Source organism: Urtica dioica, chromosome 4 (genome assembly GCF_054948205.1).
Source record: "Urtica dioica subsp. dioica isolate 48M chromosome 4, U.dioica_male_clone48M_v1_H2, whole genome shotgun sequence".
Lineage (NCBI taxonomy): Eukaryota > Viridiplantae > Streptophyta > Magnoliopsida > Rosales > Urticaceae > Urtica > Urtica dioica.
The window spans coordinates 18,867,353-18,938,980 of NC_142759.1; the positions used below are offsets into that span (position 1 = coordinate 18,867,353).

General features: G+C 39.4%; 5 protein-coding genes across 5 annotated transcripts; 1 reads left to right on the top strand and 4 right to left on the bottom strand.

Annotated features, from left to right (window-relative positions):
- Positions 1–24,494: 24,494 nt before the first annotated feature.
- Positions 24,495–27,043, bottom strand: LOC149401002 (Plant Tudor-like RNA-binding protein). The gene is made up of 3 exons (XM_089612372.1): positions 26,902–27,043; positions 25,615–26,047; positions 24,495–25,346 (listed from the first exon to the last, which is right to left on the bottom strand). The coding sequence occupies exons 2-3, from the start codon at positions 26,005–26,007 to the stop codon at positions 24,699–24,701; spliced, it is 1,041 nt and encodes a 346-aa protein (XP_089468498.1). The 5' UTR covers positions 26,008–26,047; positions 26,902–27,043; the 3' UTR covers positions 24,495–24,698.
- A 4,170-nt stretch (positions 27,044–31,213) lies between these two features.
- Positions 31,214–34,485, bottom strand: LOC149401003 (uncharacterized). The gene is made up of 5 exons (XM_089610573.1): positions 34,405–34,485; positions 34,252–34,280; positions 33,975–34,154; positions 31,868–33,908; positions 31,214–31,759 (listed from the first exon to the last, which is right to left on the bottom strand). The coding sequence occupies exons 1-5, from the start codon at positions 34,483–34,485 to the stop codon at positions 31,214–31,216; spliced, it is 2,877 nt and encodes a 958-aa protein (XP_089466699.1).
- A 9,598-nt stretch (positions 34,486–44,083) lies between these two features.
- Positions 44,084–46,750, bottom strand: PRMT10 (protein arginine methyltransferase 10). Its single transcript, XM_089610294.1, has 7 exons — positions 46,424–46,750; positions 45,868–46,060; positions 45,669–45,774; positions 45,236–45,425; positions 44,887–45,072; positions 44,718–44,801; positions 44,084–44,555 (listed from the first exon to the last, which is right to left on the bottom strand). The coding sequence occupies exons 1-7, from the start codon at positions 46,622–46,624 to the stop codon at positions 44,379–44,381; spliced, it is 1,137 nt and encodes a 378-aa protein (XP_089466420.1). The 5' UTR covers positions 46,625–46,750; the 3' UTR covers positions 44,084–44,378.
- Positions 46,751–58,585: 11,835 nt separating this feature from the next.
- On the top strand, positions 58,586–59,790 carry LOC149401005 (uncharacterized). The gene is made up of 4 exons (XM_089610575.1): positions 58,586–58,864; positions 58,968–59,050; positions 59,167–59,602; positions 59,698–59,790. Exons 1-4 carry the CDS (start codon positions 58,586–58,588, stop codon positions 59,788–59,790), a joined length of 891 nt encoding a protein of 296 aa, XP_089466701.1.
- A 7,958-nt stretch (positions 59,791–67,748) lies between these two features.
- LOC149401006 (uncharacterized) lies at positions 67,749–68,368 on the bottom strand. The gene is made up of 2 exons (XM_089610576.1): positions 67,992–68,368; positions 67,749–67,923 (listed from the first exon to the last, which is right to left on the bottom strand). The coding sequence occupies exons 1-2, from the start codon at positions 68,366–68,368 to the stop codon at positions 67,749–67,751; spliced, it is 552 nt and encodes a 183-aa protein (XP_089466702.1).
- Positions 68,369–71,628: the final 3,260 nt, after the last annotated feature.

Sequence of the window (71,628 nt, forward strand, 5' to 3'; positions counted from 1 at the left end):
TTTTTTTTAATTATATGGTTATTCAATAAATTTGCAACAAAAGGAGCAAAAGTAGAGTTTCGTTGCTTCATCCAAGATTGTCCGATTCCTAGAAATGTTTGATTGTGGAAACGATATGGATATTTGCCTCCCACCAATACACACACACACACACACACACACACACACACACATTATGAATCCCGATCGAGTAAATGTGGTCGCGGCAAAGTTATTCCTAGCAACTTCAAAATTTAATTATAATTGAAAAGGAAAAAAAAAACCATAGACCTTCTAATTTTTAATTATTTATTAATATGATAATAATAATAATAATATATTTATATTTAAATTGCAGTGATGCCAAAGTTATTGAGCTGACTAACGATTGCCCTTGATTAATGCGACGTTGTCGGTCTTCCGAAAGACCAAACGCAGAGAGCCTTCTCTTTGCATGATTGGCCATTTTCTAAGCGCGTTTAATTCCCAATAAGAATTTAAACAAACTGCAAAACTTATTCTTTATTTTTTGAGGTTTTGTTTAGTGTTCTTTTGTTTTATTTCCCTGATTTTAAAATTTGTTAATTTATTACAGAATTTGTTTTTTGTATTTATTTTGCTGAATTTATTTGCTAGCACTATGTATTCGATACGGTTTAACATAGGTGCAAAATAATATTATTCAAGTCATATCAATTGTATATTAGAATGCAAAATAATATGAATTAAGATGAATATATGAGTAAAAAAATAAAAAATTCATTCTATTTTGTACTAAAATATCATATACACATAATTTAACTAATATTTATAATCATATCAAATATGTATTTGTAACACCAAAATATAATAAAAGTGGTATTTAAGTAAAATATTACAATCATTGAACAAATTTGTACAGAGATAGCTAAAATTATGAGAATTACATAAATAAATAAATAAAAAATCTTATTTTCTCTAGTTCTTTCTCGATGCAGCCTTGTTTTCTTAATTTCTTCATGGATAGTACGATATGTATGACATGATATCTCAGTGTTTCAGAGCTGTCGAATCTTTATCTGCCGTTTTACTCATCAACAGAGGTTTATCGTAACCCACTCAAATATAGTTTGATTCGACAATTTGTCAAATGTAATTTAATTACACTTCAAAAGAAATTATTCATGGTCTATATAAATAAGAGCATTGATTATCATTGCGCAATGCGTTGATGATAGAAATAGAAGTGAGACTCATCTTATATGTTGTGACCCACTTCTATTATAATCACTGCTTTTATACGAAAATGATTAGTATCATCGCCCTGATGATAGAAATAGGGGTGGGTCCCACCATGTCAAGTGGGTCCCACTTCTATTTCTATCATCGGTGTAATGATTATAATCATTTTCGTATATAGTAAGATTCATTCTTTATATTATAACAATACTCATAATTATTGAAAGTCTACCATATGTACCTGCTAATTTTAATCATATACCTGCTTCCTTTGAAACATATGCGCAAACTTAAGTTTTTTGTTTTTCAATAATTGATTAAGTTTTGTCATAGTTGACTTTTAAATCCTTTTAAGCTTTTATAGATAAAATCTACCTGAAAGAATATATAAATGTATTTTTCAATATTTTCCCATTAATTTAGGATAATAAAAAACGAATTGGTGTTAACCAAATATTCTTTTGGAACTTTGACATGAATATTACATTTTAGATGTTTTTTCTTGTCAAAATCAACCATTTTTTTTTTGCGCGTATACCGGATATTCAAGCTTACCACAACATACTAAATTTGTCATTAATAAATTTGACAAGTTTACGGGTACTTGTGATACGTATAGTATTTTAGTTGATGTAAAAAACAATTTTGATTGATTTCAGTTTAAAATAAAAAGGCAAGATAGTAGTAATCATGTTCAATATTCCCTAGTTTTTTTATTTTATTTTTTTATTATTTTTTTAATCGCACATTCACTTACAAGCCCCAAAAAATACAAATAATTTCAAATTAATGTGCAATCACATTCACCTTGAAAAAAGAAAATTAAGGTTTCAAATTTATGTTGGCCCTCGGCGTAATATGAATATATTTGTAATCTAGGATTGTTTTTGTAATTATGACTTTTTTAATACTCTTTTTTAAGGAATTTAACATTTTTCTTTTAACTTTCATCAACCATTGTAATTTAAGGGCTTTTATTTATATATTTTCTTGAATTCATTTTAAATAAAAAAAAAGGAATTTTTATTCCAATTACTTCACCTAGCATTGCTAGAAAATAATGACTGAGGAAATTTATTCATACTAAAACAATTCATATTTAATTCTTTCTTAATTTAATGAATTCGTTAAGAAATCCTTAGCCACTAGACTTTTGCATTGGAGTAAATGCAACGAATGGAAAATGTGCGTGTGTATATATATATATATATATATATATATATATATATTAAATGAGATTGAGTAAGACAACTCGAACGGCAATATTAAATTTATTTGGTGTTGAAATTACAGAATTTAAGTGAAATTTTTACATCATTTTTTTTTTCTATTACAACCACAACACCAAATTTCACACACAAATATTATTCTATTATTAAAACCAATAAAAATAAATAAAATAATTTGAAAATAGAATATAAATATTAAAAGTGCAATAAAATATTTAAACAAAATACGAATTAATTAAGCCACCAAATTTTGGAGATTTGATAAATAGCAAACCATTTGTGATTTTTTTTTTACTAAATAGCGTCATTATGGTGATGTGGCATTGTTTTGACGTTTTTAGCATTCTATTTTATGTACTTCTAGTATATGATGGTTTATTTGCAATTATTTAAAATCATTCACGTGTTTTTAGCTGCTTCATGATTACTTTCTTAAAATTTACCAAATGTTGGTTATGGTAACATATTAGTTTTCATATAGTTATATATTTAGAGAGCCCATATTTAAAAAAAAAAAAAAAATTTATCGTATGCGATAATATCCATACTAAATTTGATGCAAGGGAAAATAACACATGTATACCTTGTGTTTTAGTGAAATGTCGAGTTTAACCCTCGGTTTTCAAAAATGTCGAGTTCATACCCTCTGTTTAACTAAAATGGCGAAATTATACCTTCTGTTTAACTAAAATGACGAAATTATACTCTGAAATAGACAACAGTGTCACAAATATTCTTTTTATTGATTTTTCATTGACGTTGACTATAATATTTATATATAAACACCAATTATCTTTATTCATTCGCACCATATATGTAATTTATTTAAAAACTAAAAAATAAACAACAATCTCTTAATCGTGAAGAACACAGAAAGATGCAAATGGGTAAACATCGATAGTTGATAGTCATCAAAATCGCATATTCGAATAGAGAATCAAGGATTTAGAGTTACAATTCGAACACGGAATGAAGTCATCTCCTAGAAGGTATGAGTTTTATTATTTAATTTCAATTTAAGGCTATTTTTATTTCAAAATTGAGAATTTGGAAGTTAGGGTACTGATTTAGATTTGATTCGGTTTTTCTTATATAAGAGTTAATATCAATGAAAGGGAGATTTGTGACGCTGTTATTCATTTCAGGGTATAATTTCGTCATTTTAGTTAAACAGAGGGTATAATTTCGTCATTTTAATTAAACAGAGGGTATGAACTCGACATTTTTGAAAACCGAAGGTTAAACTCGACATTTCACTAAAACACAGAGTATAAATGTGTTATTTTCCCAATAATGTAGCACACGATAAACTTGGTATGTCGTGTGGTTAGAGTGAAAAAGTACTAAATTTATAATTTATATGTGATTGGAGATATTATAAACGAAATACATTTGGCTCTTAACAATGTATAAAACCATTTTGTCCTAAAGGAATGTGATACGAATATGATCAATACAAATTACTCAAGTATATTGTTTTCCTAGCAGCCTTGAAAGAGGCACATCAAATGTCAACAAAGAGGCTCTTTCAAAATCAGGACCAGAAATTGATTAGACTTTCCAAGAAGGTCTCTATTCTTTGAAAGGAACAGACTAGACAAATTGCAAAGTTGTGGCCGGAGTTAGTTCAAAAAAACAAATTCCCCAAAGTTAATTTGGCCAAGAATAACCGAAGAAAAGGAAAAGGTTTTCAACACTTTTATGAACCATGACTGATATAGATTTTGGCGTATATGAGATGGCGATCATATAGTAGTGATTTTTATTTATTGAAATTTGAAACTCAATGCCATCAAGGTCAGTTAGTCACTTTAACAAATACCCAAAAGAGTGTTTTTTTTTTAAATTTTTTTTAATCTTTTATCTAAAGAAAATAAATAGAGCTGTCCACAAAATCCAGAACATTGGGTAACAGTTGCAAAAGAAAATATTTATGTATGGATATTCATATATCAGGAGCATCATCACATGGGAATGCCAATCATGAAAAGATGTGAATGAGACAATGGCAGAGGATTTGGTGGAGCCACATAAATGCACAACTCATTTGTCTCTCTCTCTCAAATCTCAAGGGGAAGAAGAGGAAAAAACTCAACAAACCTTCCAACAGAACAGACTGAGCATTTGGAATTGGATACCCACGTCTCTAATTGCATTAGTGTATGCTTAAATGTTGCATTTTTATATTGTATTGTGCCCAGAGTACTACCAAAATGTAGAATATTCTGATAAAAGAATGACACCCTGGAACTTTTTTCATTATTTCAAATTTCCCTTTCCACAAGCACTCGGAAGTCACTACCCTTTTCTAGGACAAGAGGATAAGGGATGGCAATGCAATTATTTAACATATATAACATATAATGTATACAATACTATTATTTTGGATCCATCAGGATCTATAGGTCATTGGACGTAATGCAATATATATTTTATACATGGACTTTCTTTCTTGTTTGTAATAAAGCAGTTATTACGAGTATAACACAAGGATTATGGGATTGTCTCCGAGGCCTATAAGGGAAGACCTCAAAGAAAAAATGTTCTAGAAGCCCAGTCAAAATGGGTTTCTTCTGGTCTCATGTTATATATGGGCTCATAGCATGAGAAACTCGAACAGGCTTTAGCGGTTTTGCAACTTAAATATGGACCATAGAAACTGGAAGGAGTTCTATTTAAGCCCTATCTGAAATAATTGATTGCTTCAAGCAGATAAAATTCAACATTAGCATTCAACAAAAAACAATAAACAAATTTAACTTGGGACAGCATTCAAGTGCATTTGCAATGGGATTCATATACACGAAAGTAAAAACCCCTAACAAGAATCAAGAGTAGCTTTTGAGGATTCGTGACAAGAGTTATAAATAAATAAAAGGGACATAAATTTTGACGAGTCTTTATATTTCTGCGGGATAGGAACTAGCATTTAAGTAAAAGTTAGACTAATTTGGTCCCTAACTTTTTCTGTGTGAGGGTTTACACTTCCTAATTTTTTAGGAACAAATTAGCCAAGAATCTTTTTTTTTTCTTCCTCATTTGGTCTATCCGATACTTAAACATAATTGACACATGCGAGACTAAATTGTAAGAAAATACATTTTTTTTTCTCCTCATTCCCATATTTCTTCTTAACCTAAATATGCCAAATGAGAAGAAATCAGACCATTGTATGAACTTCAAAACATCAAGGCTATTCAAGAGATTGAATACAGAGGTGATTCGCGAGACGAAGCCAATGAGTGGCCGAGCACGCTGATTTTTTAGTGTTAGGATCTCGGATATTTTTGCGCTCATAAGATAATGTTTCTTTGTCATCTATCCCAGTGTAAGAGAAAAAAAAAACGTTGTGACTTTTCAATATATATTTTTTTAAATTATTTTCAGTAATGTTTTGCTCTCCATATCTATTGTATGAGTTTGGTGTTCCCTTTTTTTTTGTTTTTTTTTTTACTTCTCAAGGTTATGTATGTTTGCTCACATAAAATAAGGTTGTGTTGTGAAATTACTTTGCAAAACTCAAATCTGCATGAGAACAACTATATGACTTGCCCAGCAAGTAACGCAGAACATACACATAAACTCAAGAACACAAAGTGAAACGAAAAGGACACACATAAATTATCCCGGTTCGGTCCACAATTGACCTACACCAGCCTTTGGGGTTTCCTTTACTATAAATGAGATGAATTCTCACGCTGTTGATAAAATTACAAAAGCCTTTCTCTTCAAACCAGTGTTTCACACTCACAACAAGGGATTTTTCTCACCGCTCTTTCTCTCTCTGCTACAACGTACAAGATCTCATAATAATAGTGTAATCTAATTACAACATTTGAGCTATTTAAAACAACTTAAGCGAGTTGTCTTTGTGTCCATGTCATCAAGATCCAATAGTCGACTTGCAGAAAACTGTTTTGTGTTTGCTGTTGCAGATCAACTTGCAGATTCTGTTAGGCAGCATTTTCAGCTTTTCCACGTGTCAGATGGTATGATGTTAAGAAAAAAAAATAACATTTTCCTTGGCTTAGGGAAACATATATCTTAAGTTTGGACATGATCATGACAATACTGATTGTTATAGAAGTTCCGTTTTCAAATGATCAACAGCTCGGAAGAAGAAAGATCTTATCACGAATAGTGCTACACAAACTTGAGTTGGTTTTCTTGACGTTATTGGGAATCAAGTGATGGTAGAGAGTTGTTTTGAGGGCTCATTATAGCTTAGTAGTTGTAACTCTGAAATTGAAACGACTCAAACACGAACAAAAAACTTCACCACTAAGAAGTCATTACTCGCAGAAGTACATCAATAAGTTCATCCACTAATATCAATCCCCTAATAAGTGTTATCAAGTATCGTCATATGTGAGGATGTGTATCCGAGTCACAGCCTCTGAGACGAATCAGAAGACGCCACGTCAGCAGGCTTATGCGTTTGGTTTATTTCCGTGTGTATAAATACCTTGCACCACACGTCTGTTGAGTATGTAATATCTTTTGAGTTTTAGCTTTGAGCGATCTTGTGTAAACACTGTGAGTTCTTCTGTAACAATCAAGAGCCTGTTCTTGGTTGATAGTTAGAGAGAGAAAGTCGCCATTGTAAGAGAATCGTCTTCTCCGATTGGTTCTCCGGCGAAGAAGTGTGTGAAGATCGAAAGCTTGTAATCAGACTGAATATAGTGGATCAAGGACGCCCTAGTCCTGTGCTTGGATGTAGAATCATATCGATTCGAACCAAGGATAAATCGCTGTGTCTTTTCTTCGTGTTTTCTTCGTTTCTTGTATCGCAAGTTTCTCTCGCGCGATTCCTGTTTTTGCTAAATCCGGTTAAGTTTTCAATTCGATTATCTATTAGATCTCACAAATTGGTATCTGAGCTGAGGTGTGCGAATTGAATCTTGTGTAGGTCAAATCAATCCGATCGAATCAACCAAGCCTTCTTAGATATTCGAAGTTCCCTGATCAAGAATTAGAATGTCAAGCACAAAGACTGAGGTTGAGAAGTTCGATGGTAAGAATGATTTTGGCCTCTGGCGAATCAAAATGGAAGCGCATTTTGGAAATCTAGGGCTTGACGAAGCTCTGAGTGGAGAATCGGAGATGCCAGAAACTCTCACAGCAGAGAAGAAAGAGGCAATCCTCAAGAAAGCCAAGAACGCTATAATCCTGAGTCTGAGTGATCAGATTCTGAGGAAGGTGATAAAGGAAAAGACATGTCATGATATGTGGACCAAGTTAGCGCAACTCTACATGACAAAATCCCTTCCCACAAGAATCTACCTGAAGCAAAAGTTTTACAGTTTCAAGATGGACGAGGATAAGTCCATGGATGACAACGTCGATGAATTCACCAAGCTAGTCAATGATCTTGAAAGCCTGGATGTGAAAATCAACGACGAATATCAGGCTATATTTCTCTTAAACTCCCTTCCTAAACCTTATGAACTACTTCGTGACACTTTGAAGTATGGTAGAGATAAACTAACTCTTGATGAAGTTATTTCAGCTGCTTACTCTAAAGAACAGGATCTGAAGCAATATCAGAGGCCAACGAAGAATGAAGGTTTGAACGTCAGAGGAAGACCTGAGAAGCGTGAGAAGGGAAAGAGATTCAAGTCCAGGTCAAAGTCAAAGACCAAGACCTTTGTTTGCTGGCACTGCAACAAAGAAGGACACGTGAGACACAAATGTCCAGAAAGGAAGAAAGATGCACTAGATGATCAAGAAAAGGACCCAGCAAACCTGACAGATGGTCTTGTCTATGCTGAAGTTCTGACAGTCTCAGATGAAGATCCAAGAGAACAATGGATCTTGGACACTGGTTGCACTTTCCATATGACCCCAAGGAGAGATTGGTTGTTTGATTTTGACTCCTCATGTGGAGGAAGAGTCTTAATGGGAAATAATCAATCCTGTAATGTTGAAGGAATTGGCTCAATTAGACTCAAGACTGATGATAATACAGTCAAGATTCTAAGAGAAGTCAGATACATCCCTGACCTTAAAAGAAATTTAATTTCTCTTGGTGTCTTTGATAAAGCAGGATACAACTACAGGGCTCAAGGTGGAGTCATCAAGATCCACAAAGGCATAATGATGGTCCTAAGAGGAAAGCTGATAAATGGTCTTTATGTCCTACAAGCTGAAACTATTACAGGTGAAGCTGAACCTGTACAAAGTGAGAGTGAGGTGGCTCTATGGCACAGAAGACTTGGACACATGAGCCAAAAGGGAATCCAAGAACTGTGCAAACAAGAGCTGATTCACATCAAAGAGTCAATAAATCTAGAGTTCTATGAGAACTGTGTCCTTGGCAAAGCTCACAAGCTGAAGTTTCCGAAGGCTATCCACAGGACCAAAGGCACACTTGACTACATCCATTCAGATTTATGGGGCTCACCTCAGGTAGATCTCTCTCTTTCAAAATGCCAATATTTTATATCTTTTGTTGATGATTATTCTAGGAAACTGTGGGTTTATTTCCTGAAAACAAAAGATGAGGCTTTTGAGAGGTTTGTTAATTGGAAAACTCTGGTTGAAAATCAAATTGAGAGAAAAATAAAGAGGTTGAGAACTGATAATGGCCTGGAGTTTTGTAACACTGAATTTGATTTTTTTGTGAAAAATCTGGAATTTCAAGAAGTCATACCTGTGCTAGAACTCCACAACAAAATGGCATTGCTGAAAGGTTTAATAGAACTATTGTTGTCAATGGTGCCCACAAGAAGAGTTGTAGTCTTTATTTTGTACATGTGATGTAATAAAGTCTCATGAAGACTCTTGCTTGCAATTGCCTATCTATTCATTAATAAAGTTGAAACGTTCATTCATTCTTTCTTTGTTTGAAGCTTTATGATAAAACCTTAGTCTTTTAGTCCATAAACAAACTTAACAACTTACGAAGAGACAAATGTAGATTTGCATGAACAAACTCTTCGTAGTTTGCTTAAAACGATATATTCGCAATCTTAGGGTCAAAGGACTATTGACCTCAGTATGATTGTTAGAAGAATCTATGATGTCTGGTTATGAGGCATTGAGAGTTGGGGACTCTATAGTTCTTCTAGGTATCTTCCGAAGATACTGAATTGACCAGTGCACTTCTAGAGACAATATAAGAACAAACCATTTAACCTCTTATGTCTCGAAGTCACTATGTATGAATTGCATCATGCTTACCTTAATCCTGAAATGAGACATGCCATTTCACACCTTAGTATTCTCATTTGAGAAAGTCAAAGTTCGGACTCACTATGTGATTCCGAACAAGGCCTATTGGTGAAGTACTAAGTTGTGAGTCTGTCATGAGTAACTTTGTGAAGTTCTCATAGATATGGAATTCATGTACAAGATTGCTGAAATGCAATGTATGTCACCTCATGCTTTGTTCCTTGGAGTGTGAATAAATGAACTGGCCAGTGTCCAAATTGAGTCCTGACTCTTTTGGATGAAACAATGTGACTTGTTAGCTCCTCGTCAATACATTGTTTCTAACTTATTCACAAGCGACAAATGAGTTGAGGAAATAACAGCTAGAAGGGTAAAATGGTAATTTAGTAAATCCCGACTAGCTGATTACATTCATGAAGGGTAAACATAGATAATATTCAGTGGATCCGCTCATCATAATTAGGTTGAATTCTTGAGTAGAAAATAAATTCATTTGAACCGAGAGATTTTCAGTGTCAACTCTTTAGTGGAGTCAGTTGGCATTAAGCTAAACTTGGAAAAGGTTTGTGAACTTTTGAGTCCAAGTGTTTAGCTCAAGCTTTGTTCATTTGGGTCCATGAGGTCACTGTCACGAATCACATCGAGTAGGAATAGTTAAACTGGAAGCTACGTCAAAACAAGAACGAAAATTGTCGAAAGGGTAATTTTGTCTTTTTGGACATGGCATGAAATGAATGTCAATAAATTTTTTGACAATGTCATATGATGACATATTATATCACACGGCCATAACATGTTTATTGGGCCTTGTGAATTAATTTCATTTCATAGAATTTTACTTGAAAATTCTTAATGGGCTTTTCTTATGTTGTCATGAACAATTAAAGAAAAACCTAGAAAGCCTTTTTAGAAGGCTTTTGGCCGTCCAACCCAAGTGAATGGGAGACCAAATTTCGTGCAGCCCTTAGTGTGAAAGAGAGATTATTTTGTGCATTAATGTATTTAGATACTTGCCAAAAGAAAAAGAGGAAACAAATTTCCTCTAAGAGGAATCAAGATGGGCGCCTAAGTAGAGTCAAAAGAGGAAACAAATATGAGGATATCTTGGATCCTCTTTGGCCGTGTGAAATAAGGAGAAGAAAAGGAAATTGGCTCATGAATATGTGATATTCTATAGAAGAGGAAACTACCTTATTGAAGGTGAGACCTCTCCTATAAATAGGAGCCTTATTCTTCACATTTCATTCATCCCAAGAATTAGAGATTGAGAGCTTCTCTCTCTAGCTTGGCCGCCCCTCTCCTCTCTCTCTCTATTCAATTTCGATTTTTGTTTTGGCACCTAGGTCCTCATTTGACCTAGTGTTTAGCTCTGCGACTTCAAGACTCGTTCTTATGTCGTAGTGTTTAAAAGTGCCCACTCACTGATTCCTTTATTTCGAGTGATTTAGTGATAGAAACTTTCGTGGTTGCTCGAGGTGCCGAGGAAAGAAAGAGAGACGTGCTGCGAGGGGAGACGAGCGTTGCAACTTTCTAAGAGCTTCTCAAAGATCAAGCTTCAAGAAAGGTTAGTAAACTTCTTAGCTCATATTAGTTTTTTTAATTACATGTACTTGCACTTTGTCTAGGTTAGTAAAAAACTGTTTTTACTTGTAAAAGAAAATTTTTAAATTCCGCCGCTTAACGAAACGTTAAACTTTTTCTTAAACCCTAGATCAATTCCAAAAAATGGTATAAGAGCTATGGTCAAAGATTAGCATGTACATGTTTTTAAAATTATGAGGTTGAAAATCGTTTTCGAAAGTTTACTAATTTTGTGACAAGTTAGAATTGTTATCTTAGTTTTTTTTTAATTAATTGCTCTTGCCTTTAAATTAAAAACCATGTTGTTTTTCTATGATTTTGGGATGTTTTTAAAACACATTAGAATCAGTTCTAAAAGTTTTTAATTTTTTATATTGAAAAACGTGTTTTAAATGTTTGAGAAATTTCGAGTAAATTTTTGTGACTAGTTTTGTTATCTTGCTAGTTTCTTATATTTACTTGAATCGTTTTATGCTTGTTGTTATTTCTTTTATGCCTTGTTATTACCTTGCTAATAAAACACAAATAAAAGCTTTAACAACCTTCATAAAACGTTCCGTTACACTCGATTCTTTTTCGCACCTAAAAAGGACCAAGCTTTAATTATTTCTTTTTCTTCGAGCTGGAGTAAACCCGCATTAAAAGTGGCATAACTCTCTGCTCAGAAATCGAAATTTAATGATTCTTGAATCAAATTAAAGCTCTGTCTGTCCTCTGTCCAATGCCACCGGTTTCGGCTCAAAAGGACATCGGAGCCGCCAGATATGGCGATTTTACTCCTAGGTGCGCGGCTGTCTGAAACTCCAGTTTTTTAGAAATCCGGATTTTCAAACCCCACTACCATGAGTTATAGAACTCTAATGAGAAAATTTTCTTGAGAAAAAATGTTTTTCATATTATTATAAACATGATGTGTAAAGATTAAAATGTTTTGATTTTTGAAAGTTTAATTGAAATTGAATTTTTACAAAACTAGTTTGAATTTTGAAAAACCGTTTTCACTTTCAAACTTGAAAAATATTTTGTCATCCAAATCAAATAAATTTTCAAAATGTTTTCAAAACTATATCTATATCACATATGTTCAAAATCTATATGCTCTTGAAAATTTGAGTGGGAGGTCTCCTTGTAGACAAGCCGAAAAATAAAAAGATGTGTAATCTCAAGCTTTCAAGTGTTCGAGTGAGTTGAAGTTCATACTTCCCTCATGCACTTTCCCGAAATAGAAAATAGGAAAAGATCGAGTATGTACCTTGTCCTTTATGCACTAATACTGCTCTGAACATGTCGATCTAGGATTCTCTTCTAGTTGTCCGCTCTGTCGCTCTCTAACTAGGAAATCTGTTTCCGAAATTATAAGGGTCGATGAACCAACTCCAAAAACTAAGTGGGAGGGTTATACTTGTTGTTTGTAACCCACGATCCCCAACACTAATGAAAAGTGCAAGTGTCGCCGGACTAAGAGTCACCCTCGTGGCCCTCTCTTAAATGAGAGTACTCAAGGGCGCTTTGCTCTGATCATTGCTCAATGAGCTACGTCCGAGAATGAGACGATGATGGCAAGGCCTCCCCTTGGGGGATTGTTTTTCAAAGTTGACCTTTTGGACTAAGTGGTTGGTTGCACACTTAGGCTCAATCCCTAGTAATCCTCCCTCGAGGCCCTGCGAAAGGATGTGAGTGATCAAACCAATTTACAAGGTGGCTAGTCAAAATAGATGTATTGACATCTTGGCTTAGCATTAATGATGTGTCATTTACTTATAAAAGGAGATTTTTTGCGGCCTTCTCTTGAGGGAGTAAATTATCGTTTGGTTTATAACACCTTTGGATTTTATAAAAGTCTTAATAAAACTTAAATCCTAAACCAAAGACTAATCATAAACTTGTTTCAACTTATATAGGCAATATGTATCTCAACCATCTCTCTATCTTTCTTTCCTCGATCAAACTCGAAAACGAAAACTACGTAGATTCGAAACGTAACCTCGACATAATACCTACCGTTAACAAGCACAAATGGGTACTCACCACCCCGTGTCCTCCTCTGACGAATGATGATTAAACTCAAGAGGACAATGACGCCTTAGCGGCCTGGCTTCGATCCGATGAGATTGTGAGGTGCTATATCTTGGCATCTATGAACAATATGCTGAAAGAGCAACATCGTGACATCGAGACTGCCGCCGACATGCTCTACAATCTCCTTGAGCTGTTTGGAGGGCAAAGGCGTCAAATAAGGCTACAAGCAGTCCGACAGTTTATGAACTGTCGCATGAAGGCTAGGACTCCTGTTAGGGACCATATGATGCTGATCATTAGTTACCTAAATAAAATGGAAATCCTAGGATCTGAGATTGATGGGAAGAATATCATAGATATGATCTTAGAAACTCTCCCCGAGTCTCTTGATATCTTCATGCTGAACTACTCCATTACAAAGCTAAAGTACACTGTTACCGAGCTTATGAAGGAGCTTCACACTGCTGTAGGTCTCAATAAGAGAAAGAGGAATCAAGGAGAGGCGCATGCTACTGAGCAAAAAGCCTCCGCCTCTGGAACTAAGAAGAGACCTCACAAGGCCGATAAAACGAACTATCCTGCCTATCTCAAAGCAAAGGAACATAGTATTGTACTAGTTACCGAAGCATGCTTAGTAGCTGATAATATATCAACGTGGATTCTTGACTCCGCTGCTACTAACCATATTTGTTGTTCCTTGAATGGTTTCAAGAAAACCAAAAGCTTAGAGGAAGGCGAGTTCTGTTTCAAATGGGGTGATTGGAGCCTGGTGTCCGCGAAGGCTGTGGGATCCGTGACGCTGTCTTTTGAAGACCGCACTTTAAACTTGAATAATGTTTATTTTGTTCCTACCTTTGGGAAGAACTTAATATCCGTTGCTCGTCTTCGTGAGCAAGATTATTGTTTAAAGTTCATTAAGAATGGAATTCGTATTTCGTTTCCTGATAATTCTTTTCTCACTGATGCATGTATGAAGAATGGTCTTTTTTACATCTATCCCACTCAACCTTCTCTTTTAGACACCGAAATAGATAACGATCTAATTAGGGAGCCAAAGAGGATCAAACTTTCTGAATCCTCCGATCTAACAAAATCAACATATCTCTGGCACTTAAGACTTGGTCATATCAGTCTAGATAGGATTAAGAGACTTGTGAGGGATGGTCCACTCCAAGACTCTGTAATAGGTTCACTACCTACTTGTGAATCCTGCATAGAAGGAAAAATGACTAAGCGACCTTTCTCCGATAAAGGTCGAAGAGCCACTGAGTTGCTGGAACTAATACATTCTGATGTATGTGGTCCGCTCAGCCAACAGGCACGTGGAGGATACGAATACTTCGTTACCTTCACTGATGATTACTCACGATATGGGTTTGTCTATTTGCTCAAACACAAATCCGAGACCTTTAACGTATTTAAGGTCTTTAGGGCTTTAGTGGAAAAGCAAACTGGCAAAGTGATCAAAACCCTTCGATCTGATCGAGGTGGTGAGTATATGTCTGGAGAGTTCGATGACTTTCTTAAAGAAGAAGGTATCGCTTCTCAGCTTACCGCACCTGGCACACCTCAACAAAACGGAGTGTCAGAGAGAAGAAACCGAACTCTTATGGAGATGGTTAGATCAATGATGAGTTACTCATCACTCCCTCCTTCCTTTTGGGGATATGCCCTCGAAACAGCCGCCTACATTCTGAACGAAGTTCCGTCCAAAACGGTCCCTGGTACTCCTTATGAACGATGGACTGGCCGCAAAGTGAATCTTGGCCGCATCCGAATTTGGGGTTGCCCTGCACACGTGCTGAGGCAAAAGACTAGCAAGTTGGCTAGTATGTCAGAGTTGTGCCTGTTTGTAGGATATCCGAAGGAAACCAAAGGTTTTACTTTCTATAGTCCCGAGGACGATAAGACTTTCGTTAGCACGAATGCTCGTTTCCTCGAGGAGGACTTTATGAAAGATGCAAAACCTGGAAGCAGAATTGTGCTTGAAGAAAAGTTGGGTGAGGAAGCTTCTACCTCATCTGTAAGAACTGTTCTTACCCCAACTGAAACACAACCTAACTCATCAGAATCTCGTCAAGTAGTACTTTGACGTAGTGGGAGGGCTACTCAAAAGCCTGACAGGTACATGTCTTATGGAGACTCTCTTGTAGCCGTCTCCGACATGGATGACCCTGTTTCCTATAGCCAAGCGATGGCTTGTTCTGAATCAAACCTTTGGCTTGACGCCATGAAAGTTGAAATGCACTCGATGTATGTCAACAATGTCTGGAAACTTGTAGACCTTCCTGAAGGGATTAAACCCGTAGGGTGTAAGTGGATATATAAGAAGAAAAGGGGTCCTGATGGGAACGTCGAGACGTTCAAAGCACGACTCGTGGCGAATGGTTATACCCAACAAGAAGGGATTGACTATGAAGAAACCTTCTCGCCAGTCGCGATGCTTAAATCCATCCGCATACTCCTATCCATAGCTGCAGCTCTCGACTATGAGATCTGGCAAATGGATGTCAAGACAGCCTTTCTGAATGGCAATCTTGACGAGCGCATTTACATGGCTCAACCAGACGGTTTCGTGGATAAAGGTCAAGAGACCAAGGTTTGTGAGTTGCTTAAATCCATTTATGGACTAAAGCAATCATCTAGGTCATGGAATATTAGATTCGATGAAACTGTAAAGAGCTTTGGCTTTGAACAGTCAATAGATGAGCCTTGTGTTTACAAGTTAATACACGAAGGCAAAGTTGTGTTTCTGGTACTATATGTCGATGATATACTACTCATTGGTAATGACGTGGGTAAGTTATCTAAGGTTAAGGTCTGGCTGGCAAAGCAATTCGATATGAAGGATCTAGGAGAAGCCGCGTACATTCTGGGGATCCAAATATTTCGAGATAGGAAAAACCGGACCCTGTCGCTCTCTCAAGCATCTTATACTGATAAGGTAATGGATCGCTTCTCGATGCAAGACTCCAAGAAGGGCCAAACACCCTTTAGGCATGGAGTTTCACTCTCTAAGGACCAGTCTCCCAAGACTGCACAAGAGATTGAAGACATGAGGAAAATTCCTTACGCCTCTGCCGTAGGAAGCCTCATGTATGCTATGCTTTGCACTAGACCTGACATCTGTTTCGCCGTTGGCGTAGTTAGCCGTTTCCAATCCAACCCTGGACCCGAGCACTGGATTGCTGTTAAGCATGTTCTTAAGTATCTTCGAAGAACTAAGAACTTGATGCTTACATACTCAGGTACTGACCTGACTATGACGGGATATACCGACTCCGATTTTCAAGCGGATAAGGATTCCAGGAAATCCACTTCGGGATCTGTGTTCATCCTTAATGGTGGAGCTGTTGTGTGGATGAGTATTAAGCAATCTTGCATTGCTGACTCCACAATGGAAGCAAAATATGTGGCTGCTTGTGAAGCATCCAAAGAGGCTGTATGGCTTAGAAATTCCTTAAGTATTTAGAAGTTGTTCCAAACGTCGACGAGCCCATGACCCTTTATTGTGATAATAGTGGGGCTGTCGCTAACTCAAAGGAACCTAGAAGCCATAAGCGCTCTAAGCATATTGAGAGGAAATACCATTTGATTCGAGAGATCGCGCAACGCGGAGACGTGGAGGTGAAGTAGATCTCTGGCAGATCCGTTCACCAAGGCCCTAGCGAACATGGTCTTCGACCAACTTCGAGAGGGATTAGGCATGTAGGACTACACACACCTTCTTTGAGTCAAGTGGGAGTTTGTTGTCAATGGTGCCCACAAGAAGAGTTGTAGTCTTTATTTTGTACATGTGATGTAATAAAGTCTCATGAAGACTCTTGCTTGCAATTGCCTATCTATTCATTAATAAAGTTGAAACGTTTATTCATTCTTTCTTTGTTTGAAGCTTTATGATAAAACCTTAGTCTTTTAGTCCATAAACAAACTTAACAACTTACGAAGAGACAAATGTAGATTTGCATGAACAAACTCTTCGTAGTTTGCTTAAAACGATATATTCGCAATCTTAGGGTCAAAGGACTATTGACCTCAGTATGATTGTTAGAAGAATCTATGATGTCTGGTTATGAGGCATTGAGAGTTGGGGACTCTATAGTTCTTCTAGGTATCTTCCGAAGATACTGAATTGACCAGTGCACTTCTAGAGACAATATAAGAACAAACCATTTAACCTCTTATGTCTCGAAGTCACTATTTATGAATTGCATCATGCTTACCTTAATCCTGAAATGAGACATGTCATTTCACACCTTAGTATTCTCATTTGAGAAAGTCAAAGTTCGGACTCACTATGTGATTCCGAACAAGGCCTATTGGTGAAGTACTAAGTTGTGAGTCTGTCATGAGTAACTTTGTGAAGTTCTCATAGATATGGAATTCATGTACAAGATTGCTGAAATGCAATGTATGTCACCTCATGCTTTGTTCCTTGGAGTGTGAATAAATGAACTGGCCAGTGTCCAAATTGAGTCCTGACTCTTTTGGATGAAACAATGTGACTTGTTAGCTCCTCGTCAATACATTGTTTCTAACTTATTCACAAGCGACAAAGGAGTTGAGGAAATAACAGCTAGAAGGGTAAAATGGTAATTTAGTAAATCCCGACTAGCTGATGACATTCATGAAGGGTAAACATAGATAATATTCAGTGGATCCGCTCATCATAATTAGGTTGAATTCTTGAGTAGAAAATAAATTCATTTGAACCGAGAGATTTTCAGTGTCAACTCTTTAGTGGAGTCAGTTGGCATTAAGCTAAACTTGGAAAAGGTTTGTGAACTTTTGAGTCCAAGTGTTTAGCTCAAGCTTTGTTCATTTGGGTCCATGAGGTCACTGTCACGAATCACATCGAGTAGGAATAGTTAAACTGGAAGCTAAGTCAAAACAAGAACGAAAATTGTCGAAAGGGTAATTTTGTCTTTTTGGACATGGCATGAAATGAATGTCAATAAATTTTTTGACAATGTCATATGATGACATATTATATCACACGGCCATAACATGTTTATTGGGCCTTGTGAATTAATTTCATTTCATAGAATTTTACTTGAAAATTCTTAATGGGCTTTTCTTATGTTGTCATGAACAATTAAAGAAAAACCTAGAAAGCCTTTTTAGAAGGCTTTTGGCCGTCCAACCCAAGTGAATGGGAGACCAAATTTCGTGCAGCCCTTAGTGTGAAAGAGAGATTATTTTGCGCATTAATGTATTTAGATACTTGCCAAAAGAAAAAGAGGAAACAAATTTCCTCTAAGAGGAATCAAGATGGGCGCCTAAGTAGAGTCAAAAGAGGAAACAAATATGAGGATATCTTGGATCCTCTTTGGCCGTGTGAAATAAGGAGAAGAAAAGGAAATTGGCTCATGAATATGTGATATTCTATAGAAGAGGAAACTACCTTATTGAATGTGAGACCTCTCCTATAAATAGGAGCCTTATTCTTCACATTTCATTCATCCCAAGAATTAGAGATTGAGAGCTTCTCTCTCTAGCTTGGCCGCCCCTCTCCTCTCTCTCTCTATTCAATTTCGATTTTTGTTTTGGCACCTAGGTCCTCATTTGACCTAGTGTTTAGCTCTGCGACTTCAAGACTCGTTCTTATGTCGTAGTGTTTAAAAGTGCCCACTCACTGATTCCTTTATTTCGAGTGATTTAGTGATAGAAACTTTCGTGGTTGCTCGAGGTGCCGGGGAAAGAAAGAGAGACGTGCTGCGAGGGGAGACGAGCGTTGCAACTTTCTAAGAGCTTCTCAAAGATCAAGCTTCAAGAAAGGTTAGTAAACTTCTTAGCTCATATTAGTTTTTTTAATTACATGTACTTGCACTTTGTCTAGGTTAGTAAAAAACTGTTTTTACTTGTAAAAGAAAATTTTTAAATTCCGCCGCTTAACGAAGCGTTAAACTTTTTCTTAAACCCTAGATCAATTCCAACAACTATCATGAACAAAGTTAGATGCATGCTATCAGATTCTGGTTTGTCTAAATCCTTTTGGGCCGAAGCTGCATCTACAGCCTGTTATCTAATTAACAGATCTCCCAACTTATCTCTTGATTTCAAAGTACCAGAAGAAGTTTGGTCTGGAAATAAACCCACATATAGTCATCTAAAACCGTTTGGCTGTATTGCTTATGTTCATACCAGTCAAGGGAGGCTTAATCCCAGGGCTAAGAAATGTGTTTTCATTGGTTATCCTGAAGGTGTAAAAGGCTATAAAGTATGGTTGATTGATGAGAAGAAATGTGTTATTAGCAGAGACACTATCTTCAATGAATCAATGTTCTATAAATCTAACCCTACTTCTAAGACAAGCTTTCAGCTTGATCAGAATGTCCAAAGTGCAGGATTAGACCACACTGATGTTACAGATGATACTGAAGTCCAAGATCAAGGTGGAGCCACTGATATGGTTCATGATCAAGAAGAAGGAGAGTACCAGAATGAGGATCTGCAAATGAACACTGAAACAAATCAAGAGCAACTAAGAGACTATCAATTAGCAAGGGACAGAGCTAGAAGACAAATTGCACCTCCTGCCGGATATGCAGAAGCAGACCTAATTGCTTTTGCTCTCAATGCAGCAGAGGCCTTTGAAGATGATGAGCCAAGGAACTACAAAGAAGCAAGGGAGTCAAGCTGTTGGAGAGAATGGAGTAAAGCTATGGATGAGGAAATGAATTCTTTGAAGAAAAACCAGACCTGGATCTTAGTCAACAAACCTGAAAAGAATAGAATAGTTGGCTGCAAGTGGGTGTATAAACTCAAGGCAGGAATCCCAGAAGTTGAGAAGCCTAGATTCAAAGCAAGGCTAGTGGCAAAGGGTTACTCCCAAGTAGAAGGAATTGACTACCATGAAGTGTTCTCACCAGCGGTCAAGCATACTTCAATAAGAGTAATCCTAGCTGCAACTGCAATTCAAGATATGGAACTGGAGCAGCTTGCTGTCAAGACAGCTTTCTTACATGGAAATCTAGAAGAAGAGGTCTTCATGCAGCAACCTGAAGGCTATGAAGATGAGGATAAAGTTTGTTTCCTAAAAAAATCCTTATATGGACTCAAGCAATCCCCCAGGCAGTGGTATCTCAAATTTGATGAGTTCATGAGTAATCAGGGTTTCTTGAGAAGCAAGCATGATAGCTGTGTGTACCTGACAAAGCTGAAAGATGGCCAACACATGTATCTCCTAATCTATGTGGATGACATGCTCATAGCCTGCAAGAACAAGTCAGAGGTGTCAAAGATGAAAGCTCAGTTGAACAAGGAGTTTGAGATGAAGGACTTGGGAGCTGCAAGTAAGATTTTGGGCATGGAAATTACCAGAGACAGAAAAAGAAAGGTCCTGAAACTGTCACAGTCAAGCTACTTGAAGAAGGTTGTGAACCAATATGGTCTTGATAACAACAAGACAGTCTCAGTCCTTATTGGTGCTCATTTCAAGCTCAAGGCTGTTTCAAAAGAAGAGGAAGAAGATGAAGACTATCACATGAGAAACATACCCTACTCAAGTTGTGTAGGAAGTACCATGTATGCAATGATTGGTACTCGTCCGGACATAGCTCATGGTGTGAGTTTGATCAGCAGGTATATGAGTAAACCAGGAAGACAACACTGGCAAGCTGCCAGATGGCTGATCAGATACTTGAAGGGAACTCTAAACCATTGCCTAATTTTCAAGGGAAATGAGGAAAATGACTGCAGAGTTGAAGGGTATTGTGACTCTGACTATGCTGGTGATCTTGATAAGAGAAGGTCACTTTCAGGTTATGTCTTTACTGTTGGAGGAAATACAGTAAGTTGGAAGTGCTCTCTTCAGCATATAGTGGCACTTTCTACAACTGAGGCTGAGTATGTGTCTCTTACTGAGGCAATAAAAGAGGCTCTATGGCTAAAGGGTTTGGTCAAAGAGTTAGGCCTCTCCGAGGAAGATGTGCATGTCAGTTGTGATTCACAAAGTGCTATCCATCTGTCCAAGCACAATGTGTTTCATGAAAGGACAAAACACATAGACGTCAGACTTCACTTCATCAAAGACATCATCAGTGACAAGAAGGTGGTGGTAAAGAAGATTTCTATTTACGTGAACCCAGCAGACATTTTCACTAAGGTTGTTCCAGTCAGCAAATTCAGAACTGCTCTGAAGTTGCTGAGACTTGAACATGAGTGAAAGCTGAGTTACAGGACTAGGGAACTTTCATCTAGACGAGTCTGTGAAGATGGATACAAGGTGGAGATTTGTGAGGATGTGTATCCGAGTCACAGCCTCTGAGACGAATCAGAAGACGCCACGTCAGCAGGCTTATTCGTTTGGTTTATTTCCGTGTGTATAAATACCTTGCGCCAGACGTCTGTTGAGTATGTAATATCTTTTGAGTTTTAGCTTTGAGCGATCTTGTGTAAATACTGTGAGTTCTTCTGTAACAATCAAGAGCCTGTTCTTGGTTGATAGTTAGAGGGAGAAAGTCGCCATTGTAAGAGAATCGTCTTCTCCGATTGGTTCTCCGGCGAAGAAGTGTGTGAAGATCGAAAGCTTGTAATCAGACTGAATATAGTGGATCAAGGACGCCCTAGTCCTGTGCATGGATGTAGAATCATATCGATTCGAACCAAGGATAAATCACTGTGTCTTTTCTTCGTGTTTTCTTCGTTTCTTGTATCGCAAGTTTCTCTCGCGCGATTCCTGTTTTTGCTAAATCCGGTTAAGTTTTCAATTCGATTATCTATTAGATCTCACATCATATAAATATCACACTAGGATATTAAAAATTTGAGTTCCAGCGAATACTATCATGCAAAGTTGTTTAAAAATGGTCTTTCAAACGGCCTACTGAGAATCAATCCTATAAATTACAAAATTAGGTAGATCTGAAAATCATTAATTATGAAAGTCTATGTTGATTCATTTTTATACTGAAGATATATTACTCTCGACGAGGTCAACAATGTATCATATATTTGTAAAAACTCATGCCTAGCTATGCCGTACCTTAGTTTGAAGTACTGTAAACTGACAAGCTCGGTCAACTTTGCGAATTCAAATCCGACCAGCAACGTCTAACGAATACAAATCCCCTTAACTTCCTTAATATAGTTTGAGGTTTGCTCTGAATTCTTTTTTTCCATGTATATTTAAGTTAGGACGAGAATATATGTTTTTGAGAAACTTCGGAGCGAGGAGAAAAATGTTTTTCTTACAAATTTACTTGTGTTCATGTCACGCGACAATTCTGTTATGTAGTTGACGGGAATGACCAATTCTGTAGAAAAATAGATAGGTTGAGGGTGATCTTGCTCCTCAAAAAGGTCTAGAGACTAAATCTCCCAAACAAAAAAGGCTAGGGACCGAGTGATCCAAAAAAAAAACTTGTAAGAAGCAGGACTTACTAGTTTGGAAATGTTAATTTTTTTAATTTAATTATAGCGTGTTTCAAAAGTTCCACAAGGTGTCGGAACTCAGATTTGAACACTCATGACTTTAGTAACTAGGAGAAGGTATGGTCGTTAGGCTATTTTTGTCATAACGATTGGTTTACATATATATATATATATATATATATATATTAGTTAGCTGGATTTCAATTGTTAAGAACTCCCGGACGACAAACTTATAATTGAAGTTTTTATTTCTTGAATTGTTTTATTGGTATTTGGATTAGTCACCTAGATTGGAATATTATTGTTCATTACCTTACTTTCAATTTTAATGTGTAATTATTAATTGTAATTAGTGGTATAATTATAGTTACGAGTTTTGTTTAACAAATAGAGCTTCTTCTTTTTTTTTGGCGGGGTAACATCATTATTAGCTAATATTATAGGTTTGTAGAGATTATATTGGTTGCGTGTATCGATTTTTTTTGGTGGACATTGATTTCATAAGAGTTGTACTAGTTTTGTCGGTGCAAGATTTGATAGGATTGGGCACGTGCGACAGACTCCTTAATCATGCTTTTCCCATTTGATTTTCTTATTTAATTTTATAATTCTCAAAATCCCCGAATTTTTATTTTACTTTATTATTTTTCTTGAAATTGATAGTCATTTGATTAATTAAGGTCATTGTGGATTCGACTGTTTAACTTTGCTACTATATTAAGGAAATTATTTATGAACGCAGAATGACAAACGAGTGAAGCAATATATTCTTAGTTTCCATGTTTGTTCGATTTTCTAACGCCATTTGAAACCTTAGTAAGAAGACCATGTCTAAAAGTGTGTCCCACTAGAATCAAGATCAACTATAGCTCACCTTACTATTTATCATTATTTCTAACAAAACATAAAACTACACAAGTACCAGCATAGCGGTACATATAGGATTAGCAAGAACAATCCTAAATTCTTTTTATATTTTCTTTTAAATACTGCAGTCAAGAAGAGCAAAAGAGACAACCTTCAAACAAAAGCATTGATTATCATTTATCAGGTCACAAACCATACAAGCCACAAGATTTCAAGGCTATGTCTCACTTGTGGCTCTTATCGAACAATCTAATTGAAAAATCAATAAACAAATAATCTCTCTCATTCCTGTCGTACAAAACTTACCACATGAGAGTGGCAACCGAACTGACATTGTACATACATGGGCTCCAAAAATCCAGAGAAAGCATCAACATTGCCTCCATTTCCGAAAGCTGTTTCACTCACAATTGGTTTGGAGATTTTGAGCTAAAAAGCGTTGACTAAGAAAGGGATGTAAACCACTTTGTTAGGATTTTCCAATCCCTAAAATAAACCTAATTCAATTCAAGAGAAACCAAACCATAGATCTTAATAGCGGAAGCGTACCTGAATCCATAGATTACAAACACAAATAGTTGGATGGTCTTCCAATTGCAGTTTGCCTGAGAGTCTAGAGTATTCTTGTTGATGAGGATACAAGAAAAGATCGTACGTACTGCAATCAGGGACCTACCCTGTTATTAATAACTGCCAGACAGTTACTAATAACTATTGTTTATTTCTAATTTAGCCCCTCATCAAATTAGATTAGCACTTATGGTAGCCACATAATAACTTCATGACAAATATGTCCTTAAGTCACAAACTTTATTCTAAATTAGACCACATCAATTTTGACTTAATTAATAATGACCCAACACATTTATTTAATGACATTAGTAGTCCCAAAATTATTCTAACACACTTCTCATTGACCAGAACTGTAAGAAGAAACACTTTTCATGCCTTTCCAAAACACCTTGATGTCAACAAGCTCAACTGTTGAACAATGCATGAATGCCAGTCAGAAGGTTGATGGAATTTTTAGTTCCAGAACATAAAAGGTATCAATGAAACACAAGAAAACATTTAAATAAATAAAATTGACCAATATGTTTTATCAGCCTTATTGAACACGGTAAACTTCATGTCTCGCTTATCTTACAAATGTCAAAAAAAAAAAAAAAGGAAAAAAAAAGATCGCTATATAGAAAGGTACTCTTCATACTCTACAGCTAAGATTATTTTTTTAAAAAATAGCAGCACTATTTCATGTCATCTCAAGATCACGCTAGTATCCGCGGAAACTAAGTTTTTGAGCTCCGACAAATGTTCGTCGTTTGAAATGTGAAGAGAGAGACGGAGATTCGTCATCATTTCTTCTTGTTCCCAGCTCAAAGGTCCAGAGGCGTGCAATGCCTCCATAGTACAGCGATAAGCCTGTAACTCTAACCCGTGAATCACGTCACCCAAATCCTCCTTTATGGGAACGACACACATATCTTCCTCGCCTCTCCACCGGAAAAATGACTCAGCATCTCCGGAATCCAAACAGCCGGCGGGACCGGAAGAGAAGTGACGAGGTAGAGTATAAGAATCGCTGCAACTTCCGACAGAGGACATGTCGGTCTCTAAGTTCGTTGCGAGTGAACACCTAACAAGCTCATGTTGGTTCCTTCTCGCCGAAGCAACATTAACTTGACGAGGAAATTCGGGAGGATTCGAGACGATCGCTCCACGGAATTTCTTGCCCGCGGGAGAGCTATACGGAGATGCCCTTTTCAGAGTTTTCGAGGAGGTGTGGTGATATACCGGAGCTTTTGATTTTGTCCTCATGCTTGTTTTCTGAGCTTTGAGACTCTGCATTCGATAATTCTCTGGATATACTTCGTCATGTTTCTCATTATTGTTGTTTTTTGAGCTCTGCAGCAGTGTAACACACATATATGGAAATCAGAAACTTGAGAGTGATAAAATAGGAATATATAAACAAATAAATAAAGGTACAACTAAGAGCAAACTCAGAGGATATCCGTTACGAGTCTCAGCCAGGAAAGTAACTAATAAGCGTCTAACAAGCGAGCAATTGATATATTTAGAAGAAAAAGAATATTTGCAAACACAGAAATCCAACTCATAGAAGCGGTTTTGTTTTGAAATAAGGGAAAATACAAACTTACGATGAAATTACCTTTCCGATCACAACCCATTGATCGTCTTGCCAAGAGCGTCTGACTCGGATATCAAACTTACTGACTTTGCATTCCAAAGAGGATCCCAATAACCTGACCAAAACATGCTTCTTTCCCAAAACCTCGGAGATCGTAGCCAACTTCCAAGTGAAGTTGTGGAAAATCTCCACGAGATCGCCGGCGACCCAATCCTCCGAAACCTCCGCCGGAGGAGGACAAGGCCTTATGGCCTTCTTCGATACTCTCTCCACAACCGTTGCGCCTCCTGATATATCGTATCTCACGGTGTAGTTATGGCCGTTACCGTTGATTATCTCTGCACATTGCCACGAACCCGAAGGCACTTCCTTCTTGCTAAGCACTTCAACTTTGCTTCCCTTTTTGAATCTCATCGTTACCTTCTGTGTCAGCCGAGTTTCAAATAGCTCAAGCCTGTTGACAGATTCCAAACATTACTTGAATGCGGTCTGAAGCAAATTTTGGGAAACTAACTACCCAAAATATAACTAACGGCAATGCAATTCATGATCCTTCTTATCTACTATTATAATTAGAGAATTAAAGAATGCTTGAGCTTTTCTTTTTGTGCAGGCTTTGATTCTCAATATTCGATTCCAACTGAAAAGTTGATTCACTGATTCATCTCTTGTTAAAAACTTAAAGAAGTAGTCTAATTTTTTTTATCATCATTTTCTCAGCAGCCAAACAGATTATGAACCAAACGTTATAACCTCCGGATCAAAAATTATCCAAACAGAAAATCCGTACAAAAACAAACTATCCTACAATCAATTTAGCAAAGCTGATCGGAATCCAAAAGATCATTACGAATTCGAAAAAGAAAAGAAAAAATGTTTGTTCTCTGTTTGTTTGTGAAAGAAGTGCAAGAGTGAAAAGAATATAACTTTTTACTCTCTCATCCGATTATGAATCCATCGATACGGAGAATAATGCACAGTTAATCAAAACCAATAACCAGCCAAACAAACTGAAAATCCAATCTGTGATTAGTTTTCTTTCCTTTTCTTCCGTTTTCTACGAAGCCAAAAACCAGTCAAGCTAATCGAACCAGAAAAGAAAATCAAAAGCAATAATAACCTGTTCTTATTCCCCAAAGTGACGATCTTCCACAAAACTTATTAAGAAGAAGAACATAAAAAACTACAAACTGAATTTAGAACAACCAGAGACGTAAATGAATTCATGAAGATAAATGAAACTCAATCAGAAATCCAAAATGCAGATGAATTTGAAACAGAGAATAGATGAGAGCTTAATTAACTAACCTCTTCCGATTACAGAGAGATTGATCGTAGCAAAGACTGAAGTTTTGTGATTGTTGTTGTTGTTGTTGCTGTGGTGGTGTTTTGTGTATTTTTTTTTTTTTTTTTTTTTTTTTTTCCGTTTAGTTAAAAAATAAAAGAAAATAGTTTAAAAGAATGAGAAAAACTGTTATAATAATTTTGTTGGAAAATACAATAAATGTGTAAAAAATAATTAGGGTATAATAAAGGTCCAAAATTTATGGTTCATAGTTCATAAACAACGAATATGGTACGGTTTGTATGCCAAGTTGCCAGCTCCCCTAGAATAGCTTGGTGAGGTGGAAAATTAACTATTTACATATTTTGTTAGTCTTGTCCTTGGGTGTTTGATATTAATACTTTCTTATTTTTATCGAGAAATTTGTTTAACTTATAATATAATCTTTAAAATATTTTTTTGACTAGTTCTCGCTTATTTTTAATTTTTTTTTAAACGTACCTTCGTCAAACTCATCATTGAAGTTTGAAAGCGTCAACGAATACGCTGAAAGTCTAAGGGAAGGAAGTGTAGTGAAAGAATGTTGTTCGACTAAAAATGTCAAGGTCATTCTTGATTTGATTGCTTAATTATATATATTATCGCTTACTGGTTTATTTGTTAAAACGAATTTGTAAATTTTGATTAACCATTTGTATAACTAACTTAAGAATAAAGTGTCATCTCAGCAAAGCTCAACTAAACTATATGGTAACTGTAATTATTGAATACCAGGACTCCATTGTGAATAAGGTGAGAACTTATTGTTGAATACTCTGATCAAATCTATAGTAGCATTTTATTGCTATTTCTCCAAGTTTGCTACAAGCTTGACATTGAACACGATTGTTGTTGTTAGAACGACATCTTTCATGACCACAGTTCCCACAACCATGGTTAGAGACAACCAGATAGATTGCTACCTCTACTTGGACTCTGAACGAAGTTAGCGGACGGACTTGCATCGCTAATGTGAAGATGTTTGATCAAGCATCGACTCATGAGCAGTGAGCCATGGGGTCATGTCATGAATGTTGTATGATTAAGTTTTCGAGGTCACATATACAATGAAGGAATCATAATCACTTCTCGATCCATTGAGATCTGAAGAATTAAATCTTCTTCGGATATGTTGCATCCATTCGCATTAAGATAATATGCATATGATTTCTTTTTTAGAAGCAAATTGTTTATTGACAAAAACACATTTCTCATGTGTTTGGAGTTTCACTGTGAATAAATTTTGTCTTGGATTAAGTTGCATATAGTTGTTGAGTTGCATTATAGATGTTTGATGAAGTGTGACAACTAATCATCTGAAAGAACTACAATGACCATGGACGAGAGAATCTAGACGAGATTAACAAATGGGCTGTTTGGTGGGACTGTTTGGTTAACTTTTCCAAAATTGTTTTCTGTTTTCTGATTCTAAATTCTAGAAAACAGTTTTAGAAAACCTGTTTGCTTATAAATTCAGAAAACAGATTTAGAATCATGTTTCTGTTTTCTTTGAAATTTGTTTAGAAAACAGAAAACAATGAAAAGTTGTTTTCTATTTTATCTCTATACAATTGAATGGAAAACATAACCAAACAACATTTAAAATATTTTGAAACGTAATTCTAAATCTGTTTTTTAAATTTAAAAATTAGAATCAGAAAACAGAATTTAAAAACAGAAAACGAGTTTAGAAAACTAAACCAAACGGCCCCTTAACTTTTCCAAAACCGTTTTCTGTTTTCTGATTCTAAATTCTAGAAAACAGTTTTAGAAAACATGTTTGGTTATAAATTCAGAAAACAGATTTAGAATCATGATTCTGTTTTCTTTGAAATTTGTTTAGAAAACAGAAAACAATGAAAAGTTGTTTTCTATTTTATCTCTATACAATTGAATGGAAAACATAACCAAACAACATTTAAAATATTCTGAAACGTAATTCTAAATCTGTTTTTTAAATTTAAAAATTAGAATCAGAAAACATAATTTAAAAACAGAAAACGAGTTTAGAAAACTAAACCAAACGGCCCCAAAGTATCTGAATTTTGAGGATTGTCTGGCACATTCCAAGTCCGTGTCCAAGAATTGGAGCGTTGATTTGATGATGCAGATTAGGTGAATTCCAGCATGGAGTGAATCATAATCTATCTTCTAGTATACTTTTGTTCCGTCTTCTAGTATCATAATTCATTGATCAACTATTGGATCAATTTCAAGATCACTGCATGTATTCAGCCCGCTCCTTCTCTAATGTCGGCCTCAATAAATTCTTTATATCATGAAAATCATTTAACTCGTAAAAAACTGATACAACCCTGCTTCAGAGCTATCAAAAGGTACAGAGACAAATAAGGAAATAAAAGAAAATTTCTTATTGATTTCATGCCTCATTCAGTCTCCCACAGTCCTTACATATCTCTCACTGCAACGAGTATTTTTCCCTAACAGAATTACAGAAAACAACCAATAGAAAAAGGACAACACATCACCACGGAATACTTCTAGAAGTTGTTCCCTATCTCAACACCATTGCCCCACGTCAGCTTGCATAGTCCTTCATCCAACCTGGCTGCTTGGGCTTCCTGTGTCCTCGGCCCAACACCTCCAATTCTGCAGTCTCTGGTTGGGCCTGCTCATGTGCTTCATCATTCCACGTGATCGTATCAGTCCCGCCGCCATCGAAAACGACCTTGTCATCAAGGTGAGGCCTGGGTATGACGCGCAGAACGCCTCGAACGGTGTCCACGATGCCTCCTCCAGCGAACAGCCCTTCCATTGAATCAACACCTGCTGTTGTGGAACTCCGTTCACCAAAACGGTACGATTGGCACAGATCGCAAGTGGTTCGTCCACCGGTTGATTGTTGTGTGATTTGAGGGGCAGGTCACGACCGAGGGAGGTGGCAGACCCCTTGAATGGTTTGAGAACCGAGACGTGGAAGATGGGGTGAATACGACTCTCCGGTGGTAAGGCGAGGCGGTACGCCACCAGTCCAACGCGATCGAGTATCGGAAATGGCCCGTAGTACCTTTTTGAGAGTTTGTGATGTCGTCCACCAGCGATCGAGAGCTGCCGATATGGCTGCAAACGGACCAAAACTTGATCACCGACATTAAGGGTGGACTCACGGCGATGGGCATTGGCTTTCGCAGTCATACGCAGCTGAGCAGCGAGAAGATTTTGCTTGAGGGTGTGCAACAGAGTGTCGCGGTCCACCAGCTCATCGTCAACAGCTTGGATTGAAGAAGAGCCCCGCGTATATGACGGAATCGTCGGTGGAGGTCGACCGTACAACGCCTGGAACAGAGACATGCGAAGGCCAGAGTGATGGCTGGTGTTGTAGTGGTGCTCCGCCCACCCGAGAAACTCGCTCCGAGCCGCTGGTCGATCCTGTGTGAATGCCCGGAGATACTGTTCTAAACCACGATTCACCACCTCTGATTGCCCGTCTGTCTGTGGGTGATAGGCGGTGCTCATGGATAGCGTTGTGCCGCTGAGCTTGAACAGTTGTTTCCAAAATCCACTCATGAACACCGGATCGCGATCAGAGACGAGAGTCCGAGGGAAACCATGGTGTCGCACGACCGAATCAACAAAGAGATCAGCAACACGGCTCGCGGAGAAACCGGTCGGCAATGGAGCGAAGTGAGCGTACTTGGAGAGACGGTCCATGACGACCATGATGGCCGTTTGTCCCTTGGAAGAGGGAAGCCCGGTAATGAAATCCATGGTCGCCTCTTCCCACACCAACTCCAGAATTGGAAGCGGTTGAAGAAGACCCGCCGGCACTTGCGTCGAGTACTTGATTTGTTGGCACAACAAACACTCCGCAATGTAATCGGTGACTGTGACGCGCATGTGGGGCCAGAAAAAATTGGTTGCTAACCGTGCCATCGTACGCTTGATACCAGCATGCCCACTGATCGGAGTGTTGTGAAACTCACGGATAAGTAGCTTGACCAGCGGGGACGAAGAGCTGAGGGCATAGCGGCCACGGAATAGCAACAAGCCGTTCCGAACGGTAAAAGATGAGGACAAAGTACCTTGCTCGAGTTGGTGGTGTAAATCGAGCAAATATGGGTCCGACGTGTTCTCGTGTTGGAGCTGCTGAATAATGTCGAAGGATGGTCCCGAGACTAGCGCCAAAAGGAACGACTCGGAGGGTGGCTCTTAGATCGGCCACTCAGCAGGGACTCTCGACAACGCGTCCGCAACGCGATTGGTGCTTCCTGGCTTGTACTCAATACGGAATCGGAACCCGAGTAGCTTGCGAATGTAGGCTTGTTGATCCGAGGTCTAAATGACTTGCTGCAGTAGCTCCTTGATACTACAGTGATCGGTGCGAATGACAAATGTGTGGCCGAGAAGGTATTGGCGCCACTTCCGGACAGCCTCGGTGATGGCGTGAAGTTCTTTGATGTAAGCCGATGATGCCTGGAGCTTCGGGCCTAACTTCTTGCTGAAGAATGCAAGAGGGTGGCCGTCTTGCATCAAAACTGCGCCGATGCCGACATTCGAGGCGTCCATCTCGATGACAAAGTCTTTGGAAAAATCTGGGAGGCGGAGGACCGGAGCAGCGACCATTGCCTCTTTCAAGGCTAAGAACGCCGAAGCCGCGGTCGTGGACCACTCGAACGCATCGTGGCGGAGGAGGTCTGTGAGCGGGGCTGCAATGGAGGCGTATCCCGCTATGAAACGGCGGTAATACCCTGTGAGGCCCAGAAACCCGCGCAAGTGCTTGACCGTCTGTGGTGTCGGCCAATCGGACATGGCGGAGATCTTAGCCGGGTCTGCGTGTACGCCGGACGCTGAGACGATGTGGCCTAAATATTCCACCGCAGGCTGACAAAACAAGCACTTCGAGAGCTTCACGTAGAAACAATTAGTACGCAGAGACTCGAACACGGTCTCGAGGTGGACGACGTGTTCGGCCATGGAAGAACTCTATACCAGGACGTCATCAAAAAATACAATGACAAACTTACGGAGATACATGGCAAAGAGCTGGTTCATCGTGGATTGGAAGGTAGATGGAGCGTTGGTGAGCCCGAACGGCATAACGAGAAATTCGTAATGGCCGTCATGGGTACGAAAAGCCGTTTTGTGCGTGTCGTTGTGGTGCACACGTATTTGATGGTAACCCGCACGGAGATCGAGCTTGCTGAAAATCGTCGCGCCACCGAGTTCATCGAGCAACTCGTCGATGGTAGGGATGTGAAATTTGTCTTTCACCGTGGCCGCGTTCAAGGCGCGGTAGTCGTCGCAGAACCTCCATGTACCGTCCTTCTTTCGAACCAGCAATACCAGTGACGAGAACGGGCTCTGGCTTGGCTGGATGATACCCTGCTCGAGCATCTCCCGGATCAAACGCTCCATTTCTCCTTTCTGAAAATAGGGGTAGCGGTACGGTCGGACATTCACCGGCCGAGATCCTTCTGCCAAGTGGATACGGTGGTCGATGGCACGGACCGGCGGTAGAGTCGTTGGCGGTTGGAACACGCAGTCAAACCTCTCCAACATCGCGCGGACCTGGGAAGGAATGCTCACATCGTGTGGCGGTGGGTTGTGGCTGATTGTCTCCGGGTTGAGCAAGGACGCCGAAATGGTGAAGAGGTGTGCCTCAGTTGATTGGTGGGTGAGGGCTTGGAGCTGATGGAGCGAAACTGGCAGAGGGCTGAGACCGGTTTCGCCGCGCAATATCATCTGAACGCCGTTCAAGGAAAACTCCATCGTCAGCGCAGTGTAGTCATGAGTAACTCTGCCAAGTTGTTGCAGCCACGGGAATCCAAGTATAACGTCTGGGCCTTCGATGGTGAGAACGAACAAGTCGGTGGTGAATGGCATGTTCTGGAGAAGGATTGTTGTGGCCGCGCAGACATGCTCGCAGGTCAACGATGCGCCACTCCCTGTTGCGACGCGGAAACGAGGGTAGGTTGTCAGCGATAGATGGAGCTGTTCGGCCAATGAGGGTTTAATGAAGTTATGCGTACTCCCGTTATCGATTAGCACCCCGAAGGAAGTGCCACCGACAGACCCCGTGACGCGGAGCGAACGACCGGCCATGTGCGTAGAGAGTGCGAGAAGGCTGGAGATGTCGCCGGTGATATCCTCCGGTGCGGTCTCATCGTGGGCGCCCATGGCAGGTTCGTCGTTGTCGTCCTCGTCGTCCGCGAGCAACAACAAGCACTTGCTGGCACAACGATGGCCCGGTGTGTATTTTTCGTCGCACGAAAAACACAACCCCTTGCTGCGGCGATCCCGAAGTTCGGCTGGAGATAGGCGGCGAATGGGAAGATTGGAATTTGGGTGTGGTGAATTTGTGTGTGTGGTTGGCGGGATGGGAAAATTAGGGGTAGTATTTGGTTGTTTGAAGGGTAGGGTTGAGTTTGGGCCTGGAGTGGGCTGGGAGAATTGGGCTTGGCGTGTGGTATGGAATTGAGGGTTTGAGTTGGGCTGGCTAAATCCAGATCTGGCCCACGACTTTGAAGATGGAGAGGAAAGGTCGTCGAATCGTGCAGAGTACGCGCGAGCCATGGAGAAGGCCTCCATCAAGGACGACGGTCGGTTGAACAGCAGCTCGCGACTGATTTGTGGCTTCAAACCCGCGATGAAAAAACTAATTAGCAAGGGTTCAGATATGTTTGAGACCTTGTTCATTAGAGCTTCAAATTGGGTCTGGTAGTCGGCCACCGAACCGATTTGTGTGAGCTTGGAGAGGCGGCCCTCGTAATCCTCGTACACCGACGCACCGAACCGATGCTTCACAGCGGCGGTGAAGGCCGACCAGGTTGGGATGAGGCGGTTACGTTGAGCCCACTGAAACCACGCCGCGGCAGATCCTTCCAAATGGAAGGAGACGATCTGAAGGTGAGTCTCCGGTGGTGTTGCGTGAAACTCGAAGAACCCCTCGACGCGAAAAAGCCAGTCCGTCGGATCTCCGCCGTCGAAACGAGGTAGATCGAGTTTGAGGCCGCGAACTGGGGTGCTCTGGCTGGGATCGACGAAGTGTTAGGGTGGACCCGTGGCGGTCGATGTGGAGGAGCTAGTTGGGTGAGACTTGTGGTGGTAGATCTCGTCGCGTAGATCTGCGATTTTAGCTTCCATGGATAGGCCGTGCTGCTTCAGCGCGTTGTAGTAAGAATCACCCTGGGAATCGAGCTTCGTCATTACTCTGCATCGCTGCAATCGAATCGGCGAGTTCCATGGAAAAAACGATGAAAGCACCAATGATACAACCCTGCTTCAGAGCTATCAAAAGGTACAAAGACAAATAAGGAAATAAAAGAAAATTTCTTATTGATTTCATGCCTCATTCAGTCTCCCACAGTCCTTACATATCTCTCACTGCAACGAGTATTTTTCCCTAACAGAATTACAGAAAACAACCAATAGAAAAAGGACAACACATCACCACGGAATACTTCTAGAAGTTGTTCCCTATCTCAACACCCTTGCCCCACGTCAGCTTGCATAGTCCTTCATCCAACCTGGCTGCTTGGGCTTCCTGTGTCCTCGGCCCAACACCTCCAATTCTGCAGTCTCTGGTTGGGCCTGCTCATGTGCTTCATCATTCCACGTGATCGTATCAAAAACTAAATTTTTTTTTTCACAACAATCAATTTATTCACTCCATACATTGAAGACTTAGACAATTCACCAAGTGTTTCAAAAATATAAGATCGTTAAGGAGGTTTTTTTTTTAATTTTTTTTTTGTCTCCCATCGATAAATTATTGGCAAATCATCATTCGTATCGATTCTACGATCGACAATATATGGTAAAAAATTAGATATGCACTCAAATGATAGCAACTACACATAAATGTAAAGTAAATACAAAATAATGTACAATTGTTATATTTAAAAAATAATTGATATCTACCATCTAAATAAACAATACTTTCCATCAAAGGTAGAACAAACTCACACAAACTTCATGTAGCACAATCCACTACAAAAAAAAAAAAAAAAAAAAAAGAAGGTTTTGACGACATGTAAAAAATGTCGTGAAACACATTTCACGACATTTTTTTAATTGTCGTTGAATAGGGGTGTTAAAAAAAGCTGTTAACTTTCAATGACATATGTTGTATTTAGTGTTGTAAATTAATTTTTAATGACTTTTTAAAATGTCGTAGTTCATGCTGTGAAAATTGTTTTTATGACACATAATGTATTATAAATAGTATTTTGTTTCATTAAACCTATTCACTACACTTTCATAGTGTTATTTTTCATTGTATTGTTGATTGTTTTCTAATAATGTTTATCTTACGTTCTTAATTTATGAGAATGTTGTAAATTTATTATATAAGTGAATGTACATACAAATGAAAATTATAATGAAAGATTCATGTACATTAACTTAAATAAATGATACAATAAACTATCGAAAGCATAGAAAAACATGGACAGTATACATTTGATATGGGAATCTATCCTATTGCATCTAATATGAACACTTAAACAATATAGAAGAAATGATATACACGTAAATGAGCCAATATTATTTTACTACATACAAAAAAAAAAAAAATTGAATTTTGACTGTTTCCCATTCTTTTTCTTCTTTCTTTTTGTAGCCACCTCTGTATTGTAGCTTCTCTCCAAATATATACGGAATCACACAACCCGGAGGCCGCTCTTCAACTCCGACTTCTCTGGCGTTTGTTAGCTATTCTTCCTCACAACTCAAACAAAATATATGATTGTCTTCTTCGACGAGGACATGCTCTAGTATTCATTGCCAAAGTTTTCGCTTCTCCAAAGCGTAGCAGTCAGAGAGCCACGGTAATGGCAGTTGTCTAACACGGCTCGTATTATGCAATGATTGGACGAAATATAATGTTGCTCAACACTTCCAGAATGATAATGCTTTAGAAGTTGCTTTTTTGATATTTGTAAAGAACTACGAAAAAATACGCTTTTACTTTTTAACACAAAAAAGCTATTTTATATTTTTTTTCAAGGGATATAAAGGGCTAGTTATTCTCACAATTGCTTTGACACTATATATAAGGAATCAGTTATCTTTTTTATTCATAAAATAAATTAATATAGATATATATTACTAGTGGTAACCGCTTCAACTATCCACGTTCTTATTACTTGGTTTTTTTTCTTTATGATATTACACACACACACACATATATATATCTTAAACAATAAACTATATTTAGTAAAAAAGAAGACTATATATAACGACATTGAAAATATATATCAACTATATTATTAAAAAGTCATGGCATTGAATTTCAACGGCATTAAGTTACTGTCATTTAAAAAATAATTTACGACACTTTATTTTTAAATGTCGATAAATAATTTATCGTACACATGAATTGTCAACATTTCATCGTAAAAGTCATGAATTATTTGTGGAGAAAAGACATATTTCTTCTAGTGATCTGCCATTTGTCATGAACAAGTGATGACCTGTTCATAATATATCATATTTTCTAATATTCATCATGAGATTGTCAAAAGAATGTCTTCCCAAGGAAGGTTGAGGCATGCCTCCAAGTCATCAATAATTCTCAACTCCACATTCCTTACATGAGTTGTATTCTTATCTAAGCGAAAAAAAAAAAAAAAAAAAAAAAACTCTGCCATCTTCAATTTATTTGTTTTCATTTTTTCAATGAGAATAATGTTTTATTTATTTATTTATTTATCTTTTGACCTCCTTGACACTCGATCTTCATTTGTATCAACTTGTCTTTGATATCCCTTAAACACCTGGAAGTAATTTTCTCTAAAAGCTTCGCTTCCAAAATCTTTCCAACCATCGGGATAATTTGAACATTTCAAGCCGGATATTAAAGCGTACTCCACTAAAGAGAATCGGTTATGTATGCCATTTACGACAAACTAACTCTCATGATCTTTTTTTTTCCACCTCTCGACATAACATCATTCACATTGCCGCCAATTTGGTCTCTAAATGCGTTGGGACATCAAACAAGTGGCCGAATTGAGAATCCTTGAACCATTGCAAACCTTCATGATAGTCTTTCAACACTTTTAGAAAAATCATAGTTTTGGCCAATCGATATTTTATTCCAATTTTACATTTAAAGTTTCTTCTATTGGCATCCAATTCAAATGAGTATTTGTTCATACTATATCAAGGAAGCAACAACATAACTCGTACTTGAACAAATAATCATAACAATCAACTCGTCTGTGTACTTCAATGACTCTTATTTTAGCACAATACAATTAGAACTAAAACATGTTACAATAGATCCATGTGTCATATTGCAAAACAAAAGTACAAGAAAGTCGCACCTGCTTGATATGTTATGTAAATTCGACATATTTTCTTGTGATCTACATCCAAATAGACGAAATTTCAATCCTTATGAAATTTAAATAAGGGGTTAGAAAAAAAGCTAAAACTGGATCTAGTCCTACTGGCTCAACTTGGGTAGTCCAGTGGGACCGGTTGGACCAGTCAAACTAAACTATACATATCTATCAATCCACCAGGCTTTTTTTCTCTCTCTTTTTGTTTTATATTTTTGGACGTATGTGATACGTAGTAAATTTAATTTGAAGAGCTCATAATAACTTTCTAAACCATCTTGTTACAAATACATCCACGTTAAGACTCGGAATAACTCTCTGTAATGTTATATGATTTCATAATAGATGTTTTTTTTAATATTTGGCTCAGATTCGCTCAGTTCTTTATCGAGCCTCTAATGCCAGATGATGCTACGACGACATAAATTAAACTTGTTGATTCTGATTTCACAAGTATATACCCTCCTCCATTAATAGCAATACTCGAGCAAAAACCCCACATATATCCTGCAATTTAGTGAGTGAAACAAAAACTCAAATACCTTTTTTTTGGAGGGAGTGACGGTGAGTTCGGAGAGAGGGAAGTTGGAGAGCAGTGATGAGGAAGAAGACCTCTCTTTTCATACGGTGCTTTAATGGTGGGGTGAGGCGGCGAAGACTCTCTGGTGGATGGGGATCGCCGACGAACCAGAGCACAAAGGAACGGTTATACACTTAACAGTATTGGTGGGGTTTTGTTTTTTCCCAGCGAGTTTTTTTTCTTCTCCTGCGCGCTATGGTTTCACTTTCACGGGATCTGTTTTTGGGGGGTTTCATTCGTTCAAATGGGTCAAATGACATGGGAACTAGTCTCATTTTTAAGAGGGTATTTACGTAAATTCGAAAAAACAAATAAGAAAAATAAATAAAAAAAGATAACGTTAAATGAGGAGGTCATGAATTAAAAACGATGTTTTCTTAAGGTTACTAACTTAAAAATATCTCCTCCTAGCTTGCTTTTTTTTTTTACTCTCATGTCTCCACGATGAACGAATAACGTTTTTTAGTTAGGAGAGAGAGCTCGTGACTTTCGAGCTTCTACAAACCCGGCTCGAGCGTGACCACTTGATCCGACCTTGAGTCGAATCACCCGAAGTCTTCGACGTTGTCCGATTTTCAGCGACAACAATTATCCCCGCAACCAAAACTCAATTCCTTAATCGATATCTAATATAGACTAAACAATAAATAACAAATAAATAAAGGGTCCAGTGACTATCTAGCCATATGAAACGTTAGAAATTTTGAAATAGCCAACGTTTCGTTAATTTTTTGTAAATAGCCACGTAAACCTATTTACGCTATAAAAATAATTAAAAACGCAGAGTAAATTTATAGTAAATATGACTATTTACGAAATATTTACAATAGTTTTTGGCTATTTACGAGAAATTAACAAAATGTTGGCTAAAACGCAAACGCTTATGTTTATGTGGCTTCTATCGCTAATTTTTTGATAAATAAAAGCAGACTAAAGATTTAAACTTTGCGGTCTTCTATGTGTAACCGAGACAAAAAAAAAAGAAAAGAAAAAAAAGATAGCACACTTACAGAGACGCATGGAATTGGAGGTCATCGATGCGGTGTTGGTTCAGTTTTAGTTCGACAAGGTGGTGGCTGTTTTTTTCTTACTGAAATTTCCCGAGTTTCTTTCTCTTTAGGTTTGATACTTCAAATCTTTGTGTTTTGTTCTAATGGGTTCTGTTTAAGATTCTTTGTGTAGTTTATGACTGAAACTTTGGAAATCCATGTGAAAGTAAGGTCAGTTACTGTAAAAGTCCGTTTTGATTGTATGATACTCTTGTTTTTTTCCCTTGATCGTGTAGCCTCTTTGAAAAAATTACACGGACTAGCCAAGCTCAAACGTCGAGATTGCGGATTAGCCAACGTTTAAAAATATTTTGATAAATAACCAATTTTGTTGATGTGTCGTTTCAGCCATTTTTTGTATGTCGAATTTACCCCTGCTGAAGCTGCATTTTATTTTGAGAAAGAATCAAAATGAAGAAGTCAAGTGATCGCCAAAATAAAGGCGCTTAATATATGGGATTAATACCAACATATATGTTCTCAAATTAAAAAGATTGTGTGATATTTAAATTTCAATTTTTTTTCAACCCTTAAGCCATCCGAACGGAAATAGACGAAGCCAATCTTTTTTCGTTTTTTTCTTCATAACCTCCTCGGAAATTATAGTTCTCATGAAAGTAAAATCACGATAGCCACCACGTCGCCGCCGTGGAGAGCTTTCGCCGCCGTCGAATCTCTGATCCACTGCCATCGTTACTTCTCGATTAAATCCACAACGTCGATTCCGGCCTCTCTCCTGGTAAAGCCCACGCGATTCCACGGCCGCAGAATTTTTCACAATGAGAGGCCGTTAGGGTTTCAAGATTGGGGCTTTCACGCCACGCCTGGTCCGCTCGCATTCAGAGCTTCGGTGGTACCGTTCACGGAGTTCGCTGTCGATGTTGATTGGTTCAGCAACATTGGCGAATGACTCGAGATTTCGAAGCTTCAGGTCGCCTCGGAGATTAGATCTGCTCTGGCTAAGAAAAATATTACTAAACTCTTTCCTATTCAGGTAATGTTCGAGTCTCCTTTGCTTTCTTATATTGTTTTATCAACGAAAGTTCTGTTTTTGTGAGGTATTTTGTTGTTTTACTGAATTCTTTGACATGACCTAGATAAATGAGGAATAATACGTAATCATACGTAATTATTTGAGAATTCTCCCATCGCTTCACCCGTGTCGTGTTAATTCGTGGTAGGACGTTCAGCGCTAATCCGTATTAATTGGTGTTAATTCGTATTAATTAATTTGGTGTTAATTCGTGTTAATTCATGTTAATTCGGTTTATTTTTGTTGATTGATGTTGGTTTGAGATTAGTATTGATTGTTGTTGGTTTGAAATTAGAGTTGATTTGTGAAATTAGTGTTGATTTGTATTAGATTGTGTATATGTTGTCATGAAAAATGTTGAAAATGTCGGGTACTGAAATTATTCACATTAAAGAAAGAAACTCGTAAAGAATTTAGTCTGTTGATTGTTGTTAGTGGTGATTGTTGTTGGTTTGAAATTAGTGTTGAAATTAGTCGTAATTTTAGTTGAAATTAGTATTTAAATCTGTGGATTTATGTTGATTTGAAAATTAGTGTTGATTTGTGAAATTAGTGTTGGTTTGTGTTGATTTGAAATTAGTGTTGAATGTCTTTGGAATCTGTTAGTTTGTGTTGATACGTGTTGATTTGTATTGATTTGTTGTTAAATTTGTTGACTTGTGTTGATTTCTATTGATTTGAAAACTAGTGTTGGTTTGTGTTAATTTGTATTGATTTGTGAGTTAGTGTTGAAATGTCGTTGGAATCTGTTAATTTGTGTTAAAATGTGTTTATTCGTATTAATTTTGATTTTTATTTGTAGGAGAATTGGTGACTCTGTGTCTCCGGTCGGAGAATTGGCGGTTTGAGACGGATAGACAGCGAAGATCATCGAAAAATTGACTTGGCGTTGAAGACCAGCGGTGAAGATCTCGTAATATCTTTAGAGATTTTTTTTTTAATCTATTAATGAAACATTTATTGTAATATTTTTCATTAATTTATTTATTCTTGTTAACTAATTTATATTTGTTATTATAGTCTATTTATGTTGGTTAATGTGATTAATTGGTTAGCCCACAAAATAAACTAAACATTGACTATGTTACCAATTTCATGTTTCAAATTAATTGACTAGTGTTAGGCCGTCTTTTTCTTATGGTAAAAACGACGCCCCAATCGCAAAAACGACGTTACAATATAAAATGGCAGTTTAGTCAAACACGCATGACTAAAAAACCAAGCATCAACCAAGCAAGCATCAACCAAGCTTCAACCAAGCATCAACCAAGCATCAAGCACCGGTTTCTTTTCCTATAAATAATTCACTCATTCTCAACTCAAAGGGACAACAAAAGAGAATCCCCCGAACTAAAAAAAAAAACTCTCTAAACCCCAGAGACTCTCAACCCCAGAATTCACTCAGCCAAATACTCTCACAACTCAAGAGGACTCCGAACTCAGAACTCATTCCGAACTAAAGGAGAAAAAGGTCTAGGATTCACACCGAACTCATAATACACTAAACCCCAAAAAATTCCACTCTAAACTCTGGAATAGAGTCTGAACCGAGAATCCCCTGAACTACGTCATGACCTTATCCCGCAAAGCGGGTACGTAGGCAGCTCACGAAGAGCACGGTCACGCCCCCCCAGGCGAGCTCCCTCCAGGCAGGGGCGACCCCCAGGCGAGCTCCTTCCAGGCAGGGCGACCTCCAGGCGAGCTCGACCCCCCAGGCGAGCTCCCTCCAGGCAGGGCGACCTCCAGGCGAGCTCGACCTCCAGGCAGGGCGACCTCCAGGCGAGCTCGACCTCCAGGCCAGACTCGACCTCCAGGCGAGCTCGACCCCCCCAGGCGAGCTCAACCTCCAGGCAGGGGCGATCTCCAGGCGAACTCGACCCCCCCAGGCGAGCTCACCCTCCAGGCAGGTGCGACCTCCAGGAGCGCTCGACCCCCCCCCCCCCCCCCCCCCCCCCCAGGCGAGCTCCCTCCAGGCAGGGGCGACCTCCATGCGAGCTCCCTCCAGGCAGGGCGACCTCCAGGCGAGTTCGACCTCCAGGCAGGGCGACCTCCAGGCGAGCTCGACCTCCAGGCCAGACTCGACCTCCAGGCGAGCTCGACCCCTCAGGCGAGCTCCCTTCAGGCAGGGCGACCTCCAGGCGAGCTCGACCTCCAGGCCAGACTCGACCTCCAGGCGAGCTCGACCCCCCCAGGCGAGCTCAACCTCCAGGCAGGGGCGATCTCCAGGCGAACTCGACCCCCCCAGGTGAGCTCACCCTCCAGGCAGGTGCGACCTCCAGGAGCGCTCGACCCCCCAGGCGAGCTCAACCTCCAAGCCGAGCTCGACCCCCCAGGCGAGCTCAACCTCCAGGCGAGCTCGACCCCCCTAGGCGAGCTCGACCTCCAGCCAGGGTCGACCTCCAAACCGAGCTCGACCACTAGGCGAGCTAGACCCCCGGGCGAGCTCGACCTCCAGACGAGCTCGACCTCCAGACGAGCTCGACCACTAGGCGAGCTAGACCCCCAGGCGAGCTCGACCTCCAGACGAGGTCGACCACCAGAGCTCGACCTCCGGGCGAGCTCGACCTCCGGGCGAGCTCAACCTCCCAGCAGGCCCGACCTCCAGGCGAGCTCGACCCCCAGGCAAGCTCGACCCTCTAGTCGAGCTCAACCTCCAGACGAGCTCGACCCTCCAGGCGAGCTCGACCTCCAGCCAGGTTCGACCCTCCAGGCGAGCTCGACCTCCAGCCAGGTTCGACCCCCAGGCGAGCTCAACCTCCAGACGAGCTCGACCCCCCAGGCGAGCTCAACCTCCAGACGAGCTCGACCATCCAGGCGAGCTCGACCCCCAGGCCAGGAATCAAAGACGAAGAACGCATTCCCGACGAAGAAGAAGGCAAAACATTGTTTCCCTCTTTACGATTCTAAGATCCTCTGAAGCTCCTGGACGATTTGGGCTTTGCCCCGAACTTCCTTGAGCCCTTTGGACTCTCGAAAAGTAATTTGGGCCGATCCAATACTAGGCACGTGACTATTCCAGGCACGCCACGTGTCCTCAAATGTTAAATCCAAAAAACGGCTTAACAACTAGTATACTCTAACTCCCTTGTTTTATTCGTAAGAATGTTGGATCGTGCAGACACACCTTAAATCGATGTTCCTTTTCGACGTTTTTTCTTTCACCGTGAACAAATTAAAAAACCATTCATAAATAAAAAAATCAAGAAAGAAAAATATATCTATATAGAAGAAGGAACTAGAGAATGAAGGGCATTATTATCATAAAATAGACATTAAAACCAGCCCAAACGCTCTGTCTCCGATGTTGAACAAAAGCCTATTACAGTGAAAGTGGATGAGAGAAAAGCCAAAGAACGAAACCGCATAGAACCAAAACCAAAGGAATTGCATGGATGATATTTTCCTGGGGCAGCTTCTGGAGACCGATCTCCTTCTTGGCGGCTTCGGAGTCTGAATATTTCATCGGCGAGACGTTGATCAAGAACTCCTCGACAGCTCGAGAATTGCTTGGAGACCTATGCATTTGATAGGGATGACTTTTGTGAGCACGGACGCTTCAAGTAAGGTTGAAAGTTGTATTCCTGATGATCTTATATATGCTCTAAAGTTGGCGTGCTTATTGCTTATTCCTACGCAAGACTTATTAGAGCAATTTCCATGGTGATTAATATACAAGCATGTGATGCGTTTGCCATCAAAGTCAAACACAATTAGTTTACATTATAAGATTCCTTATTTTGATGGGTTTATGAATGACTATTAAAGCAAAGAAAGAAGTCAGATACGAAATAAGAGAGTTATGGAAGAGAGAATTCTTTACTTGTTCCCTAATCTATGTTCAAGCTTTTAAAATAGTTCCCAATATATTAGGTACAAAATCATAAATCCCTTTGAATATTACGTTCTCTAGAGTCCAGACACATTTCCCTTTTTTTTTTTTTTTTTGAAATATTATGCTCTTGTATCTAGCAACGTTTGAGAATAAATAATAATTAAGGATTTGAGCAACAACCGGGAAAAAAAAAAAAAAAAAAAAAAGGGGGAAGCAAAAGCTTCAAAACTTGTCTACAACCATAAATAAATGGAAGCAAAATATATTTTCTGCTAAGATTGGTTAAACATAGTTTACATTATACAAAATCCCTGAAGATATTTTTTCCGAGCAAAATACAACGATGAATAAATAAAAGCAAAAAATTTCAACACCCAAATCGTCATAAATAAACAGAAGCAAAATATATTTTCTGCTAAGATTGGTTATATATAGTTTACATTATACAAAATCCCTGAAGATATTTTTTCCGAGGTCACACAAAATACAACCATGAATAAATAAAAGCAAAATTTTTCGACACACTGAAAATAATCGAGTAACCGTTATAAGGTCAGCCTAATTCATTTCAACAAAACATCATACGATAAAGACTTAATGAATTTACCCTTAATTTAATCAAAGTTTTGCAGAACAGAGTGTCTGGTCGAGCTTTCTTTCTCACTCAATGGAGAACTTATTCCTGAAATTCGGAATCAGGTTTCCAGACAATGGTTGAATCTCACATCCAAATTCAACTTCCATTAGCCGATGATTCTCGTTCGAGCGGGTCATCAAAAACGATATGCCCATCTTGTCCCCTCTGCTCACACAATATGGAGGATGGAGAAGAAAGACCTATGCAATCATACACACCAAAAACATCTAAATACATGATAAAATTAAAACGAAAAAAGCAAAGCAAAAGTAGATGTTTTGTTTAGTTTAGAAACGGAGTTACTGATGAAAGAATATTGCACTGTTGTTATAGTAAGACTTTATTAAGTCAACTCTTCTCACCTGTTGACCCCAATGCGTTCCATCGTTCTCACTAGGTCCAGTGGTCAACTCAACTTCTTGCTGAGCCGGGTCCTCTTTTCTCCCCTAGAGAAGGTTAAAAACAAGCCCGTCAAATATTATAACGATTGAGACACGAAAAGCAAAATAAAACAGTTGAAGACCCACTTACTCGAAAATGAACATCAAACCATCCTGCGAACCCACAGAACCTCGTGTTATCAAGAGTTATGGAAGATTCAAAATTTGATTTCACTTCAAGAATTTCGTCCACTGTGGCAGTCAGACAATCGATCTCCTTTACAATCCCTGCAGTCCCTATCACTTGATTTGGGTGAAGATTGTTCCACAAAGACGTCTGCACAAAGTGTTTTTTACATGCTTTAAATTACTCTGAAAAATCTCGCTCCAGGTGAGATTATATGAAGATAAATAAATAGCCATATTTGCATTCTCATGAACAGCATCAACAATTGAAATTGACGATAGAAGTGATTTTTTAAAGAAAACATAGAAATTACCTGTAGATAGTACTTTTTTTGTTCCTCGGCGAAGGGCTTTGACAGAACGCCCATGTCAACACCATAAGACTTTTGTGTATCATCTACAAAATTGTACCAGTCTGACATAGATGATTCAAAATCACCTTTTTTTTGCTCCCCCTGTCCAGACCTGATCGGTGCCACCCACATTCGAGCATGACTTGGGTACCTATTACACCGAATTTCGTTGGGTCATATTCTCATTCTCAATCCTCAAAAAACATATACTTCCTCACCAATAAGACATGTTGTGAATAGAATAGACAAGTAAAATTCCCATGATAATGAATTTTACATGTAAGAAAAACATCAACTCACGCCATGGCATATACAATTTTGCAATATTTGGGAATGATTTGAATAATAAACCCATCAAATGCAAAAACATAAACGGACATGTGAGTTTGCTTACATTACGCCAGTTGGCTTCAACCAGCGGTCACGAGCGCAAATGACTGAGTCAAACATAGACTCGCGGAGGAGAAAATACCCCATCCACTCGGAGATAATCACATCGACTACACATGTATATATATAACCCGAGAAAAAAATGTCAAACCCCCATAATGTCATAACCTAATTATATCGAAAGAGGATAAGAAAAAGTTTACCCTTCTCTGGAAGATTAATGTCCTCGACCGAGCCCTCGATCACTTCGACCACATTCTCGACCTTGTTTGCTTTCACGAGCACACGAGCGTGTTCTGCCATTTTTGTGGCTTCCACGGCGTAAACCTTCCTTGCTCCGGCCTGAGCCGACCATATCGCAAGGATTCCACTGCCGGTTCCAACATCCAACACAACCTTTTTTCCCATAAAACACACAAGAAAATAACCCATCAAATTAGTATCCACTACTCTCTAGACATAGTTTTCACGAAATCCGTATTGCAATAGTGAAGAACCAAACTTTCCAAAAACATTCAGATAAAGGTACCAATACCATGTTTCTTCAGATATTTCAGGAAAACTATTTTTATATAGTAACTTCTAAACACCGTTCTGAAATTTACTCTCCAAGAAATGGGTATCGCATAGGTAAAGAACCAAACTTAGCAAAATTATTTTTAATTTTTCTTCGCACATAACGTAAAACCATTTATACAAAGTTAAAAGAAAGCGAATCTTCAGAGTTCCAGAGGGAGAGAGATTGTTTTGATTTCAGACCTTGCCTTCGAAGTGGTGTTTGTTTTGGAAGATTGAGTTGTAATAAGAGTCCATGCGAACGCGATCGCAGAGCATCTCCTTCTGGTGGTAGAGGTAAGCGTATGTGCAGAAATACTGCGCGAAATCGACGCCCTTGTCCACCGCCATTGGCGGCCCAGCTCCGCCGCTTCTTCCGCCGCCATTGTTCGTGAAGCTACCCATGCTATTCCTTTAGGAGAGAAAGAGAGAGACAATTGTGTGTTCGTTTTTAGGGTTTTAGAAAGAATAGTGGTCACGGTTGGTTTTATATTATTACTACCGTTGGTCTTTTGCTTCCTTCTTCTTACTTCTCCTCGTTTTGTTTGTAGGGTTTATGACATTTAAAACAAATAATTAAATTCTTTACAAACAAAATAATGTATCAAACGTATCCCTTCGATTTTAGTCAACTGTTGCGTTTATAACTTTATACCCTATATTTTTAAGGGCCATTTTGAAGAATAGTGGCTCGACAATAATAAGAGGTACTAGCTCATGTTTTATTTTATTTAGTAAATAGTTCAATTTTAATAGACTACCTAAATTATCCTTATTATTCACCACCTCTCTTAATACTAACCCATTCTCTCTCACCGTCACCCCAAACCTCTACGACGACGACTCCTCCACCACATATGTCGCCGCCACGCCCTCCTGCTCCGAGACTGCTGACTCTCCGAGATTTCGGCGACCGAGCTCGCTCATCTCCCGAGACTGCTGACTTTCTGCCTCGAGTCAAACCGGTTCGACGGAGGCCTCGACGAATCCTCGCCGCAGAAAAAGAAGAAGAGAAAGAAAAATCTCTGATTTTGTTGATTCACTGTAAATTCGCGAATAAGTTAATTTAATTAACATACTGGAGTGAGATATGTTAATTAATTAACTGATTCGTGAAGGATTTGAAATTCACAAAAAATTTACAAAAATAAGAACTTAAGTCAATTGATATTCAAAGCATTCAATTAGTTAACCTAATTCTTAATTCAATCATTTAGTAAATTAACTTTACTCACAAAAAAATCAGAACCTAAGCTAATATTCAACCAATAAGTTACTTAATTAACCTAAGTCACTCCAGTACGTTAATTAAATTAACCTATTCGCGAAAGGAAGTGAGGGCATTATGGTTTTAGCCGAATATATGGGCTATTTGCTTAATAAAATGAAACTTTGACTATTCCCATAATAAGAATGATAAATTTGACTAGTTACAACAAATTTCGCTATTTTTAATAATATCGTATGTATTACTCGTTTTACTGTTAATGATTTACATAACCCTTAAGTCATTTTAATATGTCACATATATTTTCAATTGACTTTTTGCTTAAAAAATTTGAGAATGATGCAAATAGTATTTTATGATGCAACATTTTCTAAATAGCATATTATTTTAAATCCTTTCCGAAATGGAGTTTATATTAAAAATAAAATAAATTAATACATATAGTTAAATGATTGAAAGTGTTAAATTATATATTGTATTTTTTATCATTTATCTTGAAAATCCTATTATATTCGCACTATCTTATAGTTTTTGCTTTTGACTTACTCATTTATTAGTCTTATATTTTGAGATATCACCACTTGCTTAAATTTTATTGCTTCAGCTTGAAACTAAGCCACTCATACCTAAATTTTATAGGCATTCTATAAGTTTAAACAATGGTGTTTTTTTTACATTTTTTTGTTTGAGATATATATATATATATATATATATATATATATATATATATATATATATATATATATATTGTAAACTATGTGTGGATTAGTATAATTTGTTTATACATTTGCTTAGGGTTACAGAATTAATTTATTTAAAAATTTCATTAAAAATTGTTTATGGAGTTTAAAGGGTTATTAAGTTATATAGTCACACGGTTATAGTGAATTAGCCCACCTTTCATTAATTTCTTGTAAATAACCAAGTTAACTTATTAACAGATTAGTAAAAGACTTATTTAATCCAGCCAAACATGTAAAAAATGTAGTTAATAGGCTGTCACGTATGCAAGTTGGCTATTTACAAAGTATTTACCAAAGGTTGGCTAATTTACAATTCTTATAGTTTAGGTGGCCTACGTAGCCAATTTTTTGGAGTTTAAATGTTATAAATAGTTTAAAAGTTTATTAGCAGTTTGTTTAGGGTATATAAAATATTATGCAAGAAATTGTTTTTACTTATCATATTTATTTTTCATATTTTTAGATGAAAATGACAACAAGTAATTCATTATTTAAAAAAGAAATAAAAAGTAGTTGAACTTCAGCTACCAACAACATCTATATGAAACACTTAAGTTATGTGATATTTTAATAGTCTATCATCACCTCAATTTCAATTTCTAATTCTGCTCCTAATGGCTTATACCTTAGGTCAAACCCAGACCCTTCAATGATCTCGGTTTGATCCGGTGCTTTTTCAAAAAAGGTCGGGCCAGTCCAGAACCTCTAATATAGAGGGTCGGGCCACCGAGCCAGTTAGTCTACAGGTGACCCGGTCGAAATTGACATCACTAACTCCAATAAAGAGCTAATGAAAAAAATCGAAAAGAAAGAAAGAGGGAGAGTAATACTTGTCTAATTAATGCATATAGAAATTTATAATTCCTTGTTACAAGATAGAGACGTAGTTAGCGAACTTTATATTTGTAGTGGCCTAGATGGTTAGATAACGCCCTCTTAATTATTCATGAGTGAGTAGCGTTAAAAAAGGCGCGATTGTAATACAAATTCAATTTGAGCGCTCCATAAATAGTGGAGCTTCCCCTTGTGGAGTAACCTTCGTGTAAGGTATGGACACTCTGTAACAAATGGGGTCACCTAAATGTGACGGAGGAAGAGGACGTGGTGGTCTCGGTTGATGACGAAGCTTTGGAGGACGGACGAATAGAAGTGGGCTCCCTACTCTTGGGGAAGCTGATGACGGACAAGAACTACAACAAGAAGGCTCTAAAAGTGATTATAGGGAACCTTTGGAATGTAAAAGCTGGACTGTAAATCGTCGAGATTCAGAACTCGATTCTGAAGTTCAGTTTTGGTTTGGCCGAAGACAAGAAACTAGTGATGGACAATGAACATTGGTTGTTCGACAAGGCTCTGTTGAGACTGTTCGACCCGGCTGAAGAAGCCTCATTTCTCCTGGGACAGTACACATGTGTGAGGTTCTGGACTCAGATCCACGGACTCCCATTGATTGCGATGATGGAAATGATGATAAAAATGCTTGGTAGTCAGATTAGGAAGGTCTTGAATGTGGATACAGATTGGAGTGGAAGGATTTATAATTGTTTCATCCGGGTTCATGCCGTGGTTGATATCACTAAGCCTCTTCGACGGGGTATCGTCATTTAGTTGGGGAAAAATGTGGAGAAGACTTAGTACGCCGTCAAGTTTAAAAGTATTCTGATCTTCTACTTCCATTGCGTATTGGTGGGCCACCAGTGGGAGAATTGCATGGCGAGCCGTGCTCCAACTGAAATTCCCGAGGAGGGATATGGGTGTGGTTTGTTCTTATCCGAGATGGCGCCTAATCGATTCGTGGTGCCGGTGTTCTGATGTGCGGGTATTCATAAGAAGAGCAAAAGGAAGAATGTAGGAAATTCTGATCAACTGGTGACCGGAGATGCTAGCTCCCAGGATAAACCAAAGAAGGTGAGGATGAATGCACAACGCTGTTAAAGGAGCAATTGAAGTCGGCGGGGTTGCCGAGCCAATCAGAGGAGGATGCCTCACCCAAGTCGAATAAACGCTCAAGCATTAATGGGACTCCGAGTCCCAGCGATTGCACGAGTTCTGAGAATGGTATTTTTGTTTCCCCTCTGCCAGGTGGGAACACGAAGGAAACAACAAATAACCCTATGCGACATGTGGATCCGGACTTCAAAGAAAAGATGGACTTTTTAAGTGCAAAGCCCAAATATCCTCATGTCCTAATGCCAACGAGAATAGAGGTGGTGTGGATGCTTTGGGCTTGATGCACAAGCCCTCTGGTTTGGGCCTCCATAAGTTCATGGTGAATAATTTGGACCCAAGCATCTTCAAGTCCGATCTCATCCCCCATCATTGTGACGCTGCGATATCCAAAGGGGGAAAAATCGATCCCACTTCAACGTTGCACTCTTAAAACACTCCTGCCCTACGCTCAAAAGATCACGACTTGGTTTCATGGTGGACGCCCCCTTAATAATTATGAGAATGAAGGCTCGCCTGGTCCCCCCAAAGCGACTCTGATTGCCCAGGTTAATGGCGGTTCGACAAGGCCTCGCGTCCCGTGGTCGTGGAGTGACGCTGGAGATCCCAAGACAAAGGCGTTCGTGTTTGGGACCCCCAAGGCTTGCGAACAGAAAGATGGGAACCAGCAGGCTCGAGTGAAGGTCTTAGAACTAGCTCATGGAAGATAGTGGCTCGAGCTCTGGGAAGATTTCGAGTAGAAGATATAAAGCTGATGGAGAAGGCCTAAAGGGGAGATATGTTTAACTAGGAACTCGAGGATTGTTTTGGCATAAAAGATGCTCGACTGATGAATCCGAGCTCTGATATTACTGGCCATGCCAGTTTTGACTCCCGTACTTTTGTGGAATTCTAGAGGCGACCGCAAGAGCTTGTCATTGTTGCCTCTTCCCCAACAATATCCTTGACATTTATGATTCAGATGATTTGGCTTAGTACCTCTCCGAAGTTAAAGCGGCGCCCCACAGTGATGAATGTCACTGGGCGCAATGATTTCTGTAATTTGGAACGTCCAGGGGTTATAAGGATCCAATGGCGATAAATAGAAGGCATTTTTGGGAGCTCACTAGAAGAGTCATGGGCTCGTTCATTGGTCGTGGCTTATTGGAGGGGACCTCAACGAGGTAATGGAGAAATAAGAAGCTTGATGGTAGAAGGACGAGAGACCCATATCTTCTTGAGTCATTCCGTCAATTGTTAGAAGATTGCGAGCTTTCGAATCTCAGGTTCAAAGGGGCTAATTCCACGTGGTAGCGTAGCGCTTCTCCGGAGAGTATCCAAGAGGGATTGGATAAGTGCCTTGCGAACCCAGAGTGGGCTGCCATGTTCCCGACGGCCAAAATGTTTCACCTTGAGTATTGGAACTCGGATCAGAGACCGATTCTCTCATCTACTCCTAGTGGGAGAAGGGCCATTAATCCTAGGAACCCTAAACCTTTCTTCTTCAAAAAGGTATGGTGCGAGAAGGAGGAATGTGTTGCGATGATCCGGAACGCGTGGGAGGATAGTAGCATGTGGGCTGCCTTTCCGGTGCTCCTTGAGTCTCTTCGGCGTTGAAAGAGTAGCCTTGATAGATGAAGAGTCAGTTGAAGGCGAGGAGTGAGAGGCAAAAAAAAGTGGTTCGTATAGCCGGCGAGGAAAGATCCGGAGCTGCCCGGGTAGACTTGAGTCGTGAGCAACGCCAACTTGACGCTCTCCTTGAAAAAGATCAAAAATATTGGAGACAAATGAGTAGAATGACATGGATGAGATGTGGAGACAAGAGCACGACTCTTTGTCATTGCAAAGCGTCGGCGAGAAAGAAGAGAAATGACATATGTTGTCTCTTTGATGATTTGTGGTCTTAGAGACAGGGGATGTGGGGGTTGAGGATGTAATCTCCTCCTATTTTGGAAAAATCTTCACGTCTTCAAGGCCGAGCCCGGAATGCATCGAGGCTGCCTTTGAGGGAGTCGTTTCGAAATTCACGCCCGCGATGAACGAGGAGTTGATTCGCCCATTTGAAGGAGAAGAAGTGAAGAATGTGCTTTTCAAGATAGGGGCTATCAAAGCGTCGGGGAGAGATAGTTTTCCGACTCTTTTCTACCAAAGACATTGGGACGTGATCGGGGAGCTCATCACAAATGTTTGATTGGGTATCTTCAACGAGGGGAAACCCGTCTCGGATATTAACGACATGGTCATCACTTTAATCCCTAAGGTGGAAAATGCATAAAATGTTAGTGATTTTCGATCCATTAGCCTTTGTAATGTGATCTATAAAGTGGTGTCTCGATGTCTTGTGATGAGATTAAAGGTGCACATGGAGGAGATTATTGCGGAGAATCAAGGGGCGCTAGTTGGGGGACGACAAATATTCGACAACGTGAGGTTTGCTTTGAAGTGATCTACACCATGAAGAGAGGCAGATTTGAGAACAGAGAATTTGCAGCTCTCAAAATCGACATGGCCAAGGCCTATGACCGGGTGGAGTGGTCATCCCTTAAGGCCATGATGTTGAAGTTAGGGTTCGATGGTGCGTGGGTAAATAAAATAATGAGATGTGTGGCGTCAGTTAGCTTCTCGTTCAACATCAATGGGGTGGTGAGAGGACATGTGGTCCCTCAATGGGGGCTTCGCCAAGGGGACCTTCTTTCTCCGTTTCTCTTCCTCTTTTGCTCAGAATGTCTCTTGTGCCTTCTAAGGGAGGAGGAAAATAGGGGGAGCATCAATGGGTTAGGATTCGGTCGGAATGACCACTTGTTCTTCGCCAACGATAGCCTCATCCTTTTCCGGGCTAGCATGAAAGAATGTGACGCGGTGGCGGGCTGCCACTCGACTTACTCGACGACATCAGGACAAGTCATCAACTTCTCTAAATCCGAGATATGATATGGGTGCGATGCCCCAGAGAAAGTGAAAGACATAATCGCTACGCGTCTTGGAGTAGTCGTCACTAATTGCCACCAATGTTATCTGCCGAGAATGTCAATATTATTTCGTTAGATAATATTATCTTATTAGTTAGAGGATTAGTTAGAGTTCCTATTTTTTCTACGTTAGTTCATATTGTTTAGTTTGTTGATATCTCATGCTTGTATATATAAATTCCGAGTATTCTAATAAAGAAATCATTCCCGGAAATTGGTTTCTTTCTGCCTTTATGGTATCAGAGCCAATATCGCTAAAACCACCGATGATACCTTGGGTATCGATTCAACGGGTTCTACTCGTTCATCCTCAATCACCCTAAACACTGAATCCTTCCAAAATATATCCATCACTTCTCACAAGTTGAATGGAAATAATTTCTTGCAATGGTCACAGTCTGTGAAGCTGTTTATTCGCGGACGGGGAAAATTCGGCTATCTCTCAGGCTCCATTACAAAACCTGCCAAGGACGAAGAATCAGAGAGATGGGAGGCAGAAAACTCGACGATTATGTCCTGGCTAATAAATTCAATGGAGCCGAGTGTAGGTAGAACCTATCTCTTCCTTCCTACGGCTCATGACATTTGGAATGCTGTGAACGAGACCTACTCAGATCTTGGGAACGCAGGACAATGGTTTGAGCTAAAAACTCGATTGTGAAGGCTGAAACAAGGAGAAAAAACCGTCACCGAATACTACACCGACCTCAAGACCTTGTGGCAAGAGGTAGACATGTTCAACGACTATGAATGGAGCTGTCCCAAAGATCGTGCTCTATTCCAGAAAATGGTGGAAAAGGAACGCGTCTTCGAGTTCCTTGTTGGCCTTAACAAGGAATTGGATGAGGTCAGAGGGCGTCTTCTTGGTCGTGATCCATTACCGAGCACAAGGGAAGTCTTCTCCGAAGTCAGAAGAGAGGAGAGTCGGCGGACAGTCATGCTCGGTCAGTCACCAGCCGCAATAGAATCTTCAGCCTTGTTCTCTGGTCAGCCACCACGTCGCAACGATCGTCGAAACGACAGAGACCGACCGATCTACGAGCACTGCAACAAGCCTGGACACACTAAAGCTTAGTGTTGGAAGCTACATGGGAAGACAGCAGACTCCTCACCATTCAATCAGACTCCACGCGATGCAAAGGGATTCCATGCCTCATCAGAAGAACCAAGATCTTCTTCTCAAGAGCCGAAACCATCCTCAGAGCAGTCTGCCTTCAGCAAAGAACAGCTAGAGCAATTGTATCAACTCATGAGTTCTCATTCAATCTCCAACACTCCTAACCCATCATCTTATATTGCTTCTTCATCACTAGCCAAGAAAGGTACATATCCTACAGCTTTCACAGCCAGTTCTAAGTCAAATCCTTGTATCATAGATTCAGGAGCAATTGACCACATGACCGATAGTTCTTCCATATTTTCATCCTATTTTCCATTATCTGGTAATCTGAAAGTCAAAATCGCTGATGGTTCACTAACCTCTATAGCTGGAAAAGGCTCTATCACTATTTCACCATCTCTTACCTTGATAAATGTTCTACATGTCCCAAAACTATCTTGCAATCTCATCTCAGTTAGTCGTATTATTGATGACTGCAAATGTATTGCTACAGTAACCTTAGCCGGATTTGAATTTCAAGACCCATGTTCAGGGAAGATGATTGGCAATGCTAAGGAGGTTGATGGACTCTATCACTTGGTCACGGAAAATCCTTCGAATAAACAAGTTCAGAAACCAAGATGTTTTACTACCTTGTCTTGTGAGAATGAAATAATGTTGTGGCATTATAGGTTAGGCCATCCTAGTTTTAATTACTTGAAATATTTGTTCCCAAATCTTTTCAAAAATAAAGATGTGTATTATTTTCAGTGTGAAGTTTGTCAACTTGCGAAACATCATAGATCTGTTTATCCATCTTTAAAGTATATGCCATCAAAACCTTTTTCTCTCGTGCATAGTGATATTTGGGGTCCTTCTCGAATAAAAACAGCCTCAGGGTCTAGATGGTTCATCACATTTATTGATGATCACACTAGAGCCACATGGATCTATCTCCTAAAAGAAAAATCCGAGGCAGCACATACTTCTAAAAAATTTCACTCATTGATCAATACTCAGTTTCAAACAAATATTCAAGTGCTAAGGACAGATAATGGTCGGGAATACTTTAACTCTATTCTAGGTGATTTTTTGAAACAAAAAGGAATTATCCATCACAGCTCTTGTGTTGATACTCCTCAACAGAACGAGATCGCTGAAAGAAAGAATAGACATTTATTGGAAGTGGCTAGGGCGTTACTGTTTGCTATGAATGTCCCTAATCGTTTTTGGAATGAAGCTCTTCTAACAACATCTTATTCAATAAATCGTATGCCTACTAGAGTTCTAAAGTATATCACCCCTTTGCAGGCTCTAAAAAATATGTTTCCGGATAATCGATCATTCACTGAGTTAACACCTAGAATTTTTGGTTGTATTGCTTTTGTCCATATACACGGCCAAAACAGAGGAAAACTTGATCCCCGAGCTCATAAATGCATATTTTTAGGCTTCTCACCAACTCAAAAGGGCTATAAGTGTTATGATCCTAAATCTGGAAAAACTTATGTGAGTATGGACGTAACCTTTTTTTGAAAAACAATCCTTTTTTGACAAAAACTCACTTCAGGGGGAGAGTGATTCTGAACTGCATTTTTGGGAACAAATATCTTTGCCAAAATCGGTTGAAAATAGCTCGGAGGAATCCATAAATACTCCTGTAATTAATTCTAGGATTCCACAACCTATAAATCTGCAACCTCATGAGACTCAGGTAGAAACCAACTTGGAACCACCTACTGAACTTCGTGTTTATTCGAAAAGGAGGACTCGGCCATGTGATATTCCACCGGCCACTGAGGTATGCCAAACATCGGACTCAACTGAGGTTCAAGGTACATCTTCCATTCCTTCTGTTTCTCTTCCAAATTTAGAGCCCGAAACTACAGAATTTTATGAACCTATAGCCATGCGCAAAGGTGTCCGATCATGTACCACAAAACATCCAATATCCAATTTCGTCTCTTATCATAAACTCTCACCAGATTTCAAAGCTTTTTCCACTAGGATTACTAATGATGAACTTCCGAAATTGATACATGAGGCTCTAGAGGTTCTGAGATGGAGAGAGGCTGTCTTTGAGGAGATGAAGGCCCTAAAGAAGAATGAAACTTGGGATCTGACCCAATTACCCGAAGGGAAACGGTCGGTTGGCAGCAAATGGGTGTTCACGATCAAATACAACGCAGATGGTTCGGTTGAGAGATACAAAGCGAGGCTTGTAGCACGAGGCTTCACTCAAACATATGGCCTCGACTATGAGGAAACATTCGCTCCGGTGGCCAAACTAAACACAGTGCGTGTACTACTCTCCCTTGCACCTGATCTGGATTGGTCTCTCCGACAATTTGACGTGAAGAACGCATTTCTAAACGGTGAGCTAGAGGAGGAAGTGTTTATGGAGGTCCCTCCAGGCTTTGAAGAAATGAAGAAGGATGGCCGAGTCTGCAAGTTGAAGAAATCTATATACGGCTTGAAACAATCTCCGAGAGCCTGGTTTGAGAGATTCACTAAGACTGTGAAAGAACATGGTTACTCTCAGGCTCATTCTGATCATACTATGTTCGACAAACACAATAATGGTAAAATTTCTATTTTAATTGTGTATGTAGACGACATTATTATGACAGGAGATGATACCGTAGAGCTGGACTCGCTGAAAAACTTCTTATCGAACCAGTTTGAATTCAAGGATCTAGGACCACTTAAATACTTCCTCGGGATGGAGGTAGCTAGGTTTCAAAAGGCATAGTTATCTCACAAAGGAAATATGTTCTAGATCTGTTGAAAGAAACTGGATTACTCGGGTATAAACCTGTGGCGACTCCTATTGATCCGAATCAGAAACTGAAAAAAGATGATGGTGGTGAGCCTGTGGACAAGACTCGGTATTAGCAGCTGGTGGGGAAACTAATTTATCTAGCTCATACAAGACCGGATATTGCTTTTGCAGTAAGCTTGGTTAGTCAGTTTATGCATTGTCCCTCGAAAAAAGACACCAAGGCTGTCTACAGGATTCTTCATTACTTGAAAGGGAGTCCGGGTAAAGGAATCATGTTTTCGAAGAATGGAAATAGAAGGGTCGAGATTTTCACTGATGCTGATTGGGGCGGAAGTTCAACAGATAGAAGATCTACAACTGGTTACTGCTCATTTGTGTGGGGCAACTTAGTCACTTGGCGAAGCAAGAAGCAACCAGTTGTCTCCAGAAGCAGTGCAGAGGCCGAGTTCCGAGCTATGGCTCAAGGAGTATGTGAGCTGTTATGGCTTCGAAAGATCTTGGAGAAGTTAAAAGTTGAATAAGACAAACCGATGAAGTTGTATTGTGACAACAAGTCTGCGATCAGCATTGCTCAGAATTCGGTACGTCACGACAGGACTAAGCATGTCGAAATAGATCGACATTTTATCATAGAAAGGCTGGAAAGTGGCGAGATCTGCATACCCTTTGTCCCATCTTCAGAGCAGCTTGCAGATGTTCTCACCAAAGGGCTATTCAGTACGATGTTTGAAGGATTTCTATCCAAGCTGGGAATGATCGATATCTATTCTCCAGCTTGAGGGAGGGTGTCGAGAATGTCAATATTATTTCGTTAGATAATATTAATCTGTTAGTTAGATATTTATTGTGTAAATATTAGATATTATCTGATTAGTTAGAGGATTAGTTAGAGTTCCTATTTTTTCTACGTTAGTTCCTATTGTTTAGTTTGTTCATATCTCCTGCTTATATATATAAATTCCGAGTATTCTAATAAAGAAATCATTCCCGGAAATTGGTTTCTTTCTGCCTTTATTATCTATTCACCGGTAGGAGAAAGAAAGAGTTGTTCGCATTCGCAAGGGAGAGAGTTTGGGAAGATCAAGATATGGAGAGGTATTTGGTTCTGGCACTCCGGAAGAGAGGTCCTCATCAAATTGGTTCTTCAAGCCATCTCAAGCTACGTGGCTAGTTGCTTCCGGCTCCACAAGACTCTTATTACCTATATTCATAATGCGATGGCCAAATTTTAGTGGGGCGATTGCAGTGAAGAAAGGAAGATCAATTGGTGTAAGTGGGAAGAGTTGGCCAAGAATAAGGCGGATGACGGCCTTGGCTTACCTCGAAAAGTTCAACCAAGCTCTTATTGCGAAGAGCGTGTGGCGGCTTTTACAGAGACTGGGCAACCTTGTCGAGAGTGTGTTCCGTGAGAGCTACTAACCAAGTGGCGATCTTATCGGGATGACGGTAGCTCTAATGGCTCCTCCATGTGGCGTAGCTTGGTGTGGGATAAAGAGATCCTTGAGGTGGGATCGAGATGGAAGGTTAGGGGTAGGGAATCGGTGCTCGCACAAAAGGATAGATAAATTCCTCATTCTTATAGATTTTCTCTCATTGACCCTCCCTTCATCACCGAGGACATGCGAGTTGCGAAACTCAAACTTAATGATGGAAGTTGGAATGAAGCCTTGGCCCAAGCAATGTTTGAAAGAGAAGATGCGGAGGTCATTCTTCGTATCCTGGAGAGCCGAGTCGGGGCTGCTGACATGTTACGTTGGCACTACACCAAAGATGGAAAATATTCGGTGAAGAGTAGGTATAGGGTGGCGATGTCCACTTCGGCGGTGGCTAGCTTCTTGACCCCCTCAACCTCCTCCTCGTGGTGGAACAACCTTTGGAAGCTCCCGATCCCTCCAAAGGTTAAACTCTTAGCTTGAAGGGTGTGTAAGGGTTGGATTCTGGTAAAAGCAAAGCTCGAACAAAGGAAGATTGCCGATGAAAACCACTGCCCGGTTTGCTTAGAGGGACACGAAAATGGTTACTCATGCTATTTGCGATGCCGGTAGACCCAAAAAATTTGGAAAATTGCGGGGTTCGGGGATGTGGTAAAAAATATCCGCGTGGAGGATGCCACTAGCATATTCATCTATGCCATTAACATCATCGAGGTACGTAACTTTGATTTCTTCGTGGTATTAGTTTGAGAGATTTGGAATCATAGGATCAAAGTTACTATCGGAAGTGAAAAATGGTCTCCGGAGGAGCTTGTGGAGTGGACCGGAGACTTCCTCGAAGCTTATAAGAAGGCCAACAAGGATCCCACTCCGAGAGGTACCGTTTTCGTGGCTCCAACGTGGCCTCCGCCTATAAACGGAGTTACCGTCATTAGTGTAGATGCAGCAATTGATACCCGAGACGGACGTTTTGGGACCGGGTGTGTACTCCGGGATGACTGTGGGTTTGTTATTACCTCGGAAGTTTTGGTCAACCATGTTGTTTTCTCCCCTCCTCCCCCCCGGTCTCAGGGGCTGCTCCTTGCTGAAGACCTTGGGTTGGACCGGATTGTGGTACAATCTGATTGTCTTGAAGTGGTACGCCCGATCAAGATCGGGATCATCCTGACGACGAAACTTGGTACAATCTTGAACGACATTAAGGCAAGACTCTTGAACTTTTTAGATTTTGATTTTATTTTTCTTCCACGTTCTTGTAATGTTGTCGCTCACAATTTGGCTCGCTTTGCATTGGTCAGGCTTGTCCCATGTGCTATGCGAGAGGTTTTAAGCGATCAAAGGGCTTTATTGTAACCTCGGTTTTCCTCCGCCATTTAAATGAGGGTTGTTAATGAATTTGTCCGTGGTGTTTTCTACGTTTGGTAAAAAAAAAGATAGGGACATAGTTGGCACATTAAATGTGATAAGTAATTGAATTAATTTTGACAAAAAAAAATAGATTTTACGAGATGTGTTGGCGAATGGCTAACAAAGATGAATTTGTCTCGCTAGTGGCGGCGATGATTCCTCGGCTTTGTTCCTATTACTTGTGGGAACTGCTGCATTGCCAGAGTCAACGTAGTTGAAATGCCCATACAACTTGTATATGGTTAGGGTACCGCGTCCACAACTAATACAATGGCAATTAGGGCTGTACAAAACCGAACCGAAAATCGGATAAAACCGATATCCAAACCGAACCGAAACCGAAATTTGGAGCCACGTCAGCTAACCGAAATTCGGATTCGGATAACCGATCCGGTTTACAAAACTGGACCGGATATCGGATTTGATTTTGGAAAAATCTGGATATCGGTTATTTAACCGATTTTTTTTTAATTAAAAAAAAAGACTTGACCTAATTTTGAGAGAGACCTAGCGTTTTTATTTTTTTCCCAAATCAGATTTTACTGAAGTGGAAGCACTAAATGATTCTAAGCAAGTTGTTTTGGGTAAGATAATTAATTTGATAAGTTATTTGACATATTCATTTGTTGTTTGTTTATTAAAACAAATTTATTTTAAATTTATGTCATTATTATTAACAGATGATGTTCAAGTTGTCATAGAAGAACAAACTTCTCATATATCAACTCCTACTGCTACTACATGTACAACTTGATTATGTGATCTATAAAAGTAACACACAAATTCAATCGTTGTATGGTTTATTATGATCATTAGGGTTGTAATTTTAATTTTATATTATGATATTTACATGTTCATGTAGTTGGAGACGAGTATCCTTTTGAATTTTTTTTTTTTTTACTCAGTTTTAGATTATGTATTGTCATTTTGGAGCTTTATAAGATTGGTTTGTACTCGTTTTTTGAATTTTTACAAACCGGATTTGGATTTTAGAAAATGAATATCCATTTTATAAAATTGGATATTAAACTGGATCTGAAATTTTACAAACTGGATAACCGAATTTTAAAAACTGGATACTGGACTGGATACTGGATTTAAAAAACCGGATAACCGAATATTCGGATAACCGAATTTCGGTTTTAGACTAAATTGGACCGGATACTGGACCGAGTTTTTAAAAACCGAAAATTCGGATTCGGATACTAAAAATGTCAAAAACCGAACCGAACCGATCCAGTTTCACCCCTAATGGCAATTCACTTGTAGTACATAAACCAGTAGTGCATGATCTGTACGTGAGCCTATTTTAATTTGAAAAAATAATATATATTTGTAGAAAACAAATAAAAATGCAGATAGAGAGATGGAAAGAGAAACAATTTAATTTGTAAAAAAAGTAACAAACAAAGCAACGACAAAATGAGTCGTACACAACTCGAGTTATATTTGCCTTGCTATATAAACAATATCACATGAACAACATATGAAAATATAAATTAAAAAATTAAGAAAAATGATATGGAGTGTTCGAAATCGTAAATACTCCCTCTCTACCCCCCTCTATCTCTCTCTCTCTCTCTATATATATATATATATATATATATATATATATATATATATATATATATATGCATTTTTATTTGTTTTCTATAAATTTATTCTATTTTCATATTAAAATTGGCTCCCGAATTTTGCACTATTGGTTTATGTACGACATGCGAATTTCCTTTGTCTTGATTGTGGTCGCGGTGGCCTTGATCCGATACGAATTTCCTCTTTCTTGAGCTCGGTCGGACCTAAGAAAGAGGACAATAAGTCTAACCGTCCACCATCCTTTTTTGGAAATCTTCACAAATTCTCATAGGTTTCTAGGTCCCATGTAAATAGTGGTGGAAGATAACGTATATTTGTATATTTCTTAGCCTTTATATGAAAACATTTGATTTATTGGTCTCTAATTCATTTACATGTCTCAATGGTTTGTTCCGTATTCAATGAATGCAAGTATTATGCTGAACATATATGCTAGTTTTTGCTCGATGTTATCTAAACACTAAGCACAACCTAGACTTTTATAGTAGGTTGTTGGATCGGGCCTGATGAATAAGATCATAGGTACAACCAATGATGAGTTCCAAAGCCCTTGGGGCTAAGGCTCAAGCCGAGTTTGGGATAATAAGATCCTAAGCGGGCTCAGTTCGACTTGGGCATTAAAAAAAGTTCAAACCCAAGCTTAGTTCGTACATAACCCTTTTTAAATTAGAATTATTTAATTTTCATTCAAAATTTATGTTTTTATGTCAAAAATTGTTTTCGATACTTGGATTAAATTAAATTTTAATGATATAATCATTTTTAATAATTTTTTTTGTTTTGATTAAAATGTATTTTTTAATTCAAAAATACAATTTTTTAAATGATATTTGTTTAGGACTTTTCATGGTCATTTTAGACTCTTTTTTAAATTCGAGTCCGACTCTGACCTTCGGCTGCGAGGGTTGATGGTTTGGTTTTATGTTGGGTCCAAAATCCTATTTTTTATATCCGATTCGGCCCACTGTCCAATAAAAAAAGTTAAAATCGGGCCTCTCTTTGGCTTAACAAAAAGATTGATTTGGCATTTTGGACACCTATCTTCGTGATCAATATAGGGAGTTTTCCAAAACTAGGAGTAAATAGAGGGCAAATGACTTTTTTGGACCTTTTTTTTAAAAGGTCAGTAATAGGACCTCTTCATTTATTTCTATTTATGTAATTACCATTATACCCTTATTTATTTTCTATTTATTTTTTTTTAAGAATCCTAAAAACTAAACCCTACTCTCAATCTCTCCTTTCTTTTCATTTCGGCTTCATCTTCTTCTCCACTGCACTTGTTTCATCTCCTCCATTGTCTCCGTCGCATCACCTCCATTGGCGTCGTGTCCCATTGTCGTCGGGGTGTCTGGATCTCAGCCGGCGTCCGTCCTCTCTCTCAAACTTGACGGCCATCCCTCCTCTCTCTCTTAGTTCGCGCCGTCCGTCGTCTTCCAAGGCCACCCACCTTCGCCGCCGTCTCTCTCTGCCCTTTCCGGCGCAGCAAGCTCCCACATTGACACTCTTTTCGCTCTTTATTCCGGTAAGCTCCCTCATACATAGCCATTTCGTTACAGTGTTTGTGACCAACGTTGTCACGAAAGATTCAGCATGACTCAATATTTTCGTGACAATATAGTCACAAAACGAAATTATTTCGTGACTGTCACGAAACTAAATTATTTCGTGACACCCATAGTCACGAAAGCTTCAGCATGACTCCATATTTCGTGACAATATAGTCACAAAAAGAAATTATTTCGTGACACTATTGTCACGAAATTAAATTATTTCGTGACACCCATAGTCACGAAAGCTTTAGCATGACTCCATATTTCGTGACAATATAGTCACAAAACGAAATTATCTCGTGACACTATATTTAATTTCGTGACACTATTGTCACGAAATTAAATTATTTCGTGACACTATTGTCACGATATTAAATTATTTCGTGACACTATTGTCACGAAATTAAATTATTTCGTGACACTATTGTCACGAAACTAAAGTCTGCAATGACAAACATGAACGATATTATATAATATGGATTCAAGTGCTTACTATAATAAAGTTTTATGAGAAAATAATTTAATGTGACTTTATCTCCACTATTTGCAGTTATGAAAGACATTCATACCTTCGTCAAGCATAGCGGTAGATGGGTGAAACATGAACGATACGAGGCTGGCCCTGGGTGTGCAGTGGGAATCTTAATACCGGCAAAAGCAACGTACGAGGTGTTTATGCAGCTATTGTATGCCACGCTCAATCGCTCACCTAAAAATCAAGTCCTCCGTGTTTCTTATGAGACAGAAGGGTCGGTACCCCCAGTAAGTATTGACTCCGACCTAAGTTTGAAATGTTACTTGCATCTTCGGAAGGAGAAACCGGACAGATCCAAATTTAGTTTGGTAGTAGATATGGAGCCATTGAAGCAAGAGCCGTTGGTTTCGGACTCAGGCGTTGGTTCAACTCCGACCACCGGTCAACCAGCACAAGCGGACATTCAGGCTAGTTCTCCTAAGTCGGAGGCTAGTTCTCCTAAGTCGGAGGCTAGTTCTCCCGAGATCCCCGACCCGAATCAGAGTCATTCAGGCACACCATGGCAGACCCCTCCGCGCTCAGGCACTCCAAAACGGTTTAGTACGCCTTGCTCTAGAACGAGGAGGACGAGTCAATGCGATACGCCTTCCACGGATAACCAAAATATGCATCCTGACCTTGATGTGTCAGATATGCACTCTCCGCTGAGACTAGTCAAAGGAGGATTGTACGCCAACAAAGCAACTCTGAAGAAACATTTATGCATGTTAGCAATCACGAAACATTTTACGTTCAAGACGAAGACTTCTAACAAACGGTATATCCATGTTGTTTGTCGAGATGACTCATGCGCGTGGTCTGTTCGTGGAGTAAAAAAGACTACATCCGAGATCTTTGAAGTGAGGAGGTGACTTATTACTTATTTCTACATTGATATTATCGTGGTGACCCGAAATTAACATTGCTCTTACATTCTTGCAGGTATGATTCTGAGCACACGTGTGCTACACAATTCAGACAAGGAGAACATCCTCAGGCTACGTCCACATTTGTAGGCGAGACTATGAAACACAGGTACATCGATCCCTCATGTTCACCATGCAAACCCAAAGACATCATGTCCTACATGCAACAAGATTTTGGAGTGGACATGTCCTACAAAAAAGCATGGAGGTCAAGACAGGCGGCACTATCATCATTGTTTGGCACCGATGATGCATCGTATAGATCTCTGCCTAAATTCATGTACATGTGGTCGACTAACAATCCAGGTTCGTCATTCGACCTTGTCACAACTCCTCGATCCCACCGTTTCAAATACTTCTTCATGTCGTTTAGTGCTTGGAAAAGGGGGTGGAAGTATCTACGGCCCGTAGTTATCATCGACGGCACTTTTTTGAAGAGTTACTATAAAGGCACACTGTTTTCAGCATGTGGTATGGATGCGAATGAACAAGTTTACCCCCTCGCATTCGGCGCTGGTGATTCAGAATCTACTGAATCGTGGGTTTACTTCTTGACAAGGTTAAAGGAAGCAATCGGGGAGAGGTCACATCAGGTCATAGTGTCTGACAGGAACGCGGGAATCATTAACAGTGTGAAAAAGGTTTTCACTAACTCAGACCATGGTTATTGCATGTTTCATCTTTTGAAGAACGTGAAGAACCAAATCAAAGGTCTATCAAAAGAGGTGAATTGGACGTTCTATGCTGCAGCAAAGGCATACACGTATGCAGAGTTTGAAAAGTATATGCTTATGATAGATGAGGAAGATCCAAGAGTCCGAGCGTATCTTCAGAACGACGTAGGCTACGAAAAATGGGCTCGTAGTTTCTACACGGAGAAGAGGTACTCAATAATGACATCAAACAATGCCGAGTCGCTGAATGCAATGAATGTCAAACCGAGAGAGTTCCCTATTGCCAAGCTATTTGATTTTCTCCGGGAGAGAATGAGTAAATGGTTTTACGAACGTAGAGAAAAAACGTTGGGAACATTGACGATCCTTTGCGTTGACGCGAATAAAAAACTTGAAGAATACCACGCTAAATCTACTGGACTGGGGGTACGTGATAGGCATTCAATTTTTAATTTTTTTTATAAGATGTTTTTTTATTATAACCCGTAAACAAAATGGTATTGGGTGCGGAACAGGTGCGTCCATCATCGGTGTACGAGTTTGAAGTCGTTGATAGAGAGGGGCAAAAGTGGGCTGTAAATTTGAGAGAGAAGACATGTAGTTGCCGTGTCTTTCAAACTGACAACTTTATCTGTCCCCACGGCATTGCGGCTTGCGGTGTTCGAAACTTCGCAGTTGAGAAGTACATATCAAATTACTACACCACCGAATATTGGAGAAGTTGTTATGCAGGTGTAATTCATCCAATTGGCAGCGAGGAGTCGTGGAATTTTCCAGAGGAAGTCACGCAAAAAATAGTAAATCCACCTCATGTTGCGGCTCGTGCCGCCGGAAGACCGAAAAAGAAAAGAATACCCTCTCAATGGGAAGGGGATGAGGATAGAAGGAATAAATGCAGTCGCTGTGGTGGAGTAGGACATAATCGAGCCACATGTCGCAACGCGATCCCGACCCACCATAGCCGACCCCGAACATAACGGTGAATGAGACGTCGGAGATGCCTTCAGGAAGTAGAAACTCGACCGCGAGATATTACATGATTCCATATCCGCGCCCTCCCAGGAAATTAAAGAAGCGTCATGACATGAGCGACGCTGAATACAACGAGTATGTAGAGATGCATGCAGGTGAGGATTACAAATCTCCGGTTTTGATGGCTAACTCCGTTCTTGAAGAAATATTCGGCGAGAATTGGGAGGAATTTTTGAAATCAAAGGGAGCTATTGTCGAAGACCATAAAGATTTGCCGGCTTGCCAAAGGGGGGTTGACGGAAAGAAATAAAATGTAGTTCGAGATGAGGTACTCAATATTTACAATGTTTTAATGTTTTAATGTTTAAATGTTTTGATTTTAATTCTGTGACTGGTATGTCACAAAAACGTACCGTTTCGTGACTTGAAGACTTCATTTTTGTGACAGGAACGTCACGAAATCCCCATGTTTCGTGACGGGAACGTCACGAAATCCCCATGTTTCGTGACGGGAACGTCACGAAATCCCTATTTTTCGTGACAGGAACGTCACGAATTCCCCATGTTTCGTGACAGGAACGTCACGAAGTCCCCAGTTTTCGTGACAGGAACGTCACGAAATCCCCATGTTTCGTGACGGGAACGTCACGAAGTCCCCTTTTTCGTGACAGGAACGTCACGAGATCACTACTTTGCGTGACGAGAACGTCATGACATCCCCTTCTAGACTCTTAAATGAGTTGTTTTGGGAGGACTACCAACGCTCTTAAACGAGAACGTCATGACATCCCTTTGATGAAATGAAATGAGACAGATGAATGTATGTCAACAACACTTCACGATACAAAACACATTAGCTCGTCAAGATGTTCTAGGTAAGTAGAACTCACTTACCATTTATCCTTCTCATATTTTCTTGATATTCTAGGTAAGTAGAACGGCTGTCCATTTATTTTTCAAATTTTATCATTTTAATTCATAACAACCATTTATCCCCTACGACGGATTTAATGAAAAGAAGAAGAGATTTCTCATTAAATTCCATCAAAGGGAACAATTTCGTGACTGGTATGTCACGAAAACGTACCGTTTCGTGACTTGAAGACTTCATTTTCGTGACAGGAACGTCACGAAATCCCCAATTTTCGTGACAGGAACGTCACGAAGCCCCCATTTTTCGTGACAGGAACGTCACGAAATCCCCATTTTTCGTGATAAGAACGTCACGAAGTGCACAATATTCGTGACAGGAACGTCACGAAATCCACATTTTTCGTGACATGAACGTCACGAAATCCAAATTTTTCGTGACATGAACGTCACGAAATCCCCATTTTTCGTGACAGTAACGTCACGAAGTGCACAATATTCGTGACAGGAACGTCACGAAGTGCCCTTTTTTCGTGACAGAGAAGTAACGAAGTTGCCACTGTTCGTGACAGAGAAGTAACGAAATCCCCATTTTTCATATAAATCATATGAATTGTATTTCATATAATCACATCCAAAAGAGTATAGAGTTACATATTTAATAATTTACTGGCCCCTATACGTACTTATAAAACATAGACCATGTCTTAGTGACGACCTTGTCACACAAATTCTACAAAGGAGAATTAAGAGTCACACCGCCATCACAAAGACATTCCAAAACAATACACTTCACCCTATTTAAAAAGTTTGGATCACTAATCGCTTCTCCTACTTTCAATTCTCTTCGTCTGACTCAACATTGTTTGCCATCTTTAATGTCCCGTGCTTGTACAACTCGGTTGCCATCTTCTTTCTGTACATGGAAATATTGTCTTGATGCAAACTACTCACCGGAATCCCATGGATCATAAATTCGGCGGCCTTTACGCAAAACATGCCACAGTCTCCCCTGTTCATGGTTGCTTACTAGTATTAAATATACATCAAAATAGAACATGATATGAGAAGAGATCTTACCCATTGGATTGTTGTGGCATAGGCGCTATTACTATTTTAAATGGCTCCGAGTTGCCATCTCCCAAACCGACGACGGCCAACACAATGGGGATAAAATCCGCCATCATCTGTATGCTATCACGAACATTGCGTGCATACTTCGAGTCCATAGAGTCGTATATTGTTAGCGCTCTACGGCTTAGGGAAATTACGACAAGGAGCCAGTGGTCCGGCACATGGACAGGGACGTAGATAGTGTTAACATCTGCCCATGGAGTGTTTGCAAAACCTGTTTGTTTTTCGGCAGTTATGTAGTCAAGCACAACTAAATGGTCCGTCCAATCAAACACGTCCTTGTTCTTCGCTTTGGACCAAGCATCATGGCATCGGGTGAGCATTGGTAGAAAGTACGAGTTGGTTGTCGTAAACGGCTTTCGGACATTTCCATACTTCCCCTTCTTTCTCAAGTAGTAGAAAATGACGTCCATATGCTGCAAAATAAAAAATTCACAGAAATCAGTGACATATAAGTGTTCACTTCGTGATAATATTGTCACCAGATTCTTATCTTCATGTGGTGACAACAACACAGTTTCTGGTGACAATGTTGTCACGTACTAAATATTAACAACAAATAAATGCAGTTGACTATTACATGAAGTTCAAAAAACCAAATAAAAAACAGGTCACAACAAATAAATCCAGGTTCAGAAATTCATTGTCACGACATATAGAATTTATTACATGAAGTTCAAAAAACCAAATAAAAAACAGGTCACAACAAAGCTAGAAAAATCATGGTTTAATCTATTTACATTGACACAAACAAAAAACAAAAAACGTCACGAAGTGCAGTGGTGTTTGTCATCCCTGGCTCTAAAAAACCTGGTTGAGCGGACGTACCTCTCCCGTAAGCCACTCAACCGGGGTCCACAAAGAGTAAAACCACGTCTTCGATGTAATCTCAACCACCGTAAAATGGAACGAGGGAGATAAATCTTCTTCTGGTGACTTGTACTTCGGACTGCTGAAAAATCACAAGTATTAGATCTCATTTTTATTTAAAATTACCAGACAATATATGTAAGAAGGAGAAAGATACTTACGCATTTTTGTGATTCGATTTAAGACCAACTTTAATCCATTTAGCCATTGCTGCAATATCTCCCACAGAAATCTCGTCTTTAGGGTAGGAGAATGGATAGACTGACGGTGGCCGAAGTGGTCGTGTGAACCTCGTAAACACAGCCGGCGCGGGTGTCGGTGTGAAGACCGCTGGCGCCCTCCTATGGCGAGTAGGCTTTTCATCAGATGATGAAATCATTATGAGCTTTCCAGGCATCTTCAACAACGAGGAACAGACCTCATCAGCCGCCTCTGGACGTCGCACAGGCGTTTTAGACTCCTGGGTCTCTTCAACTCGGGCCTGGTCCTCGCCGGCTTGGGTCTGGTCCTCGCCGCCATCAGCGTGCGTTTGGTTCCTGTCTACTTCTTTTGGCCCTTCATCTTCAGGACCTCTCCCACCGTCTTCGTCATCTTCACTATCATCTTTTTTCTTCTGCAGATCATCTTCTTTACATTGGCCTCCAATAGATGGCTGATCTTCATCATTTTTCTCGGCTTCTTTGTTCTCCAACTCATTTGATTTGTCCACAACTACTTCTTCCTTCTCCTCTTCTTTGTCATTCTCCTCTTCTTTGTCCTTCTCCTCTCCCTTGTTCTCTTCTTTGTCCTTCTCATCTTCTTTGTCCTTCACTTCTTCTTTGTCCTTTTCCTCTTCCTTGTTCTCTTCTTCTTCTCCTTGCTTCTCCGTCACCTCCTCCTCATATTTCTGGAGGTTGACAAAATCATCATCCTGAGATTGTTGCTTGTCCAGAACCTCTTTCAAGGTTTCTGAAATGGATCGCATTTCAGTGGAAAACTGCTTCTTCCACTCAAGAAACTCAATTCTGAAATGTTTCAGATCCTTTTCCATTGCGGACATGCGTATCTGCAATGTACAAATAATTTTGTATGAGAATAGAATCACGAAATTAAGTATTTTCGTGACATACAAGTCACGAAATCAATTATATTCGTGACATACTTTCGTGACATAGATGTCACGACATCACGTATACTCGTGCCATAAAATCACGAATTTACTTTACTTAAGAAACCATTACCTCAATTGATGATGATGCAACAATGTCTTCTTTTTTCTTCTTCCCCCTCTTCTCAGAAGGGCTCACAACAGTCCTCGCAGTTTTCGCAGACTCTACCTCACCACCGATCGGCTTGAATTCGATCTGGAAGAGGTCCGAAGTTAATCAAAATTTAATTAAATGTACATATTCTTATCAATCATATTCATACCTCTTGGAATCGAATCTTTTGTAGTTGGGACTCCAAGACCTTCCCTGATTTAGTAGCCCAACGCCTCATCAGCGGCGTTGCGTCGGCAACGAGTATTGAGGCGAACTCCAGCTCCACGAATCGTGGGATGCACTCGTAACCCCATATCTGGAGTGGGAGCACGAAACCCGGCAGGTGGAGTTTTGGGTTCTTACCCTCCTTGATGGTCTTGGCCTTGCTCACAAAGCCCACGATAGAACCTAGAAAGAAGTTCCAGGCGACGTCTCCCCATGGGTAGTTGTTGAAAACAACCGGGTCATCCACCATTTTGATGTAGCTATCGCAGGGGAGGTTGACGGTCTTCTCGGCCGCCAAAAGAACATTGTACAGAAAGTGGAGGAGGAGTAGTCTCACCCTCCTCTCATCTGGCCATTCGTGGCTACTCTCAAGGACTGCACCAATGTTGGCCCTTTTCCGGCAAAGAGCACCATTACAGAAGGTGACATTGTATAGCCCTCCCTCAACCACATTAGCGTACCGTGGTTGTTCTGCGTAGTTTTCGCTGAATCTTAACCCTGTGATCAGGGAAAAGTGCTCTTTGGTGAACTCGCGGGGTCTTCCACCAATCTCCATGACCAGAGAATCGTTAGATGCACCGGCCTCATCATAATAACCAGATCTCAACACCAAATGGCTTATTATTCTGGACGATTTTGTTATCAAGGGCATGTCTAGAAACTGCCCAAAACACGTCTTTTTGAATAAGTCTTTTTGGTTGGCGGTCATGCCGGTCTCCTTTTCGAAATCGTCCAAGTTCCCATGGAAGTTGAACGAGTAGCCGGACTCTATTTCATCTTCTTTTATCCTTCGTATGAAACCCTAAAAATTACAACATTAAACACATAAAAGTTAAAACATTAAACACATATGAGTTGGAACATTAAACACATAAACATTGTGGTTTTCGTGACAATTGTGTCACGACATTTCTGGGTTTCGTGACTCTTGTGTCACGAAACTTCTGCGTTTCGTGATAATTGTGTCACAACATTTTTAGGGTTTCGTGACACCTATGTCACGAAATTTATGGGGTTCGCTACAATTGTGTCACGAATTTCAGGGTATCGTGACATAGTTGTCACGATACCCAGAAATTCGTGATATAGTTGTCACGATACCCAGAAATTTCGTCACATAGGTGTCACGAAACCCATATATTTCGTGACACAATTGTCACAGAAATCCATAAATTTCATGACACAATTATCACGATACCCAGAAATGTGTGACACAAAACAATTCATAGAACCTATGAGCAAGCCTA

What these genes read in the sequence shown, in the direction of transcription:
- LOC149401006 (XM_089610576.1), bottom strand. Translation starts at nt 68,368, where the DNA reads ATGCTCACCCGATGCCATGATGCTTGGTCCAAAGCGAAGAACAAGGAC. An exon ending in ATGCCACAACAATCCAATGG is followed by an intron (nt 67,924 to 67,991) that starts GTAAGATCTCTT and finishes AACCATGAACAG; the next exon opens with GGGAGACTGTGGCATGTTTT.
- LOC149401005 (XM_089610575.1), top strand. Translation starts at nt 58,586, where the DNA reads ATGCGAGTTGCGAAACTCAAACTTAATGATGGAAGTTGGAATGAAGCC. An exon ending in TTGCGGGGTTCGGGGATGTG is followed by an intron (nt 59,051 to 59,166) that starts GTAAAAAATATC and finishes TTGGAATCATAG; the next exon opens with GATCAAAGTTACTATCGGAA. An exon ending in CAATCTTGAACGACATTAAG is followed by an intron (nt 59,603 to 59,697) that starts GCAAGACTCTTG and finishes TGCATTGGTCAG; the next exon opens with GCTTGTCCCATGTGCTATGC.
- LOC149401002 (XM_089612372.1), bottom strand. Translation starts at nt 26,007, where the DNA reads ATGAGATTCAAAAAGGGAAGCAAAGTTGAAGTGCTTAGCAAGAAGGAA. An exon ending in AATGGGTTGTGATCGGAAAG is followed by an intron (nt 25,347 to 25,614) that starts GTAATTTCATCG and finishes ACACTGCTGCAG; the next exon opens with AGCTCAAAAAACAACAATAA.
- PRMT10 (XM_089610294.1), bottom strand. Translation starts at nt 46,624, where the DNA reads ATGGGTAGCTTCACGAACAATGGCGGCGGAAGAAGCGGCGGAGCTGGG. An exon ending in TTGAAGCCAACTGGCGTAAT is followed by an intron (nt 45,426 to 45,668) that starts GTAAGCAAACTC and finishes TCGGTGTAATAG; the next exon opens with GTACCCAAGTCATGCTCGAA. An exon ending in GAACGCATTGGGGTCAACAG is followed by an intron (nt 44,556 to 44,717) that starts GTGAGAAGAGTT and finishes ATGATTGCATAG; the next exon opens with GTCTTTCTTCTCCATCCTCC.
- LOC149401003 (XM_089610573.1), bottom strand. Translation starts at nt 34,485, where the DNA reads ATGAAGCACATGAGCAGGCCCAACCAGAGACTGCAGAATTGGAGGTGT. An exon ending in CAGGAAGCCCAAGCAGCCAG is followed by an intron (nt 34,281 to 34,404) that starts GTTGGATGAAGG and finishes TAATTCTGTTAG; the next exon opens with GGAAAAATACTCGTTGCAGT. An exon ending in TATTTTTTGATGACGTCCTG is followed by an intron (nt 31,760 to 31,867) that starts GTATAGAGTTCT and finishes TTGTTTTGTCAG; the next exon opens with CCTGCGGTGGAATATTTAGG.